Source organism: Miscanthus floridulus, chromosome 13 (assembly GCF_019320115.1).
Source record: "Miscanthus floridulus cultivar M001 chromosome 13, ASM1932011v1, whole genome shotgun sequence".
Taxonomy (NCBI): Eukaryota; Viridiplantae; Streptophyta; class Magnoliopsida; order Poales; family Poaceae; genus Miscanthus; species Miscanthus floridulus.
The window spans coordinates 88983434-89055522 of record NC_089592.1 but is presented as its reverse complement, the minus strand read 5'-3'; the positions used below and the strand labels follow the sequence as shown (position 1 = coordinate 89055522).

General features: G+C 47.7%; 1 protein-coding gene across 4 annotated transcripts; it reads right to left on the bottom strand.

Annotated features, from left to right (window-relative positions):
• Nucleotides 1–36090: 36090 nt before the first annotated feature.
• On the bottom strand, nucleotides 36091–41903 carry LOC136500724 (probable bifunctional riboflavin biosynthesis protein RIBA 1, chloroplastic). 4 transcript variants are annotated; one of them, XM_066496140.1, is made up of 8 exons: nucleotides 40114–41903; nucleotides 39094–40021; nucleotides 38459–38795; nucleotides 38139–38372; nucleotides 37590–37915; nucleotides 37132–37261; nucleotides 36342–36637; nucleotides 36091–36261 (listed from the first exon to the last, which is right to left on the bottom strand). In XM_066496140.1, the coding sequence occupies exons 3-8, from the start codon at nucleotides 38570–38572 to the stop codon at nucleotides 36225–36227; spliced, it is 1137 nt and encodes a 378-aa protein (XP_066352237.1). In that variant the 5' UTR covers nucleotides 38573–38795; nucleotides 39094–40021; nucleotides 40114–41903; the 3' UTR covers nucleotides 36091–36224. The 4 variants fall into 4 exon arrangements, with proteins under 4 accessions (XP_066352237.1, XP_066352236.1, XP_066352234.1 ...); XM_066496139.1 differs by having other exon boundaries at nucleotides 39094–41903; XM_066496137.1 differs by lacking the exon at nucleotides 39094–40021 and having other exon boundaries at nucleotides 41631–41903.
• Between the last annotated feature and the right edge of the window lie 30186 nt (nucleotides 41904–72089).

The following is a 72089-nucleotide window of genomic DNA, read 5'->3' as shown; positions in this document are numbered from 1 at the left end:
GGACTCCAAAGTCTCCCGCCATAACTCCAATTTCTGATTCACTCCTGTCCAACTTTCATCAAGTAGCACTACATCGTTCGTGAAAAGCATACACCAACAGATGTCCCCTTGTATGTCCCTTGTGACCTCATCCATCACTAAGGCAAACAGATAAGGGCTTAAAGCTGACCCTTGATGTAGTCATATCCTAATCGGAAAGTCATCCGTGTCTCCATCACTTGTTCGAACACTAGTCACGACATTGTTGTACATGTCCTTAATGAGCCCGACGTACTTCGTTGGTACTTTATGTTTGTCCAAAGCCCACCACATAACATTCCTTAGTATTTTATCATAAGCCTTCTCCAAGTCAATAAAAACCATGTGTAGGTCCTTCTTCTTCTCCCTATACCGCTCCATAACTTGTCTTATTAAGAAAATGGCTTCCATGGTTGACCTTCCGAACATGAAACCAAATTGGTTCATAGAGACCCGTGTTATTGCTCTCAAGGGATGCTCGATAACTCTCTCCCATAGCTTCATAGTATGGCTCATCAACTCAATTCCTCGATAATTAGTACAACTTTGAATATCTCCTTTATTCTTGTAGATCGGTACCAATATACTTCTCCTCCACTCGTCAGGCATCTTGTTCGATCGAAAAATATGGTTAAACAGTTTGGTTAGCCATACTATAGCTATGTTCCCAAGGCATCTCCACACCTTGATTGGGATACCATCCGGTCCCATCGCCTTACCTCCTTTCATCCTTTTCAACGCCTCTCTGACCTTAGATTCTTGGATTCTCCGCACAAAGCGCCTATTGGTGTCATCAAAAGAGTCATCCAATTGAAAGGTTGTGTCCGTATTCTCACCATTGAACAATTTGTCAAAATACTCTTGCCATCGATGTCGGATCTCATCCTCTTCACCAAGAGATGCTCTCTTTCATCCTTAATGCACTTAACTTGGTTGAAGTCCCTGTCGATGTTTGACCACCGATAGCCTACCACGGGGGTCCCTGGGGTAGTATGTTCGGGCTTCAGCGTATGTAGAACTCGATGGTTAACGCAAGAGACAGTCGATTTATCCTAGTTCGAACCCTCGATCTTTGATCGAGTAATAGCCCTACGTCCAGTCAGCGTTAGCCTTTGCATTGGATTGATTGTAAAGTGTTGTGTTGTGTACAATTGTTCTCTTGAACCCCTGATCCAAGAAGCCCTGCCCTCCTTTATATAGTCAGGAGGCCAGAGTCCTAGTCAATTTATAATGAGAGTTCCTAGTAGGATTACAGAGTAATATTGCTACTAAGATTACAGGGTTAGAATCCTAATTAGACTAGGTCTTCTCCCTTCCTTGTGGGGTATCCCGTGGGTTCCGCATCGACAAGCCCCCGAGCACTTCATGGTTGAGTTCTGGAAGCCTCGTCTTGTTCCTTCAAGTCTCGTTGAGCAGGAACAAGCATCGTCCGAGTGCTTTCTTGAGCGAAACCGTGCAGCGCTTCGTGAGATCTTTGCGTGGTGTGTATCTTTTTGAAGAAAAAAGTGCTCCTATTTGGATGTAGCCCCCAAGCCTCTGGCTGTTTGGCACAAGGAGCTTGAGGGTCTTTTCTTGAAATCGTCCCGATTCTTCGTCGAAAGGCTCCCGAGCATATACCCGGGTTCTTTGTCAAAAAGAGCTCGGATATAGTTATGTCCGGGTTCTTTTTGTCGTGTGGTCTTGAAGAAGTCTTCGGAGTGATGTGCGCTTTTTGAAGAAAAAAGTGCACTCACTGAGTGTAGCCCCCGAGTCTCTTGCTATTTGGAATAAAAAGTTGGAGGGTCTTGAATCTTTGTGTTGTTTGAAAAATTGTTGTCTTGAAGTAGTTGACTTGGTGATTTGCGCTTTTTGAAGGAAAAAGTGCACTCATAGGACTGAGAACTTCTCCTGTTGCATCCCCCAAGCATTTATCCAGGTTGTTTTGTTTAGGAAGAACTCGGATGCAGGGTCTCAGCATATTCTCTGGTGGTCTGCTGTTGTCAGATCTAGTCATATGGTGGTGGTTGAGTGTGAATGCTGTTTGTTCATGAGTTGTATAGTGTTGGTATATCCTTTTGAATATGCTTATCCTTGAGTACTATTCCTTCATGCCTGAGTCCTTTTTCATTGAATTCTGTCTTTTCACTGTGTCCTTTGTTAGGCTTGTTTTGTTTGTGCTCCTGGTCCACATGCACCACTCCTTCGGTCTTATAAATACCCTCCTAGAGTGTTGTTTTGATTCATTGAGCATTTTGTTGCTTGTTCTGAAGTCTCTGTAGTCATGAATATGGTAGTTTGTGAAGTAGAGCAGCCCCCGGGCGTATTTTGCAATTCTTGTATGTCTTGCCGTGGCTGGAGGGAGTCTTGTGATAGGGATTAGAGGTAGGCTAATCCTGTAGTAGCAATGTACCAGGATGTACATGGTGGTAGTTGGAGGAAGTCTTGTGATGTGGGCTTCGTTCCTTCATCTGGCAGTTCTGGGTTGATCCTCATCGCCTGTCCTGAGACTGTCCGGTGCAGATCAACACCATATCCAGCATCACATCGGTCTTGGGTAGACAAATGCCTACCAGCCTTCTCTGCTCCATGTTGTCCGACCATGCTGCTGATTTCTGCCTTGGATGCACTGCGTCCGTCCTTTGAAGAAAATAGTGTAGCCGAGGATGGTTTGTCCTTCTGAGTAGCAATTTGGGACACGTAGTCGTTCTAGAGCCTAGCCGTGTCCGGGTTCCTCTTTGCTACTTTGCTTTTTGTGGTACCAAGTTCGTTGGGTCTTGTAAGATTTGTAATCTTCTATTTTTGAAGTTGCTTGTAATGGAAAGAATCTTGTCTTCTAAATTGTCATTTATTTTTCTGCTGTAGTCCTGGTTGTTCATGAGATTCCCGAGTTCTTTCCATAAGAACCGGGTTCTTATGTTCCTTGTGAGGTAGCCCTTCATTTCTTCATGGTTGACGGGTTGTTCTTGTAGTAATATGATAACTCCACCATGGTGCTGGATGGATAAGTCTAAAATCTGCCCGTTGAATTGTACCGTTGTGTGGATTTGTGCCCTCCGTCATTTTAGCTGTGTCAGTAAATGGACCGTTGCGTTCTCACACCATGCTTTAACAGGCCTGGTGGGCCATTTTTATCACTGTAAAATCTATTTAAAGACCTTTCATCTTCTTTTTCTTTACTGCCCTTCTCTTGCCTTGAAACCCTAGCTTTCAGAAATCCGCCGTCGCCATTGCCGCCGCCATCTTAGTGCCGCCGTCCAAGCCTTCTCTTCCCCTAATTCCTTTTTGCCTCCGTTAGTACATGGGTAGGAAGAAGGCCACGAGCAAGTCCCAGGCAACCTTCGTGGATGAGGAATCATCACTTTCCGTGATTGAGAACCAAGAGTTCATGGCCATGAGGGCTTCCTAGAAGGCTTGGCCGACTCTGATGACAACTGAAGATTAGCTTCGGGAACTTGTTAGCGATGGTTTGATCCAGAGCAAGGACATTGCTGAATGGAGAGTTCTAGGCGAGCATCGGGTCCCTACTCCAGGTCCTGGTGAGATCGTTCTTTTCGTCTCCTTCATCCGTGCTGGGCTTTGCCTTCCTGCCTCTGCCTTTCTTCATCAATTTCTCAGCTATTTTGGGATTAGCCTGAATCATCTTGCTCCCAATGCAGTCCTTCACCTTTCTATCTTTGTTCATCTTTGTGAAACTTTCCTTGAAACCCCCCTTCTCTTTCTCTCTTTCGCTACTTCTTTCATCTGAAACCCCAACCCTGTCGCGAAGACACCAGTGTTCTTGGTGGCTGTGGGATTCAATTTCGCCAGGGTCTTAAGAGCAAGTTCTTTGACTATGACCTAGTTGATTCTATGAGGGATTGGCGTGCCGACTGGTTTTACACCGCCAATTTGATTCCTTCTCTTGTTGTTCACTCTGGATCTGGTCCCTTGGTTAATGACCGATGGGATAAGAACCCTGTGACGATGGCTGAGGTTCAGGTGATCTAGCCATTTCTCGATAGGATAAGTACTCTGAAACAATAGGGCTTGATCGGCTTTGGTATTGTCTCAAGCTTTCTTTGTCGCCGTGTTTAGCCTCTGAAGGAGCGAGAGAACCTTGGCTTCGAGTACTCTAGGGCTGAGGATCCTTCACGCATGGTCCCTACCCTTGAGTTGACCGATGAGGAGGTACTTGAGCGTCTCTAGAAGATGCTGAAAGGAGCAAGTGTTGTCCCACTTACTATCTCCGAGTACTCTACCAACAACCCACCTCCAGCTGTAAGTCGTTTTCTCTTTGTGCGGGTACTTTCTGTATTTCTTTTGCTGTATCCATTTTTGCTTAATTTTCCTTGTCTTGTTGTTTTATTCTTTTTGTAGGAATTAGGGCGCAACTTTGTTGACCCGATCCCCCTTGATGTCCTCCCTGCCGTGGTGAATACTAGGGAGAACCTTGCTGGGGCTTTTGTAACCAGTAAGTCCCCAATCACCACAGTGTTTCCTAGAGTTTCTTCCGGAGTTGTTGATGTATATGAAGAATATGTTCCTTGTCCAGTCCCTCGAGGTCCTCGTAGTGTCTCGAAGAGGGGACGAGCGGATGGTTCTTCATTTGGTTTACCTACTTCCAAGAAGTCTTGCCAGCCAAGTACTCGTCTAGGTACTCCAGTTGTAGCTAGCATGCTCTTAGGTGAGCATATTAATACACTCTGTCCCTTTGTCTTCTTGTTTTTATCTTGAACCGAGTACTTTTATTCTTTTTTCAGCTGGTGCTATGGTGGCCTTGGTCGAGACTAAGGAAGAAGAGGACGATGATGCACCCCTTATCATGCGGCGATGAGTTGTTTTCTTATTTTCCTACTATTGAATCCCTCCTCTTTGTTTTGACTTTGGTCTTGATCTTTTTGTAGTAAGCGGTCATCGGGTATGAGTTCTTCCGAGGCTCCTGCACTGGGTTCTTCTATACCTTCGGTGCCGAGTTCTTTCGTAGCTCTGGTACCGAGTTCTTCCGGGGCTCCGGTACCGGCTACGCCGCTCCCGCCATGGGGGTGTTTTTGCTGCCATGGTTCCCCCTGCGAGGTCCTCTTTTTGTTTTACGAAGAAGAAGATAGCTGGGTGAGTGGATTCTAGTTTCATCTCTTTGCTATTGTTCTCCTTTTCTCTTGTTCTCATTGGTGAGTTTCTTCATCAACTTTCAGGCCTTCGTCTTCTCTCGTCCCTCCGTTGACTTCTTGCCAGCCCTCTGGTGTGCCACCGAGTACTGAGCCTCAGGACTTAGAGCGCACGGTCAGTGAAGTGGTTGTGGGGGGTACAAGGCTTTCTGGTGATGATGCTACTGCTGACTTGGTTGCCCCGGAGGTGACCGTGGCCATGACAGTGGATTCATCTAGGGATGTAGCTGGGACTTCCCATGATGTGTCCCTGATCTTGCCTTCTCTGCATCGGTCGTCTTCTCCCTCCGCTCCTCTTTCTACTGAAGATGTGGTTCATCAATTTGATGCCACTCATCGGTTGTCAGAGTTGATCGCTTCTTAGGGAGACTTTGCGACCTTTGCAACTTCTTTTGGAGAAAAACTCCAAGTAAGTTTTCTGAAGTTCTTTCTTTGGATGTTCGTCTTTCTCCTGTTCTTATGCCTTTTTTTCTCTCTTTCTTTTTGTTCAGTCCTTCTCTCGAGACCATATCGGCTTCTTTTTCTCATCGGAAACCAAGAAGAAGTTGTCTTCTGAGTTGAGTGCCCTGAAGATAGAGCTGGATCTCTACCAGGCCGAGATGGAGGCTGAGCGTCAAATGCATCAGAAGGAGGAACAAGCTCTTCATGCCTAGGTTGTTGAGACCGAGAAGCAGAGGGATGCTACTATCCAGGAGGCTTTAAAGAATTCAGAGGCCATGAAGAGCTTGGAGGCCACGAAGAAAGAGTGCAATGGTATCGCGGGTTCTTTTGGTTTCCTTCTGTATTCAAACTTTCCTTTCTGCTGACTTGTTGTTTGGTGCCTTGTCTAGCTCTCCGAGTTGAAAAGCAGAAGATCTCGGAGGGTATTGATGAAATGAAGACTCTTGTTCGTTCTAGTCACAACAAGGCTGAGGAGGTAATTACTCATGCTGAGGAAGAACTCGCGCTTGCTAAGTTGATTAGGCATGGAGCTAATAGAGATCTTGTGCAGGCCCAAAAAACTATTGAAGACTTGTCTGGTAGGTTGGCGACGGCTACTGAAAACTGGAAAGCTTTGTGGAAATCCTTTCGTTCAGTAGCCGATGTTCTCCGAACTCCAGCGGATGATGGGCAATCTTGGGCTTAGTTAATTCCTCGAATTCCAACTCATTTCCAAGAGTTCGTGAAGAGGTGCGCCCAACTGTGTACCAAGAATGTCTTGGCCCAAATCTGGGTTCTTGCTCCAGAGGCGCCTTTGTCCAAGATAGCAGAGGAAGCCGATAGTCAAGAATATATTGATGCCGTTGAGAGGATAGAGCCTGAGGTCGAAGACTTAGCCAGTAGAATTGTAGATAATCTTAATATTGTTATCTCTTCTCCTGATGATGACGCTTGATGTAATTGACCTTTATGCTCGCGCCTTGTAATATGACATTATACTTCTTTTTGAATGAAGATTTTTGTTGATGTCTTCTTTGCCTGGATGCCTTGTTTATTCTTTGGATGAGTTGTCCAAGTGATCCAAGTTACTTGACCTACCGAGTACTTTGTCTTGCTTTCGTCTTTGCCATGTAAACAATTCTGCGTGTTATCATGACAAACTTTCTTGATTTGTTGAGTACTTTTCTGTCCCATGTAAACAACTTGTTATATGTAGATCTTTGTGTTGACAACCTTTCTCGATCTGTCGAGTGCTTGTCTGGCCTTCTTCTGTGCTATGTAAACAACTCGTTATATGTAGATCTTTGTGTTCTTGGGTATCTCCAGTGTAGCCCCCGAGCCTCTTGCTATTTGGAACAAGTAGCTAGAGGGTCTTGTCTTGAAATTGCTCTGGTCTATGTTCAGGCTTAGTTTTAGTCTTTTTGTTTTGGGTGTTAGCTCGTTAGCTACCCTCATCGGCAGGCTCAAGCATCTTTTCAGCTATTTTGCTCTCGGTCGGGATGCTCAGACATTTTCTCAGCCATTTTGCTTTTTATTTCGGGTGTTAGCTTGTTAGCTACCCTCATCGGCGGGCTCAAGTGTTTTTTTAGCTATTTTGCTCTCGGCCGGGATGCTTAGGCGTATTTTTAGCCATTTTGCTTTTTATTTCGGGTGTTAGCTTGTTAGCTACCCTCATCGGCGGGCTCAAGCGTCTTTTCAGCTATTTTGCTCTCGGCCGGGATGCTCAGGCGTATTTTCAGCCATTTTGCTTTTTATTTCGGGTGTTAGCTTGTTAGCTACCCTCATCGGCGGGCTCAAGCGTCTTTTCAGCTATTTTGCTCTTGGCCGGGATGCTCAGGCGTATTTTCAGCCATTTTGCTTTTTATTTCGGGTGTTAGCTTGTTAGCTACCCTCATCGGCGGACTCAAGCGTCTTTTCAGCTATTTTGCTCTCGGCCGGGATGCTCAGGCGTATTTTCAGCCATTTTGCTTTTTATTTCAGGTGTTAGCTTGTTAGCTACCCTCATCGGTGGGCTCAAGCATCATTTCAGCTATTTTGCTCTCGGTCGGGATGCTCAGGCGTATTTTCAGCCATTTTGCTTTTTGTAAACAACTTGGGGATAGCTATCATAAGACATATGTTGCTGGAAAACCATCTTTATTGATCATGACCGTTTGACAAGCCATAATACATATGTTGTCGAGGAACACTATCTTTATTGGCTGTGAACGTTGATCTCTTGTGGTTTATACATGTATTCTTCCTTGAGTTGTTTTCATGCGTAGAATCTTCTTAGTTGACTGATGTGCCATGTATTGCTGACTTCTTTCCTATCTTCAGTTATTAACTTGTACGTGCCTGGTCCAGTGACTTTTGAGACAATAAAAGGACCTTCCCATGGACTGAGTAGTTTATGGCGTCCATCAGTTTTTTGTATTCTTAGCACTAGGTCTCTGACTTGTAGTGATCGAGGCTGGGTATTCTTGTTGTAGTAGCGTCTTAATCCTTGGATGTATCTTGCTGACTGAAGGGTTGCGTTTATTCTGACTTCTTCTGTACTATCGAGTTCTAATCTTCTGGTGTGTTCTGCTTCTCATTCGTCATACTGTTCTATCCTTGGTGACGTCCAAATCAAGTCGGCAGGTAGTACGGCTTCTGATCCATAAACTAGGAAGAAAGGCGAGTATCCGGTGGCTCTGCTTATTCGAGTTCGTAGCCCCTATACTACTTTGGGTAATTCTTCAATCCATTTTGATCCATAGTCTGCTAGCTCTTCATACAGTCTTGGTTTCAATCCGGCGAGTATGAGTCCGTTAGCCCTTTCTACCCGTCCGTTGGCTTCTGAATGTGCGACTGATGCATAATCTATGCTGAAGCCACAATCCTGTGCCCAACTTTTGAATTCTATAGCCGTGAAGGGAGAACCCAAATCTGTGATGATTCGATTGGGCATGCCGAAGCGGTGCATAATGTCTTGGATGAACTCGACTGCTTTGGCTGCGCTGTATTTTGCGAGTGGTTTGTATTCGATCCACTTGGTGAACTTGTCAATTGCTACAAAGATGTACTCAAAACCGCCCTTTGCTTTCTTGAGGGGTCCTACTTGATCCAGCCCCCAGTAGGAGAAAGGCCAAGCGGGTGGGATGCAGACGAGTTGTGAGCTAGCACATGAGCTTGTCTTGCGAACATTTGACAACCTTTGCATTTTCTGACAAGTTCTTCTGCGTCTTTCAAAGCAGTTGGCCAGTAGAATCCGGTGCGAAATGCCTTGCCTACTAGTGTTCTTGAAGCAGCATGATTTCTATAGCAACCTGAGTGTATTTTACCTAGGATTTCTTTGCCTTCTTCAAATGAGATGCATTTTAGGAGTACTCCTGATGATGCGGCTCCTCTGTAGAGCTTGTCCCCCACTAGGACGTAATTTTTGCTTCTACGAACAACTCGGGTTGCTTCCTCTTTATCTGCTAGCAACTTATTTTCTTTGATATAATCAAGAAAAACCTAGGTCCATGAAGTGGTGATTACCAAGATCTGGTTGTCTTTGGCTGAGATTTCAGGGGTTATCTCATCAGGTTGTTTGATAGAGGGAGCTGATAGCTCCTCTATGAATACACCAGGTGGGACCTTCAACCTGTCTGATCCAAGCTTGGCGAGGATGTCTGCCACAATATTAGAATCACACAGGACGTATAGAATTTCTAATCCTTGGAAATGTTTTTCGAGTTTTCGGATTTCAGCGCAGTAAGCACCCATGTTTTCTTTGGTGCAATCCCAATCTTTGTTGACTTGGTTGATGACTACTGCCGAATCGCCGTATACGAGTAATCGCTTGATTCCGAGGGTAATTGCCACTCGTAGCCCGTGGATGAGAGCTTTGTACTCTGCTTCATTGTTGGTAGCTTGCCATAATATCTGAAGGACATTCTTGAGTTGTTTTCCATCTGGAGAAATTAGGAGAACGCCCACACCGGCTCCGTCTAGTTTGAGTGATCCATCAAAGTATATCTTCCAGTGGTCAAGTATTGTATTTGACATAGGTTGTTGAATTTCTGTCCACTCGGCAAAAAATTGGCAAGGGCTTGAGATTTAATTGCTTTCCATGGGGTAAAATCGATGTTGAGAGCACCGAGTTCAACCGCCCACTTAGATATGCGCCCTGTTGCATCTCTATTGTGTAAGATGTCTCCGAGTGAGAAATCTGTCACCACGGTAATCTTGTGGCTTTCAAAATAGTGGCGAAGCTTGCGTGAAGTGATCAGTAGCGCGTAGAGTAGTTTTTGCACATGCGGGTACTGGATTTTTTATTCTGACAGTACTTTGCTGATGTAGTATACTGGGTGTTGTACTTTATATACGCGCCCTTCTTCTTCTCTTTCTACTACTATCGTCGTGCTGACCATAGTAGAAGTTGCCGCAATGTATAGCATCATGTCTTCATCTTTCTTTGGAGGTATGAGAAATGGTGAGGAGGTGAGGTATGCCTTAAGTTTCTTGAAAGCTTTATTGGCTTCTTCTATCCACTCAAACTTGTCTGTCTTCTTTAGTAGTTTAAAGAAAGGTAACCCTTTTTCGCCGAGTCTTGAAATGAAACGATTGAGTGCCGCCATGCAGTCTATTAGTTTTTACACATCTTTGACGCTTTGAGGAGGGCTCATCTCTGTTATGGCTCGAATTTGCTTGGCGCTTGCTTTGATTCCGCGATGACTGACCAAGAATCCGAGTAGTTGTCCTGAAGGAACTCCGAATACACATTTGTTTGGATTTAATTTCCACCTCCATTTTTTCAGGTTTTTGAAGGTTTGCTTTAGATCTTCGATTAGTGTATCTGGGTTCTTTGTCTTTACCACTACATCATCCACGTATGCTTCTACATTTTCACCGATCTGATCACCAATGCATGTTTGAATAGCTCTTTGATAGGTGGCTCCAGCATTCTTGAGTCCAAATGACATGGTTTTGTAGTAGTAGGCACCGAACGGAGTGATGAAAGATGTCTTGCTCTGGTCTTGTTCTTTTAATGCAATCTGGTGATATCCTGAATAGCAATCAAGAAAGGATAATAGGGTAGATCCTGCTATTAAATCAACTATCTGATCAATGCATGGTAGCCCGAACGGATCTTTCGGGCAGTGTTTGTTGAGATCTGTGTAGTCGACACACATGCGCCACTCGTCCGTATTCTTTTTCTGTACGAGAACTGGGTTTGCTAGCCAATCTAGGTGAAGGATCTCTCTGATGAATTCGGCTGCCATTAGCTTTGTGATTTCTTTTTTAATCGTTGCCTTCTTGTCAGGCGAGAATCGTTGTAGCCATTGCTTTACAGGCTTGGAGCCTTCATTGATATCAATTCTGTGCTCAGCCAACTCTCTTGGGACACCTGGCATGTCGGCCGGCTTCCAAGCGAAGATATCTCTGTTTTCCCGAAGAAAGTTGGTGAGCGCGAGTTCCTATTTTGCGAGAGGTGGGCGCTGATGGTTGCTGTTTTGGAGGGATCGCCAGTGCCCAGGTCGATTTGCTTGACATTGGCTTCTTTTGGTGGTGCGAGGATGCTGGGCTTTTTAGCCAGTATCTCTAGTTCTTCTTGGCTTATTTCTGCGGCAATAGTGGCTATTTCTTTTCTTCCATTATCGGCTTGTGCTTTGGCTGTAATTTGGATTGCCTGAACGTCACAGTCAAAAGCGCGTTTCAAATCACTTCGAAGAGAAAGGACACCCTTAGGTCCTGGCATCTTAAGCAGTAGGTACGGATAATGCGGTATTGCCATGAATTTTGCTAGCGCTAGGCGCCCGAGGATTGCATGATATGATGAATCGAAGTCCGCGACTTCAAACTTGATGAACTCTGTGCGGTAGTTCGAGGGAGTCTCAAAAGTAACCGGTAGAGTGATTTGTCCAAGTGGCATTGCTGCCTTGCCGGGTACTATGCCATAAAAAGGCGTGCTTATTGGTGTGATCATCCCGGCGAGTTGTAGTCCCATCTTTCTTAGAGTTTCTGAAAAAATGATGTTGAGTCCGGCTCCTCTGTCGATTAGTACTTTTGTAACAGTCATACCGGCAATGGTCGGATCTAGAACCAGTGGGTAATGGCCTGCGTTTCCTACGCTGGTCCATTGGTCTTCTCTTGAGAATTGGATTGGATACTCCGACCAATTGAGATATCTTGGTGTAGCGGGTTCTGCTGCCATGATGGTTCGTAACGCTAGCTTTTCTTGATGTTTGCTTCTGGAATCTAGAACCCCAGCAAAGATTATTGCCACTGTCCCTCTGGATTTTTGGAATCCTTTGTCTTGATGGTTGTCATCTTCTTTTTTCTGATTATCTTCTTTATTGTTCCCCTTACTATCTTTTCTTGTGTATCTTTCGTTGAAGGTGTAGCAATTTCCGATGGTGTGCTTTCCATTGGGGTGCAAGGGGCAACGTATGTTCTCAATGTCGTCATATCTTCTAGGTTTTGAAAACTTCTTTGATTTGTCAGCCATTGCTACTGTGTTGTCTGGGCCACGCTTTCTTTCCTGATGTCTGTTGTTTCAAGGATTTTGCCTGTCTGGGTTGTCTCTGTTGTTTCTATCCGAGAATCTTTCTCGCGTCTTCTCCTCTACAGTAATCATCTTTTCCACTGTTCGTCTGAATTCTTTATTGTTTCTCGGATTTTCTTTACAGAAGTCTTGAAATTGCCACCTAGCCATGATTCCGTGAGAGAAAGCTTCGATTACTTCTCGTTGTGTGATGTCATGTACTTGAGCTCATAGTTCGCCAAATCATCGATAGTAATTTCTGAGACTTTCACCTCCTTTCTGCTTGAGTCCTTTTAACTCTACGTGGGTGATTGGGTGTGAAATAATACCCACGAAATTTTCACAGAAAGCTCTTTGCAAGTCCTCCCAATTTCTGATTGATCCTGGATTCAATTTGTCAAACCATTGAAGTGGCATGGTTTCTAGGGCCATGGGAAAGAACAAGGTTTTGATGTCATCGTCTCCTCTGGCCAATTCAATCGATTGCAAGTAAATCCTGAGCCATTGCTTTGGTTCGGTCTTGCCATCATATTTGGAGTGGTTGGACGGCTTGAACTTGTGGGGTAGTCGTATTGAAGCAAGTCTGTTCGCAAAATAGGGGAATCTATCGTGTGTCCTGGCTTCTGTGTATTCTAATTTAGCGCCCCCTTCTTGCCAACTGTTGTCTTGGTGAGAGTAGCTTTGCGTGGCAGTCCGAGTAGGTGCTTTGCTTCTGGCCTTTCTTGGTTGTTCGACTCGATCATTTTGACTATGATTTCTTCTACTTTCTCTGTTGTGACTTCCACTTGGTCCAAGTCTCTCGAAGGCGGACTTTCTTTGATTCTGATCTTCCTATTCATGAGATATTGCCCTTCCATCGTGCGTCCTAAGGACTGTTGATCGGAGGAAGTCCCGGAGCTGTTCTTGTTTTTCATTGGGATATGGAGTCGCCCTGAGTTCTTCTAGTGCTTCCCGAATCTTATCGTAAGGTGTATTCGCCGCTCGTCCTTCTTCGACCTCTCGCTCTGATCTTCTTCTATTATACTCGGCTAGGTCTGATTCATATTTGATCCAAGTGTCCTTTCACTGTTTAGCACGACGCTGACGTCCTTGTTTCAATTTGTTCTTTCTCTCTCTAGCTTGCCTCTGACTCTTAGTCTCACCATCGTGCCCCTAGATAAATGGTGATATGTTGGATTCAGATTTATCTGAAGACCTGACGTCGGGTGCCTCTGGGGGGACTAATGGTGATCGAGGACGACGAATCATGAATACTTCTCTAGCGTGAGTTGTTCCGTCATCATCTTTGGTTTCTGTACTGTCAGAGTTGTTGATAACTTTAGTAGGAGCTTCAAGGTCACAGATCGAGTCTCCTTCTTGGTAGGGTAGAGCTATTGTTGTCGCGTTGTCGACTAGTTGAGTGCCACTATCCTCAGGAATGGAACTTGGCCAGTGGACGATGCAATCTTAGGAGGTTATAGTTAAGATGAGACCTTCCTGGGCTCCTTTTAGTGGCATTCTAAGCGCGGGATAGGTGGATCCTTCGGGCCATGTCTGATAAGATGTTGTCATGTTGTGGAGTCCAAATGAAAGAGGATCCAACTTCTTTGAAGTACTCTGAGTGTACTCTGAGTAGTATTCTTGATAGGTTGATGTCGTGTTCTGGAGCTTTGTCAGAAAAGAACTCGGTTTTCTGAAAGAACTCGGACAAGACTCTGTCTCGGAATTGGAACTTGAGTTTGAATCGGATGCGTGAAGTCACGAGATCCGAGTTGGATTGGACATCACGAGCTGCGTGAATCTTCTGGCAAGTTGATCTGTCGTTGTCGCCAAAATGAGAAAGTCCTGATGATGATCTCAATCTTCGAGGAGACGGCCTTGGAGCTTGCCATCGTCACCTGCCTCGTAGATCCATGAACCAAAGATGAAGATTGATCCCTTTGAGAAGATCATGTTGTTGAGGTCCATCGAGCTCTCGGGTGCAAAGTCGTCGAAATCCCCTACCTGGCGCACCAGCTGTCGATGTTTGACCACCGATAGCCTGCCATGGGGGTCCCCAGGGCAGTATGTTCGGGCTTCAACGTATGCAGAACTCGACGGTTAACGTAAGAGATAGTCGATTTATCCTGATTCGGACCCTCGATCTTTGATCGAGTAATAGCCCTACGTCCAGTCGGCGTTAGCCTTTGCGTTGGATTGATTGTAAAGTATTGTGTTGTGTACAATTGTTCTCTTGAACCCCCGATCCAAGGAGCCCTGCCCTCCTTTATATAGTCAGGAGGCCAGAGTCCTAGTCAGTTTACAATGAGAGTTCCTAGTAGGATTACAGAGTAATACTGCTACTAAGATTACAGGGGAAGAATCCTAATTAGACTAGGTCTGCGGGGTATCCCGTGGGTCCTGCACCGACAGTCCCTTGTCTTTCTCTCATGAACCCTAGCCATCCTATAAATGTCCTTCTCTCCTTCCTCCGTACTCAAATGTTGGTAAAGATCCTCGCACGCTCTACCCTTTGCCACACTTATAGCTCGCTTTGCAGTCTTCTTTGCCACCTTGTACTTCTCTATGTTGTCCATACTCCTGTCATGGTACAAGCGTCTATAGCATTATTTCTTCTCCTTAATAGCCCTTTGGACTTCCTCGTTCCACCGCCAAGTATCTTTAGCCTCGCCTCCACTTCCTTTGGTTACTCCACACACCTCTGAGGCCACCTTCTGAATATTGGTTGCCATCTTCTCCCACATGTTGTTTATGTCCTCTTCTTCCTTCCAAGAGCCCTCTTTTAATAACCCTTTCCCTGAATACCTCTGACATCTCCCGTTTTAGTTTTCACCACTTTGTTCTTTCAATCTTAGCTTGTTTATCCCTACAGGCACGCACCTAGAAATGAAAGTCTGCCACCAAAAGCTTATGTTGAGAAACAACACACTCCCCTAGTATCACCTTGCAACCCAAGCATGCTCGTTTGTCCTTTCTTCTTGCGAGGATAACGTCAATCTGGCTAGAGTGTTGTCCGCTACTGAAGGTCACTAGATGAGATTCTCTGTTTCTAAAGAAATTGTTGGCTATCATCAGGTCAAAAGCTATTGCGAAGTCCAGAACTTCCTCCCCCTCCTGATTCCTACTACCATACCTAAAACCTCCATGAACTGCCTCGAAACCTGCGCTTGTAGTACCTACATGCCCATTAAGATCTCCTCCTATAAAAAGCTTCTCACTAATAGGTACAACTCTAATTAGGCCATCTAAGTCTTCCTAGAACTGTCTCTTAGCACTCTCGTCGAGGCCTACTTGGGGGCATACGCACTAATTATGTTCAAGACCATATCACCAACGACAAGCTTGACTAAGATAATCCTATCTCCTTGCCTTCTCACTCCTACCACACCATTCTTGAGGCTCTTATCAATCAAAACTCCTATTCCATTTCTATTCATGATTGTCCCTGTGTACCAAAGCTTGAAACCTGTATTGTCCACCTCTTTCTCCTTATGACCCTTCCATTTAGTCTCTTGAACGCATAATATATTTACACGCCTCCTAGTCGCGGTATCAACTAATTCTCTTAACTTACCTGTAAGCGACCCTACATTCCAACTACCTAAACGGATCTTAGTTGGTTCGACTAGCTTCCTTACCCTTCGCACCCGTCGACTCAGATGTGAAGACCCTTGCTCATTTTTCACTACACCCGGGCGCCGATATAGCGCGCCACTAAGGAAGCGACGACCCGATCCTTGCTCACTTGACACCATGCCCAGATCACGACATGACGCATCACCAAGGGGATGCCGACCCGGCCCTTGCCCATTTAACACCATACCCGGGTTCCGATATGGCGCGTCGCTAAGAGGGTTATGCCCCAATGGTTTTCTTTCGGGTTTCATCTCCATTAGAATGGCTAGATTTAACGTTGGCTCACCATGCCTATCACAACCCTCCTCCTTTACCAGGGCTTGGGACCTGCTATGTTGAGACAACATAGGCGGAGTTAATGTTTATACTTTGGTTCGAGAAAAAAAATGTTTATACTTACATGCATCTTAGTTGAATATAACATGAATAGAACACTTGCAGAAAGCTCAAAAAAATGTTGTACAATAGGAAGATGTTACTGGAGAAGATGCAAGCTCATGGAGAACATACTGTAGATACATCAGACATGTATACATTTAGACAGTGGGCAAGCAGGAAGAAAATAGTAATGGAACTCTCAACTCTGTAACATTAATCTTTATAAACAGCATGTGATAATTAGTTAATCGCAGAACATTACCTCTGCACAGTCATATTCTTGCAATCTCCAGTCAACCTTCTCCACATCTCTGCAGCTTACGCAAAATTATGTCAACTTTATTCCTGCAAGAATTATATTCACATTTCATATTTATATTGAAAATTTAGATTAAATTATTATTTCAAACTTGATGAAAACAAGAAACAATAATATTTCAAACTTCTTATTATTACGATCAAAGAAGAGCCGACTACAGCTTGCATATCTATATAATATTAGAACCCAAAGAAGAAATGTCCTCACGTATCTATATGCTCAGAAGCACCATTGAAGAAGCAAAGTTCAAATTTCGGCAAACTGAGCAGTCATCTCTAGATAATAAAAAGGGCCATCTCTACGACTCTACCTGGGCGCCGCGGAGGTCGGGTGCAGCGTCATCCAAGAGCTCCTTCCGAGTGAAGACCATGGCGAGGAAGATGTTGACAGCGTGAGCAATCCGAGAGTCCGCCGTGATCGATGACCAGATGGAGGCTGTGATTGGACGCTAAAACGGAGAACACTTGTAATTGGATCAGATCCCAATAAACATAACCTGCAAAGCATATCAAAGCACACACAACTGCAGGCACGCATCCATTAAAGGACATTTGGTGTGCACATGAACGACTGATAATCTTTGAACGGGATCAAAGTTAGTTCACAGCGAAGAGAAGGGGTGGCATACCTATTGGGCGCTCGTTTCCGGCTAGCGATTGGCGCCCGGCGGCATGGAGCAGCAACGGCGCAAAGCAGCGAGCCAGCGACGGTAGGGCGGGTAGTGGAGGTGGTGGTGTTTTTTGACTGGACAATGCGCATAAAAGTAAATTCTTCGGGAAGCCCTATTCATTCCTAAGCTAAGAGCAGGGGCAGTACAAGTAAATTCTTGGTGCAGTGGCAGTGTGCCACCAAGGATAGCCAGTGGGGACATGAAGTGGTTGTCCATTAAGCGATCTAAACATGACAGTTTGATTTTGGAGAAAAGGGTTAACTTCTATCTAACATATTATTATCTATAAAATATTTGTCCAATGGAACTTACAGAAATGTCATGGACAGAGTGCTGGTTTTGGTGGCTTTGCCGCTGCTATGTCCAAGCTTCCATATTGGGTAATGAATGTTGTTCCTGCAAATCACAAAAAAAAAGAATGTTGTTCCTGCAAATACAATAGAAAATAGTCTTGATGTCATCTATGAGTGTGGTTTGATTGGCACATACACTTAATGGCAATGTTAATGAAACCTTTTTTTTCTAGAAATAAATTGATACTTCGTAACTATACAGACAGATATACAAAATAACTCTACATGTTGCTTCTTAATATAGTTTCAGGTGCCTTCTCTACTTATCCACGAACATAACATCTAATACATGGTAATGGAATCTTCAGCACGCATTGCAGTAGCCGCCGAGAAAGATTTGGGATCTAAGGAACACATCAGTGAACCAACACCATGGGACGAGACCAGGGATCCACGCGGACAGAAGGGATCCCGGCTCTGCGGCGAGCGATCCGCGAGAAGGAGAGAAGGAACATAGAGATCTCGGCGAGGGAGCGGGTTTACCTGATCTGGATAGCCAATTTATAAATACTTACAAATCGGTGACATTGAGGTCGTCCTTAATTAATTTCCAGAGCGTTGTATCAAAATTAGGTATGTCGGCTAGCTTAACTGCAATTGAGACGCATTAATGTCAGCCATTTGCACTAAATAGAGAAGAATCAGATAAGGGCATGAGAGTTCCTAAAATAACGACTAAGTAAAACTGGGACAGGAAAACTGATTCTTCAAATAGCTAGCAATTAGTCATCCATACAGTGAGAGAGTAGGACTTTGTTTCTAAGCCTAAATGACATAACGCAAGAGCCCAGTCCAACCAACCATACCAAGTGACACGAATGAGCTAAGTTTAGTGATGGATTTGGGTAACAATGAAAAAATATACAGGAGACTGACACATACAATTTGACATTTCCATACAAAAACAGTAGGGTTAGATTATAACAGAACCGCCCAATTTATACAAGATCAAGTACGGCTGTCCCCGCTAACACGTTGACACGCGCATACTTTCACTCATATAAACCCGGTAGTCCGCCGAGTGTCCCAAAAGACCTCGGTAAATCAACATCACAACCAAGATCGCGGGATTAAGCAAATACACATCACATACGCAGGGTTGCAGCGGAAAATAATATTACAATTGAATTCACAAATAATAGTACAAGTTTGGGTTTCAAAACCGATTAGTGAAAACAACATAGCTTTCAAAAGATTGCATTAATATATGTTCCAAATACATTGCTAGCATAAGTGACATCATCCGACAAAAGCATATAGATGAGAAGTAACTATAGAATCACCGAGCCCATCGGCGGTTAGCCACCATCTTCAACAGGCCAAGAACTTCACCTGCAACATGGTGGGATAAACCCTGAGTACTCGAATGTACTCAGCCAGACTTACCCGTCGTAAACCAGAAATAAAGTGACACCAAGGATTATGCAAGGCTTTATTTGATGGAGCTGAGCTGACAACCTTTTTGCATAAAAGCTTGAGTAATCATTAGCATTATCCGCCTATACTAGCAGCGACTTTTAGCCATTACCTACCATCTATATTAGCACCTATACTAATCAATCACTTAATTAAGTTGCAAACAATAATACCCATATCAGGTAATTCATGGCTCATTATCATAGTCATCATCATCATCATTTAACCATATCATTAAATTTAGTGAGTCTACGTTGCCGCTGCTCAGTCAAGTTCTCACTATCCGGGAGAGACGGCGATTCGAATCGATTCCTATCCAGCTGGAGGGGTATTCCTAACACTCACCCAATCCACCTGATCAAGGGTTTCCTCGGGTCACCTTTGGTACATCTCAGGAATCGCGGCTCCGAGCAGCGCCGCACCCTCAGGGAGTCCACTCTGCCAGGTGGTCAATCTCACCTCGGACTTACGCCAATAGCTCCCCGCACATCCTTACTACCGCCAGGGTGCGCACTTTCACTTCTCGGTCTTCCGGCCTGAGTTGAGCTACTCGGCTTCGCGGTCGGAACGAGTTATCCGGCCAACTAAGTGATAGGCATGCGTTCAACATGACATGAGGACGTACAGCGAATCGGTCCTTAAACGACACAGACGGGGATAGATTCACACCCAAGACCTCCATGCCTTGTTGCTGCACTACCATCATCCCGTCTGGTCTCTTTTCATTATTAACACATGGTTCTTTTCCATGATAGCAATTATAGCCAACCGTGACCGGAGCTCATCCTACATCTCGCAGGTGACAGGAAATCACCCGACTTCTACCGGTCTAAGCATAGCTAAGCATCATTCGATCCTACACTTAATTAGGGTTCATAGGATTTTATCTGGACAAGGTAAGGATATAATGCATCAATTGGTTCCAACCAGTTCCTATACTTAATGCATCATCAACAATAAAAGAGACTCAAGATATTTGTAAAAACATGGGAGGCTTAGAATGCTCCGGGGCTTGCCTGGGATCCGACACAAGTCAGTTCAGTTAGGTTGCACCGTCCTGGTGACATCTCAGGTCCTAGCACTTGCATTCAGGAGTTCTTCCATCTTCTGGACAGCCCACCGTTACACCATAGTCTGTCTCCACATCATGCGCTCCACATCCACGTGCTGTACCTAGCGTACCTAGGATGAGATGCATAGATGCAGATGCATGAACATAAAGAATACACATGAAGGAATGCAACAAGCATACTAAACAAGCATATGTTACACTATACACACATAAGCATGTCATACAACCAGCTAGCTATACATGATCAAGTACTTCACAATTTAGCAAAACATTTTAGGCATGCTACCTTAACTCTAGGTGTCCAAGATAACCATTTGCAATCATACAAACAAGAGCAAGTAGAAGCAAACAATTCTAGATACAAGCAGATTTGGACAGCAGCAAACAGTCACTTGTTTCAAACATAACTTAAGCTACAAACATCCCACAAGGATGATCTAAGACTTTATCAAAATCCATAGAAATTGTATACAAGATTGATGTTTACATAAAAAGCTAATTACAAAGTTAAACAGGTCAAACATGTAGATGCTTCAGACCTGTCCAGACATGGACATAAAACTGATTGCAACTTCAGAGAAGCATAACTGTAGTTACATAAATCCAAATGACTTGCAAGAAGACATTTTGGAAAGCTTATGAAATTATCTACATTTCATCTGTAACCATCATAGCATGATTCACAAGTTAAGTAGGTCGAAATTATACCTTTACAGAAACTGGTTCATACAAAACAGAGAGCAACAAATCCTGTACTCTAACTTTAAACAGTTGTAACTCTTAAACTACTTGGCCAAATGACACCAAATTTTAACAGTAGCTAGGTACATGAATTATCTACAACTTTTGTATAAACAAGTTTCACAACAAAGCACATTATCATGAAGAACTTTGCTAAGTTCTCAGATCTGTCCATAAACCACATCGGCAAGAAAATAATTATTAACTTATGTTGCAAACACATAATTGGGCAAACCCAACTTTACCAACATGTCACACATGACTAAAGAACACCAGAAAACCTAGGGTCCATGACCAAATAAATTCTTTTAATGCATTTCTTAATTTATTTTAGATAACAAGGTGACTTAATGAACATATACCAAAAGTATACAATAAATTCTACAAAAATTACAGTGGCTCACATATCCTCTCAATAGTCTACTGTCCAAATTTCACTCCATTTGAATATGTATAGCAACCTCTATGAAAAAGACAAGTTGCTAAAGCAAGAAATCATGTGAGAGCAAGATAAACCAATAACTCACTCATACTTCATCCAATACTCATGAAATTTTTACCACACATCAACTATCACATGATTAGCATGCCACAAAAATTTCACTTCATTTGGAGCCCTAGATCTATAGTTATGAAAAAGACAAATACCACTAGCATTACAAACCTAGCTGCATAAATATATTTTTACAGCTAAAACTTTAAAGTAAAACATGTAATATTATAGATCTATTGCATAGAGAATTTCACAAGGATTCCAAAAAGTCCTCATTTGCTATTTTATGAATTTCCTATGAATTACTATGAATTTCCAAAGATTCAGCAAATTTACAGCAAATAGGTCCTTATCGGCACTATTCATTTGAGTCACATACTTCGCAGTTAGACCCCTTACTTTTGTCAAATTTGAGTCCGAAGTCCCTGTCGCGAGTTGGGAACAGAGGAGGCCGGGGAATCGGCCGGTGGCGGCCGGAGAAGGCTCGCCGGCGGCGGCGAGTCGCGGGGAAGGGTCGAGGGACCCGCACACACCTGTAGGTGCCAACGGCTTGCCCCACAGCGGCCCGAGGCTCGCTGTCCACGTGAGCAGGCGCACGGCGGCCATGACTGTCGCGTGGCCACGCTCTATAGCGGCGAAGGAAGGCCGAGGAGGGGCGCGCGAGGACCAGGAGAGGACGGCGGAGCCAGTGACGGAGGATGCAGGGCTGCTAGGCGCTCGGAGGTGCGGAACCACGCGGAGGCAGAGAGCTCAGCCGGCGGCAACAATGGCGGCTGCGGCTAGAGTGCGCGTTCGACGCCAGAGAGCGAGGAAGGAAGAGCGGAGAGGTGAGCGAGTGATGGAGCAGCCTGTGCGCTCGGTTTGAGGGGCAGGGGCGCTCGGCAGCGCGTGGCACAGCGCTTGAACGCGCGTCGGCCATGGGTGACTCTCTGCGGTGCATGGCTGCCACGACGACGTTTTGTCGAACACGTGGTGCACGCGATGGAGCCCGACTGGGAGTCTGTTTTCGGCATATTCCGCGCACATTCGGACCTTGGCACCAATAGCAAAGTTGCTCTACTCAGGATGCTCTACAAACTTGATTAAGGCTGCCTATTCATTGGAGTAGTATATTAGCGGCTAATTAACTCCTAAAATGCCACTGTCAACAACATAATAAGGATTAAGCCTTGCTCGGTTAGGACTCCAATTTGTTGGTCAAACATGATCACACTTGTCCCAACTTTTTACATGCTCTTCTCTAATGAAATATCTCCAACTTCTATTTTTGGACCAACTCAAGTTGCTTAGCAAAATTTGGAGAACGCGGAATGCCAATGGCGACGACGATGAATTCCAGACTTAGAAAAATTCTAAGTCTGAAAACAGCCGCTGATTCAATTTTCGAGCCTCTGTTTGACTTAGTTCCAAGTTGATATGGCTCTTGTTCCAAAAACAAAGTTTGTTCTACATGATATGGACTACAACTTTCATTTAGGGTCCAATCTCAAAATTGGTATAAAACCTACTGTTCTACTTTGACCAAAATAGGATCACGATGAAGCTTATATTATCCTTTTTGATCCATTGGTGCATTTTCTGGCCACCTGCTCAACATGAACCCTTCATAACATTTGTTCATGAGTGCAAGTAGAGTATGTTGAGCAAGGTACCAAGGTTTGGTTGACTTCATAGGTTTCCATCCACTTGATAAAGCAATTCATGCAAAGATATGACTTATCATTTCATGTGACTTTTTGATTCCAAACTTCATGAAACTTTTCCACGGGTCTAGATGGATGCATGTGGATGTAATGTACATGGAATAAGCAGGTTTAACATTACTCTTGCATAATCTTAACAAGGGTCCATATGTAAGCAATTGTGCGTGGCCCAAGTTTAAGTTGGAGCTCCATCATGTAGATTTGATCTTGACACCTTGATTACCACTTGACAGGTCATGTTTGAGCTCAAACCCATTGCTTAACTGGTGACAAACACCTGGGGTGTTACAGCCCTCCCCCCTTAAAGGAATCGCGTCCCGAGATTCGGTGCGAAAGACTTTTAAGGGAAGAGAAACTTGTCATCCAGTTTCCAACATCAGTGATGGCATTAGGCCACTTAACTTCGAAGTATCATAGAGGCTAATTTGGTCACGACACTTTCTGATACTTGCTTTTCGTCGTAAGTTGTTGTTTGAAGAATTTCTTTCGTTGGCGTCCATAAAGCATTGTTACATTGGAAGGAATCCAAAATAGCATTGTCCTACATACGTCGTCCTTGATGTACGAAGAGTGATACAAGCGTAGACTCAATACTTGTAACATCTACTTCCCCAGTGGATATAGCATAGACCTATGGACTTTGCACTAGCCCACAGTCTGTTGACAGATATTCCTTGCAACGGTGTTATATTTGTTCCCAAGGGTTGAAAAGCAGTTCTCTACTAAAGTGGCTTGAGCACAACTTCTCGTAAAGGATGTGATCATAGATAGGGTAAACATCCTTTGAGGGCATGAGAAGCTAGTTAACCAATATTCAAACTGGTTGTAGTGGTGCACTCACTCATATGTCAACTGATGGAAAGCTACATAATGTTCCTTATATATAGTGCTCTTTCTCTGATAACGACACTGTATTATCTGAGTCTGTTGAGTGAGCGGTGAATGTGATAGCTGACTCTGTTGACTCAGCGTTCTCGATGACCATTATTTAAGGGAATTCTCATATCCAAACGGTAATAGTTATCTGAGTTGTATCTGAGGCAAACCCTTGGGTAAAACACATGGAAGACACCTTAGGCATGTCAGCATTGGAGAACCCTTGATGCAGAAGGATGTTAGTGAGGCTTGGAGGGCAACACAAGTTGCAAGTAATCACAAAACTAGGGACTAGATCACTACCAAGCAAGTTAAGTACAATTTGCCTTCGTGGTGCAGTTGCACAGCAAGTTGGGTTGACTTGCATCGTAGCAAAACCAGCTTTCTTAAACTATATCTGACGTCGAGGCTTCCATTCTTAGGTCCATCAATATCTCAAAAACCATAATCCAAAAATCTATGGTTTAACACCTTTCCAATTACTTTCGAATTGCAAGGGCACAATTTGACTTCTAGAACACCTGGACTGCTCGCGCATTGCTGATCTAAGAGGGCAAAAGCAAGGCACATAGGGGTGCAATTAGTCTTCTCAAGGGTATGGAGGGTTGTCTAACAGCAATACACCTAAAAGTTGTAATTTCTTGGCATGAATTACAAACACAACCGTCTAATGCAAAGGATGATCGCAGTCACAGCGAAATTGCAGATTCTGTACCCTTTTGTTTTCTATTCATATTTCACAAACTACTGCTCCAATATGCACAAATTTTGGTGGGCATGTAGATCCATGGGTCTTCTAACTACTCACCAAAATTCAACTCAACCGGACATCGTTTGACCATCTAAACAATTCATCTACCAAAACTGCTCTGTTCTGAAATGGCAGCAAACCGAGCCGACAAGATATCTCTCAAATCCGATGTTTTACTCAACCAATACTCAAACCAACTTAAGACATTGAAGGGTCCTAAGCAAGGAATGAGATCACCAAGTTTGGGGTCAATCCAACTTCGTTTGAGTCACTAATCGTTGGCTTGAAGATGTTCGGCTCTGTATCTTAAAAATGTAGACATATTTCTCATTCTTCTCTTTCTTTGCTTCGTACGTTGTGGTGTGTGTTCTATACTCTCGATCTCTTTGTATAGCAGCAGCAGCAGCAGTAGCTCTTTTCTCTGGGGATGTAGACTAAGGTTTTCCATATGTGGTTCTCAGAAAACAACTTAAATTGTTTGATTTAGACACCAACTTGATGATGCACAAGCATTGGAAGTGTGGGCTGTTCTCACAGGGCACAAAGCATTATTTCACATGTAGGGCATTCCTACAGAGACAAGGAACCATTTCTGAATATTCTCTAGCACTTGGTCTAATAAAACCTTGAACAAATCCGTTTGTGGTACCTAGGGCACAATGATGTTGATCAAAACAAGGCACATGCTTTAGCTAGCTCCTTACGTAGCCGATACAACGTTTTGTACTATCTGTGTGATTGACGCATGACAGATGGTCGCCATCGTAGTCAGCAGACAAGGGGTCACACTAGAGATTGTTGATCTCGACTGTGCGATCAGCATACACATAATAATCAAGACTTGGATAGCCAGGTCATAATCATAATGTGACGTTCGATTCTTATCTGACTAACAACTTATCCAACATTAATTGTTGTGTGTCTTTCTGATCCAACAGTGATGACATAAGTTGTTCCCTAGGTGACGGACGTCAATACTGGGACAACCAAGTGGAGTCACTTGTCTACCACCTCTTGTAGTCTATTAATGTTTATGTCGGTGACCTGTTCTTCAAAGGTTATCCTTTTTGTGACTTCAAAAGGAAGCTCTACTACTTTTGGTCTGATATATGGATCTTCGATAAGATATGGATAGATAACCAAGGAAGAGCTCACGTGAAAATAACACATTGGTGCAGTTTTGCACTGGATCATGACTAGAAACCTCGATACCTGCGCGCACCCAATAGCACAACCATGTGCCGGCCGGCCACAAGGAGGCCCTAGGTTTCGTCGCGGCACCGTAGATCGCTAATCATGGCACCATTACTGGACATACACCCAAAGTGAAATTTCCAGTGGCACCAATTAGATTGTAAGAACAAGCATTGTGCAAAAGAGGGATAGCAAACAAGGATAGTCACAAGGTTAGGAATTAACAAGGAGGCGATCAGAAGATCAAAACACAGCGCAAAAGAACATAGCCTAATTGTCGAAGGCAACTAAGTAGGAGACTCTTGCTAATTTCCATATACGTCTTGTTTCCACCCAAGTGATTACCAGATAAAGATTAACATGAGATTTGGTCTTGTCGAGTAGCATCATAAGATCAAGACTGATAAACATCCAGAGACTTGAAAGGGTTGGAGGCAAAATAAATGAGATTCGAGAGACAGAGCCATTGCACTGATTAGGGATTGAGTTGATAAAGCAATGACATGATCTGTGAGGAAAAGGTTCCAAAGCCAGGGCAGATAGCGGTTAGCGTTGCACTAGCTCATCAGTAGGAGAAAGAGCAATGAAGTCCGACAAGGATTTTTTGAGCAAGGTCCTCCCACATAGGAGCGGGACAACCACAAAACATGCAAGCATTCAAGGGAACTAAGCTTCGACCTAAGGTCAAGCAAAGGCATAGATAAAGTCTTCGTAGCACAACGTTCAAGGCTAGCAACCACGTGTACAGACTCAGGTTCCTAAGAGAGAACTTAATTGTAGACGACAACCCTGAGATTACCAAAACTTGGATGCTATTCAAGGATAGCACTCTTCCACACTCGTATGCTTACCGAGGACAAAAGGGTGACAACTACGGCACTACCTAGATAACGAGCATCCACACATATATCATGTTCTTAAGCGAGCATTTCGAAACACTCAAACCAATTAGCTAAGGTGACTAATACTAAACACGAAGCTCGCACACAACAAGCAGGCACCTACAGTAACACCACTACACATAAACATGTGAACGTGGTAGTAAGGTATCGTTATCTTTTTATTTCCTTTGGAAGCAAACATACAAGGCAAAGCTAATCACATCCTATCGTCAAGCATAGCTATTCAAGCAGCATGGGACAAGACATTTTGGCTAGCTTCACATAGGGAAAATAGTAACATCACATTGATCACAAGTCACTTAGCATTAGAACAAGGTGAGGGAAGCATATTTATGCACAAGCATAATCATGATGCATGCTCGTCCTATTCGTCCTCACGAAATTGCTAGCCTAAGGTGGCAATCATGTTCTATGTCAGTGGCATAACACATACTCTCTCGATATATAGCTAGTCGTCAGCTATATTCAATCTACGCATTCGTGGTTAGCGTACCTGCAGGCAAATTCATTGCAGCCCATTCCCACAAGAGATAAATAAGCACACAATGAAAATAGTAAACTAAGATACTCTCCATATATACATCCCCAGATGTATATACTTCGATATCCATAGCTACCCGACAGATATACCCACAATTAAGTACCTTCATATATACATGTGTGTGACATGTAAATATTCCAGTAACCATAGCTAACTCTCCCCTAGACCGATAGTTGAATGGTCATGCTCTCACAACTCACACTTACCGAGGCGTAGAGGCAATTGATCCATACATTACCATTCAAACGAATGGCATCCATACAATAGCACGCCGTATGGACGACGAAAGTAAAAACCCTCATGTTAGTACTTAGATAGCCACCTAATAGTCCTTAACTGGGCATAAAGGAGGATGTCGCTAGCATAGTTTTGCAAATTAGTTTTGACAAATTTGCCTGTAGCTAAAGTTTTAGTTAAAATAGGCTTTTTAAAACCAAAACTTTGTTTTTAAAACAATATACATGACAGTATTATGCTTAATCTTGCTCTGATGCCAGCTGTAACAGAACCGCCCAATTTATACAAGATCAAGTACGGCTGTCCCCGCTAACACGTTGACACGCGCATACTTTCACTCATATAAACCCGGTAGTCCGCCGAGTGTCCCGAAAGACCTCGGTAAATCAACATCACAACCAAGATCGCGGGATTAAGCAAATACACATCACATACGCAGGGTTGCAGTGGAAAATAATATTACAATTGAATTCACAAATAATAGTACAAGTTTGGGTTTCAAAACCGATTAGTGAAAACAACATAGCTTTCAAAAGATTGCATTAATATATGTTCCAAATACATTGCTAGCATAAGTGACATCATCCGACAAAAGCATATAGATGAGAAGTAAGTATAGAATCACCGAGCCCATCGGTGGTTAGCCACCATCTTCAACAGGCCAAGAACTTCACCTGCAACATGGTGGGATAAACCCTGAGTACTCGAATGTACTCAGCCAGACTTATCCGTCGTAAACCAGAAATAAAGTGACACCAAGGATTATGCAAGGCTTTATTTGATGGAGCTAAGCTGACAACCTTTTTGCATAAAAGCTTGAGTAATCATTAGCATTATCCGCCTATACTAGCAGCGACTTTTAGCCATTACCTACCATCTATATTAGCACCTATACTAATCAATCACTTAATTAAGTTGCAAACAATAATACCCATATCAGGTAATTCATGGCTCATTATCATAGTCATCATCATCATCATTTAACCATATCATTAAATTTAGTGAGTCTACGTTGCCGCTGCTCAGTCAAGTTCTCACTATCTGGGAGAGACGGCGATTCGAATCGATTCCTATCTAGCTGGAGGGGTATTCCTAACACTCACCCAATCCACCTGATCAAGGGTTTCCTCGGGTCACCTTTGGTACATCTCAGGAATCGCGGCTCCGAGCAGCGCCGCACCCTCAGGGAGTCCACTCTGCCAGGTGGTCAATCTCACCTCGGACTTACGCCAATAGCTCCCCGCACATCCTTACTACCGCCAGGGTGCGCACTTTCACTTCTCGGTCTTCCGGCCTGAGTTGAGCTACTCGGCTTCGCGGTCGGAACGAGTTATCCGGCCAACTAAGTGATAGGCATGCGTTCAACATGACATGAGGACGTACAGCGAATCGGTCCTTAAACGACACAGATGGGGATAGATTCACACCCAAGACCTCCATGCCTTGTTGCTGCACTACCATCATCCCGTCCGGTCTCTTTTCATTATTAACACATGGTTCTTTTCCATGATAGCAATTATAGCCAACCGTGACCGGAGCTCATCCTACATCTCACAGGTGACAGGAAATCACCTGACTTCTACCGGTCTAAGCATAGCTAAGCATCATTCGATCCTACACTTAATTAGGGTTCATAGGATTTTATCTGGACAAGGTAAGGATATAATGCATTAATTGGTTCCAACCAGTTCCTATACTTAATGCATCATCAACAATAAAAGAGACTCAAGATATTTGTAAAAACATGGGAGGCTTAGAATGCTCCGGGGCTTGCCTGGGATCCGACACAAGTCAGTTCAGTTAGGTTGCATCGTCCTGGTGACATCTCAGGTCCTAGCACTTGCATTCAGGAGTTCTTCCATCTTCTGGACAGCCCACCGTTACACCATAGTCTGTCTCCACATCATGCGCTCCACATCCACGTGCTGTACCTAGCGTACCTAGGATGAGATGCATAGATGCAGATGCATGAACATAAAGAATACACATGAAGGAATGCAACAAGCATACTAAACAAGCATATGTTACACTATACACACATAAGCATGTCATACAACCAGCTAGCTATACATGATCAAGTACTTCACAATTTAGCAAAACATTTTAGGCATGCTACCTTAACTCTAGGTGTCCAAGATAACCATTTGCAATCATACAAACAAGAGCAAGTAGAAGCAAACAATTCTAGATACAAGCAGATTTGGACAGCAGCAAACAATCACTTGTTTCAAACATAACTTAAGCTACAAACATCCCATAAGGATGATCTAAGACTTTATGAAAATCCATAGAAATTGTATACAAGATTGATGTTTACATAAAAAGCTAATTACAAAGTTAAACAGGTCAAACATGTAGATGTTTCAGACCTGTCCAGACATGGACATAAAACTGATTGCAACTTCAGAGAAGCATAACTGTAGTTACACAAATCCAAATGACTTGCAAGAAGACATTTTGGAAAGCTTATGAAATTATCTACATTTCATATGTAACCATCATAGCATGATTCACAAGTTAAGTAGGTCGAAATTATACCTTTACAGAAACTGGTTCATACAAAACAGAGAGCAACAAATCCTGTACTCTAACTTTAAACAGTTGTAACTCTTAAACTACTTGGCCAAATGACACCAAATTTTAACAGTAGCTAGGTACATGAATTATCTACAACTTTTGTATAAACAAGTTTCACAACAAAGCACATTATCATGAAGAACTTTGCTAAGTTCTCAGATCTGTCCATAAACCACATCGGCAAGAAAATAATTATTAACTTATGTTGCAAACACATAATTGGGCAAAACCAACTTTACCAACATGTCACACATGACTAAAGAACACCAGAAAACCTTGGGTCCATGACCAAATAAATTCTTTTAATGCATTTCTTAATTTATTTTAGATAACAAGGTGACTTAATGAACATATACCAAAAGTATACAATAAATTCTACAAAAATTACAGTGGCTCACATATCCTCTCAATAGTCTATTGTCCAAATTTCACTCCATTTGAATATGTATAGCAACCTCTATGAAAAAGACAAGTTGCTAAAGCAAGAAATCATGTGAGAGCAAGATAAACCAATAACTCACTCATACTTCATCCAATACTCATGAAATTTTTACCACACATCAACTATCACATGATTAGCATGCCACAAAAATTTCACTTCATTTGGAGCCCTAGATCTACAGTTATGAAAAAGACAAATACCACTAGCATTACAAACCTAGCTGCATAAATATATTTTTACAGCTAAAACTTTAAAGTAAAACATGTAATATTATAGATCTATTGCATAGAGAATTTCACAAGGATTCCAAAAAGTCCCCATTTGCTATTTTACGAATTTCCTATGAATTACTATGAATTTCCAAAGATTCAGCAAATTTACAGCAAATAGGTCCTTATCGGCACTATTCATTTGAGTCACATACTTCGCAGTTAGACCCCTTACTTTTGTCAAATTTGAGTCCGAAGTCCCTGTCGCGAGTTGGGAACAGAGGAGGCCGGGGAATCGGCCGGTGGTGGTCGGAGAAGGCTCGCCGGCGGTGGCGAGTCGCGGGGAAGGGTCGAGGGACCCGCACACACCCGTAGGTGCCAACGGCTTGCCCCACAGCGGCCCGAGGCTCGCTGTCCACGTGAGCAGGCGCACGGCGGCCATGGCTGTCGCGTGGCCACGCTCTACAGTGGCGAAGGAAGGCCGAGGAGGGTCGCGCGAGGACCAGGAGAGGACGGCGGAGCCAGTGACGGAGGATGCAGGGCTGCCAGGCGCTCGGAGGTGCGGAACCACGCGGAGGCAGAGAGCTCAGCCAGCGGCAACAATGGCGGCCGCGGCTGGAGTGCGCGTTCGACGCCAGAGAGCGAGGAAGGAAGAGCGGAGAGGTGAGCGAGTGATGGAGCAGCCCGTGCGCTCGGTTTGAGGGGCAGGGGCGCTCGGCAGCGCGTGGCACAGCGCTTGAACGCGCGTCGGCCATGGGTGACTCTCTGCGGTGCATGGCTGCCACGACGACGTTTCGTCGAACACGTGGTGCGCGCGATGGAGCCCGACTGGGAGTCTGTTTTCGGCATATTCCGCGCACATTCGGACCTTGGCGCCAATAGCAAAGTTGCTCTACTCAGGATGCTCTACAAACTTGATTAAGGCTGCCTGTTCATTGGAGCAGTATATTAGCGGCTAATTAACTCCTAAAATGCCACTGTCAACAACATAATAAGGATTAAGCCTTGCTCGGTTAGGACTCCAATTTGTTGGTCAAACATGATCACACTTGTCCCAACTTTTTACATGCTCTTCTCTAATGAAATATCTCCAACTTCTATTTTTGGACCAACTCAAGTTGCTTAGCAAAATTTGGAGAACGCGGAATGCCAATGGCGACGACGATGAATTCCAGACTTAGAAAAATTCTAAGTCTGAAAACAGCCGCTGATTCAATTTTCGAGCCTCTGTTTGACTTAGTTCCAAGTTGATATGGCTCTTGTTCCAAAAACAAAGTTTGTTCTACATGATATGGACTACAACTTTCATTTAGGGTCCAATCTCAAAATTGGTATAAAACCTACTGTTCTACTTTGACCAAAATAGGATCACGATGAAGCTTATATTATCCTTTTTGATCCATTGGTGCATTTTCTGGCCACCTGCTCAACATGAACCCTTCATAACATTTGTTCATGAGTGCAAGTAGAGTATGTTGAGCAAGGTACCAAGGTTTGGTTGACTTCATAGGTTTCCATCCACTTGATAAAGCAATTCATGCAAAGATATGACTTATCATTTCATGTGACTTTTTGATTCCAAACTTCATGAAACTTTTCCACGGGTCTAGATGGATGCATGTGGATGTAATGTACATGGAATAAGCAGGTTTAACATTACTCTTGCATAATCTTAACAAGGGTCCATATGTAAGCAATTGTGCGTGGCCCAAGTTTAAGTTGGAGCTCCACCATATAGATTTGATCTTGACACCTTGATTACCACTTGACAGGTCATGTTTGAGCTCAAACCCATTGCTTAACTGGTGACAAACACCTGGGGTGTTACATAGATGATAGAGATGAAGCAAACAGCTACAATGCAAAATCATTGTAAACTTGGTAACCTATTTATCAATCTGTGGCGCTTTTTTTGTTCATACATACCCCTCACCAACCTTATGTGGAATCGACATATCCAGACAAACCCTGCTGAACTAAACATATCCACGATCTTGTTCTCTGTAACCTGCAATTCACATACACACAATTGGCTTATCTGCTCTGGAGAAAGAAAAAGAAATTGGAACAGTGACCACTTAACCAAGCACTCTCTGTACTGTATATATCTAAACTCAGAAACTCTGTAGCTTCTCATGTTGCACCCCTGAAACAAATTTTCAGAAACTATTAAAATTAATGCCCTGTATATTTAGAAAGTATTTTTGGCTTTCAGATTGTTGTTACCGCTGACATTACAAAATGCAGAAGGAATAACCAGGATACAAAGCAAAATTCTCCAAAGGTGCAATAATGTGAATGTTTGAACATTGAACCAAATCAAAAGAGTTGAATGACTGGCATTGACTATCCCTTTTTGCTAACTGAAGCTGAGAACTTGTTCAATGACTATTGTCGTGTGCATAATTATGAACACGGATCATCAACCAAAACCAAATTAAATTGCACAAATTTGTACAAACGAAATCCCTATTATTAGCTATGATGGTAAGAACACGGCACTGCAGTCCACAATATTTTTTTTCTCCAACTAATTGTATGTGAGTTCATTAGAGTGCATCTCTCTACTGAGATGGGTTTCATGTTGGCAAAAAAAACAAGAAATCAAATAAAGTTCAAATTCAGATATTTATCCACTCATGACTATTGCACAGCTCCAGTCAGCCTCTGGTTGGCCTGGAACAGAGATCACAACTTTTCCATGCCTAGCTATGGGATGCAAGAACACTAACCCTGATGAAGACGTGTATTTTCCATGTCACAGAGAGACCCGTTAATGCTATTGACCTCTCTCCTACACATGATACAATATGTTCCTCTTCACAAGCTCATTTGTACACGTCTTTTCTATCCACTTTCTCTTGCCACATGGCAAATGTGAAAAGCATAAAGTGCATGTCAGCCTGTGTAATATTGACACATTGTCATGAGTTTTGTGTCCAATCTGCGTGAAGTAGCATGGGGTCTGTCTAGATGCCTAGGTTTTATCTGCACTGCTGAGCTAATTGTTTATATAGGTGAGTTCTCTTGGCCTTTTATTAGGATGCAACTGTGTGCCTAAACATTTAGTCTAGACTTGCAAAATTGCAAGTACGTCACCTTCATTAGTTTATTTCATATAAAAATATCTGAGAGCTGGTAGTAGATTTTGCTATAAAACATGTATAATCACCTAGCCTCTTCAGCATAATAGCTATAACTCAATAACCTATTATCTTTATATTTTTTTTTTCAGGATGCAACTGTGTCTATATATTTAGTTGAGATTTACTTTAGATAGCAGGTCCATCTCAAAATACTCTTGTTCCTTTTTGATAAAAGAGTATGGATGATGCTTCCATTGCTAAACTTATTGATTGTAAATAACCTTTTAAATTATCAAAGGCACCAGATAAGGAATAATAGTTTTTCCTTTTAGTATCCATGTACTTTCCTGTCATTTAAACACTGGCATTAGGCTTCTGCTTTGTGATTGTTGAGGCCGACTATTGCAAAGAAATGATAGTGTAGGGTCTTTCCTGTCAAGTTCGTTGCACGGTGGTTATGCTATACTGCTATTTCTTATACGTCAAAGGAGTACTTGGTGAAAGCATCCTTGGTGGACACAACAATATTTTTAGTTGTATAATTTGTCAATTACTTATGCCTAATGTTTCATATCAGTAAGGCAATTTTGCTTGTGCAGAGTGTAAAAACTATAAGGCATGTGATTGAAGGAGACAAGTAACAAAATGAATGGCAGCAGGAAGGGGTTGGCACACCTGGTGGCAGCAGCGAGCGATGGTGTACGAGGCGTTGAAGAAGCTAGGGTCCGCCACGATGGAGTCCTCGGAGCAGTTGCAGATCGCGAGGGCGTGCAGGATGTGCGAGGCCTCCTCCACCTGCTTCCTCTAGTTCTTGCTGCTTCCTCTTCCGCGAGCAGGATGTGCTTCCTCTAGTTTCGCTCAACAGGATGCGGCGTCGTGGCTAGAACAAATAATCACAAACTCCTTTGTAACAGATAAGATCATAAATACCTGACCAAAGCTTCAGGAACAGCAACTTCTACCCTCACCAGGTGCTTTATTCAATCCAAGCACGAGTCATATGTTGAAAAAGTCATAGGATGTTTCAATTGCACAGTATACAAAATTTCCACATTTCAGATAGAAATGCTGACACTTTTTAAGGAGGGGTATTTGGATTAGCTTCTCATTCATTAAACAACACCTTTGACAAAGCAGTATGCTGCTACTTTGCTAGTCATATCACAAGCGTTCCAAGCTAGTTACAAGGTATATAGAATATAGACAAAATCAGAAATCTGCAGCCTCGGTTTCCTATGGTTAACCCTCAGGTTCAGTCGCAAAACATCCAGAAAAGATGGAGATGGAAACATAGGAGGGAGGACAAAGCGGTGAGGGGATTCAGGTACCTGGTGGTGACGCTCCAGCGACCCAGATCCGAGAGAAGCTTGACCTCGCGCAGCGGATCCATGGTTGCCGGCTTCCGACGAGGTGGACGGGGCGGAAGCGGATGGGGCGCACCGCAGGGATGAAGGATGCTGCGCCACTGCGGGGAGGGAGGAGCCGCGCCGCGGGGCGCGCTACAGGGAGGGATGGAGCGCGGGGTGCCTGGAGGGGTGGAGCTCGTCGCGGAGGCGAACCGGAGAGGGCGGGCACGGCCACCTACGGGCGGGCGCGTGCGTGCGGCGGTGCGGCCACCTGTGGGCTGGCGCGGGCGGCGTCAGCACGGCCACCTACGGGCGGGCGTGGGCGGTGTCGCAGCCAGCTCCGAGCAGGCACGGGGGGCGTCGGCGCGGCCAACTGCATGAGGGCGTCGATTGGGGGCGCTCCGATGCGGAGGCGGGCAGATAAATCGCAAGATCATGGCTGAATCACGGAGCGCTTTCCTTTTGTCGTAAGGGACGGGTGTTGGAGCGAGGCTGTGGGGTAACGCAGCAGGCAGGAACGTTGGAATGTTACACCAAAAAGTGTTCACGCTTTGTTCTTTTTAGTTGTAGAAGATACAAAATAAATAAGCTATAAAGTGTCTAGTTCTTTGAAAGTAAAGCTTAGAGTTCACTTACGGCAAGCAGTCAATCTGCCCTCGGGATGTAATGCAGAAGATATAACAAAAAATGCTCACACACAATGCTGTTTAGGCATCCAACATATCCTTTCGGCAGGACACAACACAACATAGTACAGTAGTACATCACGCCACCACTGACACAATTGTCCTTCAGCTAAATCAGTCACTGGTCCCAAAATAAAGCATCAAACTGTCGAAGAGAGCCTAACCTCTGCTTTTCATGAGAATATTAGACCTGAACTCCTTAGACCGTTCCGGCATCAGCATCAACCATGCTAACTGAACATATGGCCAAAACGCAGCATCAGAAATAAAAAAAAAAAGGGCAGTTGCAATGGAATCGACAATTCTATTTACTGCCAGAAGAAACGCAGAGTTAGGCACTCAAGCTTCTGGAGTTTGATCTTGCACGCCGGCACTGTCATTCTGATCCTGCTCCTCTCTCTCGCCAGCACTAAAGCGGCTTCCATAAACGTGCCCCATCTTCAATCGCTTTGTTTCCATGTAGCGCCTATTCTCATTGGTTATCGGTGTCATCAATGGCACTCTGCCAAGGACACTTAAACCATAACCCTTGAGTCCTGTGTACTTCGCAGGGTTGCTAGTCATCAACCGCATGGTCCTGACACCAAGATCGCGCAATATCTGCAGAGAACAGAGACTAATCAGCTCCACAAGAAACCATCTGAAAACACTTCAAATGAAAGTGATCTTTACGACTTTACCTTGCACCTATACCGTACTCCCGCGAGTCAGCAGGCAGCCCTAGCTCCAAGTTAGCCTCGACAGTATCCCGCCCATCATCTTGTAAGTTGTATGCTCGAAGCTTGTGACCCAGCCCAATACCCCTACCCTCATGGCCACGAAGATAAACTACTACACCCCGGCCAGTTTTCTCAATCATGGTCATTGCCAGAGCAAGTTGATTCCCACAATCGCATCTCGCTGATCCAAATATGTCCCCAGTTAGGCACTCCGAATGCACTCGTACTAAGATATCCTGGCCATCCCCAACATCACCCTGCATGAGTGAAAAGAATCATTCTAAAATTCCAAACATATTGCTGGGGGTGGGGGGAAGATTAGGCCATGTTCATCATTTAGACAATCACTAAATTCGAAAACAAAGGAGATGTTTTTGGTTGTCTGCAAGCAAACCATATCCAGGATACCACCGCAAGATAAAAAAAATTCAGATCTTTTACTCATCCAATCTAACGGATGTATGTAGCTGGCAAAATGTCTTGTCATAATGTGGTGCATTAGTCGCAAAAAAAAAATGTGGTGCATTTGGGAGCAACATTTTTACACCCTTCAGCCCATAGCATGTGATTTTACCTTTCTACATCATGCAATGAGGTTCTTGTTTTTCAAAGTTCCTGAACTGCCCATGAAACATTCAAACTTTTTGAACCTGATGTTTGAAGTGGTAGCCATTATTCTACTGAACATAATATTTACTGCAGCCATCCTTCTGCTGAACATAACATTTACTGACTACTGAGGTATGCATACCTTCACCATGGCTATGTGTTCCATCCCATCAATAAGAGATCTATAGCAATAGGATTTAAACGAACCCCATTGTAACTGTAATGGTGTAACACAAACACACTCTACCAATCTGTCTCTCTTTCTCCTATATCTGCAAATGGGAATGTTCACAGCTTAGAATTACAATGCAAGAAGACTACCATAAAAAAAATGCATCCAAGTACAACCATCCATCAATTGCAGCTTTTATTTTACAAAAGAAAAGAAAAGTTCGCAAGGCCTACACCTACAATGAAACATATATTTAACACAAATATACGAAATGGCCATAAAAATGGGGTGTTTTACTTATCATTTATCATAAAACAGTTAGGATCCTAGGATCCAATATATAATAATCAGACTGTCTAAATCAATGAAGAATGTTTTGTCCTTGAAAAAGAAGAACCGCCACTCGAATATGTCAAGACAAAGCTAACCTTATCAGGTCTGCGATTGATATTATCTTCAGGTTCTCCCTCTTAGCAAATTGTTGCAGTTTCGGTAACAAAGCCATGGAGCCATCATCATCATCAACAATTTCACAAAGAACTGCAACAGGAGGTAACCCAGCTAACATGGCAAGGTCCACCGATGCTTCAGTATGTCCAGCCCTTTTTAACACACCACCTTCTCTGTATTTAAGAGGAAAAATATGTCCTGGCCGGTTGAAGTCCTCAGGTTTGGAATTAGGAGACGCAAGTGCCAGTATTGTGTTTGCCCGATCGTTTGCTGAAACCCCAGTTGTTGTTCCCTCCTTGGCATCCTAAAATAGATATGTTTAGCAGCAAAAATTAGAAATGGAGGATAAAGGACAAAATGCAATCAAGGTGTTAAGCGCAAAATGCTTTCTTTCAAAACCTGATAATTTTAGTTTATACTTCCCAAAGTATAATTAGCACAGCTTGCACTCTTTTCTTGTTAATACAAACTTATGCAAGTGTTCTTATTCTACAAAAAAGAAAAGGCTAAAAAGGAAAAAGCCGTACCACTGAAACAGTGAAGGCAGTTCGCAGTTTCTCTTCATTTTCCTTTGTCGTCACCATAAGAGGAAGTTGTAGCCTTTCCAGATCCTCTTCTTTCATGCTGACACAAACAATCCCGGTGCCATGCCTCACTATAAAAGCCATAGCCTCAGGTGTGACCTTTGATGCTGCCATTATAAGATCACCTTCATTCTCTCTATCCTCATCATCCACAACAATGACATACTGCAACATAAACTAAGTTAGAAATTCATAGATGTACTGGAATGACTGGCATAACCACACAAATATCAATAAATGCAAATTTGGCAATCAGGACATACTTTTCCTTGACGAATGTCCTCAATAGCTTCAGGTATAGATGAGAAACCCTCTGTAGGGAAGTCTAGGTCAAGCTCATCGTCATCAGCAGAAAAACCATCAACAACAGGAGCCATATCAGCTGCAATGGTCCCAAGTGCAACAGCATCTGCTTGAACTGCATTAGATGGGTTGGCCTTCCCATTTATAATAACATTCGCTGATGAACCACCCACAGCATGAGATATATGGAACTTTCTGAGTCGACGGGTATTTTCCAAGTAAATTGATCCGATTGTCCTTAAACTGTTTGATGTAGAACTTCGTAAAAGCGAAGCATCACAACACAACCTAGAAGTCCTGTAGTGACCATAGATGTTGTTTAGCCATGAAAAGTGTTTTCCACTACATGAGTCAATTTAAAAGGACAAAATTAATAATGAAACAAGCAATTATTCCCAAGAAACCGGAGGCCACTGCTGTAGATGCTTTCAGGCCGATAGGTTTGCAAAATTGCAGCATCAAAATTATTGCCAAGGCTCTGACAAGAAGACTTCAGAAAGAAATTGGAAAGCTAATTGATCTCAACCAATCAGGCTTCCTCAAAGGGCGGTCTATTTCTGAGACATTCGTTTTTTGCGGCTGAATTGGTACAAACCTGCAAGAAGAGGAAGCTACCAGCTTTGGTTCTGAAACTAGACTTTGCAAAGGCCTTCAACACAGTAATTGGGTTGGGCTGGATCTTGTTTTGCAAGCCCAGGGCTTCTCTGTCAAGTGGAGGAATTGGATTCAGTCTATTCTGTCTTCTTCCAGATCTGCTGTGCTCGTAAATGGTTGCCCGGGCCCGTGGATCTCTTGTAAACAGGGACTCCGACAGGGAGACCCGTTGTCACCATATCTATTCCTTCTTGTTGCCGACACCCTTCAAGCTCTGATCAAGAAATATGCACAAGAAATCAAACACCCGATAGATAGCTCAGCCCATTGCGCCATGCTTCAGTATGCCGATGACATGCCTATTGTCATCAAGGGAGAACTCCGTGGACTGACAATCCATTTTGCGGCAGCAACTGGACTGACAATCAACTACAACAAAACACAGTAGTGCCCATCCATCTGGATGAAAACTTGCTTCAGCAGTGCATTGGTGTTCTTAGGTGCAGACAGGAATCTTTCCCCCAGAACTATCTGAGCTTACCACTATCCTCAACAAAACTTCCAGGATCAGCATTCTCAACTTACATCGACAGAACGGACATGTTTTTTGTCTTCCTGGCAGGCGAAACTGTTAAACACTATGGGCCGTGTTGTCTTCATCAACTCAATTCTTGACTCTCAGCTAGTCTATGTGATGTCCTCAATGCAGGTTCCGCCAATGGTGATCCAACAAATTGACAAGCGATGAAGGGCTTTCCTTTGGGCAGGAGATCCTCAAGCTATAACTTCAGCTAAATGCCTTGTGGCTTGGCAGAATGTCTGCACCACCAAGGACTTGGGGGGGCGCTCGGCATCAGGGACTTTGGGACTCAAAACATCTGCCTGCTATTTAAGTTGCTACACTGACTACACTTCGTGGACTCCTCCGCCTGGGCACAGTGGGTAAGGCAGCATGCAAGCTTAGCAAACCTAAAAGGGGATCTGTGTGGGCATCACTGGGAAACTCTGCGGACCATCCTACCTTTATACCAGGCCATTACCACAGTGCAGCTTGGTGATGGAGAAACCACTCTCTTCTGGACGGATGTTTGGTCTGAAGATGACGCACTGGCTGATCATTTCCCCACTCTGTCAGTCACTGCACACAGAAGGAAGCAATGGCACGCCACGCCATCCTCTCAAATCTTGAACATGCCTTCGTTAACAGGTTATCTACTCAAGCACGAGTGGATTTGCAGCAAGTAAGAGTGATTATTGCTCAATCCTTTCTCTCAGCAGAACAAGATCGGAGACTGTCACCTTTTGACTTGGGTCAAGGAAAACTCGATGCATCTGCGATATACAAGCTATTAAAGGCCAAAGGGGCACCCTCTGACCAAGCTGCAGATTTCGTTTGGAATAATGCTACGCCTCCTAGAGTTCAGCTGTTCATGCGGTTTGTGTTCAAGGGAAGAATTCAGTGCCGGGCCAACCTATTCAACAAGACCATCGTCGATAGCCCTTCCTGCACCTCCTGCAGCTATTCTGAAGAAACTACAGAGAACCTGCTCTTTCATTGTGGTCCTGACGCTCAATTCTGGAGCGCCATTGGGGCCTCTTTACCGCAGACGGGGATACGGTCTAGCGACATACACACAGCCATCAAGATCTATACTGTCCCCGCGAAGCAACACAGCATGCTCATCACCCTATGCTGCTGGCAGTTATGGAATCAACGAAATGGAATTGTCTTCCGAAACAAATCACTCTCCCTATGACAGCTTCTGCTTTCATGCAAGGCCGAAGCCAAGCTATGGCGGGCAAGGCTGCCGGGAAGACAAAAGCCGATCGCTGACAACTGGTGCAGGCTTTTTGAAGCCTCAATTGAAAGCGCAATGTAAACTCTGCTGATTTCAAAAGTTAAAAAAAATAGTTTTTTTGGTATAAATGGTAAATAATGGGGGAATTGCATTTTCCCTCACGCAAGTGTGAAATTGGGTAAGAGAAACAAAAACAGCTAGTGAGCTATTTATCCATGGTCTTTCCTACTTTACTCGTCTACTTCTCGTTCTAAAGAGAAGATTGTTTTAGAGATCAAGGTCTCTTAGCTCAACACACGAATACTCATCTTATGCACCCAACAACACAAGGCATATGATGGTAGGATAGGTAGGAAGATAATAATACAAAATGCACAAATCCACCAATCCATCCTAGAAATAGGACCAATCTTCCAGTCTAACAGATCTAAGACACTACGGCTAAAACAAAACATACCTGTACCTTATATTGGATACCTGATAACTGACTCACCGATACCAAAATCCATACCCGTATTAGGGTTATATTGGATACCTGATAACTGACTCACCAATACCAAAATTCATTACTCGTATTAGGGTTACTACTGTTCAGAAGTGAGTACGGCCATACCGGCCCTAAGATTTTTTCTTCTTCCTATATACATATACCCTTAACTGCATTTTCCGCAAGAGACTCCATCATCTGATGCCTGTTCAATGCAAAATTAAGCGAAGTCGGAAGGATTGAGGGACTCGCCGAGCGCACAACGCTGAGGACGGAGGCGCGATTGAGGCCATTTTTTTCGGTGAGCGAAACCTTCCTATTCGCCGCGAAATTCCGCACCCGCGCCAGGAATTCGTGGCGAGTGGCGAAGCGAGCCGCGGCGTACTGCGAAACTCCGCTCGCGCTGCGCGGGGGCCGGGGGGAGGGGGTGCAGCCGAGGAGGATGGGTAGAGACGTCACTCGAGAAGGCGACTCCGCTCGCGCTGCGCGGGTGGGGAAGGAAGCTGAGGTGGATGGGTAGAGACGTCACTCGAGAAAGGCGGTAGATAGGATCGAGTCTTTTTTTCCCCTTTTGATGAGAAAAGAAGAGAGGGTACAGAGCGAAAGCGCCGTGGCGAACTATGGGCCGTAAGGTCGCTAGAGGCTGCGAACGTTCCGCTCTGGTAGGCCTGCTAATGCTATCCATAAGGGGTAATGCTATCCATATAAGGCCCCGCGCAGACTGTCCATGCTGGTCCAACATAACAGCCCATAGACTGAGAATCCGACATTATTAGCCCATAAAGTGAGAATCCGGCGGCCTACGTGTCCTTGGTTTGGCATGGAGCAGTTGACACTTTTTTTTTTCTTTTTGATTTGATCTCACACGGCACGGGTTGACACTCGACAGGTTGTAGTCCAGAAATTTGTTCAGTTCAAGCCTAAAAGTCCTCGCCAGAACCGTGTCCCACATATCGAGCTCCGGCTTTGTATCTTTTGAGTGTGAAGATAATTAGAATAAATTTTTTTTGCCACAACAATTTTCTTGGAATTTATGTTTTTTTAAGAATTTTACGGTACAACGTACCCGACATACAAGGGAGGGCCTGGTTGTGGGGTACGACCCCGGATACCTATGGCAGACTACATGGGTTACGCTCCCACGGACGGTCCAGCCCACAAGACGAAGCCTTGCAGAGCACGGCGCTGCTCGGCGTGCCCCGCAAGACACCGGGAAGATATCATGAAGATACTACGAGATCTGTTAGGATACACTCGATCCCAGAATTCCTGTAATCTGTTATTACTTTCCGGTTATCTCCTAAATCTAATCGACTCGTAATCCTACCCCTCAGACTATATAAGGCGGGCAGGGACCCCCTCTAAAGACAGGCAATATCATACGAAGCCAATACAATCCAACAGACCATAGGAGTAGGGTATTACGTCACGCTGATGGCCCGAACCTGTCTAACTCTTGTGTCTCTGTTGCCTTCTTGTTCTTGATTACACGCATCTCTGCTGATCAATCTACCTTCGTGGGACACCCCTCGGAGGACTGCCGATGATATTCTATCGACAGTTGGCGCACCAGATAGGGGTGTGCGTGTTGTTTCCATGTCGAACCAGATGGTACGTTTTGCAAGCTCTTCGTCACTCCCACAGTCCGGCCAGATCTTCATGATCGGATCGATCTACTAGGTCATCAACGCTGACGGAGAGCTCATCGAGCCGGTGCAGATCAATTATGTGCCAATCACCCCAACACCTACGACTGCAGATCCGATCTTAGAACCGCCTCCGAGGTCGTCTTCACCAATAATTCGTCGCCCGCTTCCCCGCTACCCAAGGAGACAGATCAACAACGACGATTTGATCGCATCCATCGACCAGGTTGGCCAAAAACTTGTCGATTATCACTCCATCGCAGAATCGTCTCTGACCACTCTGGTTCAGCGCCGACCACCCTCCGATTCAGATCTATCAGAGTCTGATCAGGAAACTCCAGGGGTTACGGCCCTACCCCTTGGGCTCACCAGCGTCACCGCCACCTATCAAGATGCCCTAAGGGGCAAATTCGTCGACCAGGCGGGAGACATCTATCCTCTCGCCGACCAGCTCTCACCGGCTGTCAACATGCTGCAGATCGGCCGACGTTCCAAAGCATCCCTCCAAACCATCCTGGAGGAAAATCTAGACTCTGAGTCCTAGGGCTCTACGAAAACTGTCGCTGAAACCACCGATGTACAACCTCCTTTCCCACCCTTCCGTGGAGGCGGAATTTTCAATGTCAGTGTCGACAGCCCCCATGGGACGGTGTGGGGGATAGACCCCCGGGTACCACAAGATGGTACATGGGCCGCACCATCCGAGGTGGCCCGGCCCGTGAGATCAAGGCGTACACGGCAAGATTACAAGTTGTACTAGATATTGTAATAGTACCAAATAGGATACTTTACTTGTAACCCTCCTCCTCCAGAGTATATAAGGAGAGGCAGGGGTCCCCCTTAGGGACAGATCATACAGTATACATCTCAATACAATACATCAAAGACACAGGACGTAGGGTATTACGTCGATCAGACGGCCCGAACCTGTCTAAATCGCTGTCTCTGCGCCTTGTGTCACCATCTGGTTCCTGATTACACGCATCCTACCGATAATCTACCACCACGGGCACCCCCCTCGGTGGACTGCCGACCATATTTCATCGACAGTGGCGCGCCAGGTAGGGGTCCCCTTTTAGGGGTTGTGCGTGTTGATCCCAGGCGAACCAGATGAGAATTTTCTTCGTCAACGTCAACCGCGGCGACTCGGCTTCTCGTGGCTGGCGTCCTTCAGCAACGTGTCACGGCATGATGATCTTGATCGGCCTCGGCGGCGGCATACCAAGAAACTTGTCCCATGCTGATCGGGTCCGAGATCCCACCGTGATGCCTAGCTAGCCTGTAGACATGATCCAATCTGACTCACGGCGGACATGCAACCAATCAAGGAGGCCCGACATGGGTTCAATCTACAGAGTCATGCTCTGGCCGCGCGATGGGCCCAGGCATCACAGCCATGCACCGGATCGGAGTCAACCATCCACGCATCAGACAGCTAAGTCAACTTGTTTTCCTTAATATTCAACAATATGCGTACATCGCCAGATATCTGCATGAATATTGTTGGCAGGAACTTAGTTGTCCCTCTCATCGTCGACAACCGGCGGCAGCCTCGTCGTCAACCACAGCTGCACCTGGCAACGACCGCGGCAGCCTGTGATAGATTCGATCAAGAGTCTCGCAGCGAAGCCGGAAGAAATCCATCTACGTGCCGCGTGGCCACCATCAAAGCCTTGACGGGGTCAATCGGCCATGCCAGCTAAAAATATTCAGCATATCTAAGACTTGCATGTCCACATGCATGCACGATTATGGGCCATGCAACAATGGAGTGCGTATACATGTATACTAATTTCCTTGCTTGTCTACGCCCTTAAAGACTCGACGTCAACCCGGATCGAGAGGCACCAAATAGCGGCAATCGTCAGGCCACGGCGGCGACTCGTCGATCCACATCGACGGCACTCCCTCATTGACAGCTCGTCGCGGCTCCCACCACCGGAACACCAAGCTTTGGCCAATGTTGACCTATCAAATCGCATACCCGAGCGAAAGCAGATGCATCAATCAACCAACGGCACGGCAACTCGCGGTCTCGTGATGACGTCCTTCGTCGGACCACGACGATCAAATCCCGATGTGCCTAAGTGCAACTCGCAGCAGCACCTCAGGCGTGCGGCGGCATCCCGTATTCGAGGGCGTGACTCCAGCCTTGTCCGGATCGGCCCTACTTCGCCCGTCTCGAGGTACCGACTACCAGGTTTCGACAACATGCAGAGCCGCATGTGTAGAAAAGTCCTACTCCGATCTGCTCGGACTTGCCTGAAGACTGATCGCCACCACAAGTATCGATGCCTGCCAAAGAGGAGAATCTCGACCGAGTGCACGTCGATCGCAACACATCAGCAAGGACGCGTGATCTACCCAAGCCAAGCGAGCCGCTGAGCAAGCCGTGCTGAGCGGCTCCGCCGAGCTCCGACCACGTTGACCACGGACCACGTCGACCACGTCCCGAGCAGCTCCGTCGAGCTCCGACCACATCGACCACCAGACTACGTTGCAATGATGATCGCCGCGAAGAACGGCGCTACGACAACCCCGACCACAGTCATGACGACAGGCCGAAAAGCTCGAGGACTGGACAACTTCATCGCCAACGACACGTCAAGCCATCTCTCGAACATCGCAACACACCGACTACACCCACCGGTCGTCAATAAAGCTAAGTATTATTTTTAATTGAAAATTTCTTCGATCATCGTACACCTCCGCCGACCACCCTTAGGGTGCACTCCGCGTCGAATTTTCTCCATACATACAGTCCAAAACATGTATAAGTTTTTACAACGGTTCGCTGATATGTTTTCCTTCCTGCTTGAGAATCCCAGAGCCGGCACTGTCTCCGGCTCCACCCCACGCGTGCATGAGAGTCCGCCCTCTGCGCTACGGGTAGTCGACAGTCGCTCCCTGGTAACACTGGCACTCTACGCGCGGCAGCGTTCCGTACCTCGCGCTACGAGATGTTGGTCAGCCCAGGGCTGGCGCATTCTTCAGGACAGGTTAATACATCGCGCTACGCCTCTACATAACAAAAGGGCTAAAAACAGCTAATGTTATTTTTCGAATATTACACCAAGTATAATTCATCGCCAACCGAACACCAAGTGTTTACTTCACCTCCTATAGAGAGGTCAATATATTTCGTACACCATCATGTACTGCCGCTCTCCGTGTTTATTTTTCAGGAACACAGTTCGGTCAGCGAGCTCATGCTTCAGGGTTCGCCAAAACCCCTACGGTGCTCGAGGACTCTGGCCAGGCCACGCTCGTCTCAGGGACTCTGGCCAGACCACGCTCGTGCTCGGAGACTCGCCAGACCACTCCGTGCTCTGGGACTTCTCGCCAGACCACTCCGAGCTCCGACCACGTCGATCACATCTCGAGCAGCTCCGCTGAGCTCCGACCACGTCTCGGGGACTTCGTCGGTCGCTCCTCGACCTGTGCTCGGGGACTGCCTCGATCACTCTCCGACCACGGCTCGGGGACTTCGTCGCTCGCTCCTCGACCTGTGCTCAGAGACTTCGTCGCTCGCTCCTCGACCTGTGCTCGGGGACTGCCTCGACCACGGCTCGGGGACTTCGTCGCTCGCTCCTCGACCTGTGCTCGGGGACTGCCTCGACCATGGCTCGGGGACTTCGTCGCTCGCTCCTCGACCTATGCTCGGGGACTGCCTCGACCACTCTCCGACCACAGCTCGGGGACTTTGCGTCTCGACTACATGCGACAGGCAACTCGCATACAGTTGGGGATATTCTTTCTCATTTAGACCTTGCTACAAGGCTCATACCTCGCCTTCCAGCAAGCTCGGGGACTACATCGGTACGATGCACCTGCCGGTGCATCTTGTATCGCCTGTACGACGGTTGGATTCTCAACTCAACTGGGAATTCTTTTTAGACCCTGGCACCACGTGCTTACGTCACCTACTACCAGGCTCGGGGACTAAGTGGGCACACTTCACCTTGCGGTGAATGTGGTTGTTTTTCGACCTCTACGCCTCTGATGATCAAGGACGCTACGCTTCAGGACGCACTTACATTTCTTTTCAGAAATACAAGTGGGCACACTTCCCAGGACGGAAATCTTTTTCTTTCTTCTTAAGAGCACCATACATTCTTCGGACAACCTCCTTCTCTGGCGACAACGGTGGTCGGAGATGTCAAGAACTCAAGCCTCACTGTTCGGAGAAGGTTGAAATGGCGTGTCGCATCAGAATACATGGCGCTCGGGGACTAGCTGTGGGGGATAGACCCCCGGGTACCACAAGATGGTACATGGGTCGCACCATCCGAGGTGGCCCGGCCCGTGAGATCAAGGCGTACACGGCAAGATTACAAGTTGTACTAGATATTGTAATAGTACCAAATAGGATACTTTACTTGTAACCCTCCTCCTCCAGAGTATATAAGGAGAGGCAGGGGTCCCCCTTAGGGATAGATCATACAGTATACATCTCAATACAATACATCAAAGACATAGGACGTAGGGTATTACGTTGATCTGACGGCCCGAACCTGTCTAAATCGCTGTCTCTGCGTCTTGTGTCACCATCTGGTTCCTGATTACACGCATCCTACCGATAATCTACCACCACGGGCACCCCCCTCGGTGGACTGCTGACCATATTTCGTCAACAGACGGGGAAACCGAAAAAGAGCCGCACCACTCGTGTCAACAGGAACGCCAACCGTGCGCAGCGCCAACCAACTGAGGCCGCCATTGTGCTAGCCGAAGCTGCTCACAATGAATAGCTCGACTAACAAGGGAGGCCACGCCCACTCCAACGCAACATCGAAGACGAATTTGTCCGTGTTGATGGCCACGACGTCTACAAGACCCCAAGCGCCAACTTGGTCGTGGCTGCTAATGAGCTCGCCCGGCTCGAGCAAACACCAGAGGTCGCCAAGGTCGTCGTCGTGCTTAAAGCGGCGTACTGCTAGGTCAACAAGATATGCCAGGATTAGAGACCTTCCTACTCGACGAGCTTGATTCACCGATCCGCCGCGCCAAGATCTAATCACCGCCCCAGCAGAAGCTGTTTCGCCAACCAGCACCGTGACGACGGACAACCCCTCCAGGGGGGAGCTCAGGGGAACCGCATCGACTACCCTCGCCAACACGACCAAGAAGTCGACCAAGACGTCCGAGCGCACATCAACAATCTCCGGGACGCGCGATATCATATTGACGGGCACCGTTTCTCTCGCCATGAAGAAGTATGCTGGCGTCAACAGTACGAGCAAGAATTCAGCAATCCAGATGCTGCCCTCCAGCCACTTAGCGCTGGCAAAGCTGCAGATCACGATGGTGATGATCCTGAAGGGCCCTGAGCATTCACAAGGGCACTCCGAACACTCTAGTGGTCCCGTGGTTTCAAAATCACCGGTGTTGAGCCCTACGAGAGATGGATGAACCCCACATAGTGGCTACAAGCTTATGCCATTGTTGTGCATGCCATCGGGGGAGGTACCATCGTCATGGCAAACTATCTTCTTACATGCTCACGCCAACTGTGATGAACTGGTTTACAAGCCTCGCCCCGGACTCCATCGGATCCTGGGAAGAGCTGAAGAAGGTCTTCATGGACAACTACATGGCTACGTGTACTCGGCCGGGCACCAAGCATGATCTAAATCGCATCAAACTGTCCAAGCTCCTCCGTAGATATATCAGACATTTTTCTGAGATGAGGAATTCTATTCCCAACATCATGGAAGCGGAAGTCATCACCACCTTTGTTCGAGGACTCCATCACCATGACCTCTGCTCCAAGTTCAATCGCAAGCCGCCAAAGGGGATTAGCGAGATGATTACGACCGCCGATCAATACACCGACGCCAAAGAGGCCGAAGTATGCTTCAACGAGGATGTGGGCACTCATCGCCCAACTCACCATAGCAACGAGCGACCCGACGACCGATGCCACAGCGACCACCGCTATGACGACCGTAGTCACCATCGGGACAGTGGCCATGATCGGCCAGAAGGGTCCAAATCTGGTCAATATCGCCGTCGCCGACTAGACCTTATCGTCACCACGATTGATGAACCTTGCGCCAAGCGCAACTACGACGAGTAGTACAAGAAGATCCTCGAGGGCCCATGCCCTCTCCACAAGAATAGCAAGCACAAGATGAAGGACTGCCTCGGCTTGGCTAAGGAGTTCTAGGCTAAAAAGCCAGATGATGACAATAACGATGGTGCAAGAGGCCATCGACCACCTGGGGACAACAACAATGCCTTCTAGGATCACGACAAAGTGGTCGCCACCATTTTTAGGGGCCTCGCCGCCGCCGAGAGCAGAAGAGATCGGAAGCTCACCACCCGCCGGGTGCTCGTCGTCAATGTAGAAGACGCCATCGCCAACCCCAGCTACCGCCCCTGGTCCGAGGTCCCCATCACCTTCAGTAGGGCTGACCAGCGGGTGGACATCCCTTACACAGGGCATTTCCCCTTCGTTCTTGATGCAACCATCAGGAAAGTGCTTTTCAGGAAAGTACTTGTCGATGGCGGAAGTGCTCTGAACCTCCTCTTCGCCGGAGCCCTAAAGGAGCTAGGCCTTGGAATAGGAGACCTCACACCCTCTGACTCCTCTTTCTAGGGTGTGGTACCTGGTAGGGCATCCAAATCGCTTGGAGAGATCACCCTCCTAGTACAATTCGGCATGGCTAGCAACTACCGCGTTGAGCACATCAACTTCTACGTCACCGACTTCAACACCGCCTACCATGCCATACTTGGTCAGACAGCTCTGGCCAAGTTCATGGCCATACCGCACTACACCTATCTGGTGTTGAAGATGCCTTCGCCTGTAGGAGTTCTGGCCCTACGGGCCAACCTCTCCATCGCCTACGCCTACGAGACAGAGAGTCTCGCCCTCACCGAAGCCACTGACCTCTCCATCTAGATGGCTAGCGTGGTCACCGATGCTAAGACAGTGCCCACCGATGACCTGGAGATCCCAGCATTGGAGCCTCCACGTGCCTCTACCAAGTCTAAGGAAACGAAGGAGGTCGGTCTCGGCCTCGACGACCCCACCAAGACTATGAAGATTGGGGCTCACCTTGACCCCAAATAGGAAAGCGCGCTCATCTCCTTCCTACGTGCCAACGCCGATGTGTTTGCTTGGAAACCTACAGACATGCTGGGGGTACCGCAGGAGAAGATCGAGCACTCCTTGAATGTCTAACCGACCGCCAAACCGATTAAGCAGAAACTCTAACGATTCACGCTAGACAAGAAGGAGGCTATTAGGGTAGAAATAAAACGGCTCCTAGCTGCTAGATTTATTAAAGAAGTGTATCATCCTGAGTGGTTAGCAAACCCTATTCTTGTTCAAAAGAAGAATAAAGAATAGAGAATGTGCGTTGATTACACTGATCTCAACAAACACTGCCCTAAAGACCTCTTCGGTCTTCCTCAGATATATGAGGTTGTAGACTCCACCGTTGGCTGTGAACTACTCTTCTTCCTCGACTGTTACTCCGGCTATCACTAGATATCCCTCAAGGAGGACGACCAGATCAAGACATCATTCATCACACCTTTCGATGCGTATTGCTATACCACCATGTCCTTTGGACTCAGGAACACTGGGGCGGCCTACCAAAGGGCCATCTAGATGTGCCTTGACCAATAGATAGACTGCAACGTCAAAGCTTACATCGATGATGTGGTCGTCAAATCCAAAACCATCAACAATCTTATCGCCAACCTCGAAGAAACGTTCGCCAACCTAAAAATATACAGATGGAAGTTGAACCCTTCAAAGTGCATCTTTGGAGTTCCATCCAGCATACTCCTGGGCTACATCGTTAGCTCCCATGGCATCGAACCCAACCCTGACAAGGTCTCCGCCATCACCAACATGAAACGGCCAACCTACGTAAAGGATATACAGAAGCTTATAGGGTGCATGGCTACTCTTAGCCGCTTTATATCATGCCTCAGTGAAAAGGGTCTACCTTTTTTCAAACTCCTTAAGGCCTCCGAGCGCTTCTCCTGGTCGGAGGAGGCAGATACAGCTTTCGAGTAGCTCAAGTTGTTTCTAATGAAGCCTCCGATCATGACGGTGCCTCGACTAAATGAAACCCTACTGATCTACATCGCCACCACTTCTCGTGTCGTTAGCACAGCTATCGTCGTCAAGCGTGAGGAAGCCAGACACACCTATAAGGTGCAACGTTCGGTCTACTTCAACAGCAAGGTTCTTAATGAGTCCAAAACTCGTTACCCTTAGGTTCAGAAGTTGTTATATGACATTCTGGTCACGTCGTGTAAGCTCCACCATTACTTTGAGTACTACAAGATCACCATGGTCACCGAGTTCCCACTTGGGGACATCCTTCATAACAAAGAGGCCAATGGCCGCATTATCAAGTGGGCTGTCGAGCTTGGCACTTACTCCATTGAATTCAGAAGCAGGCCCACCATCAAGTCACAGGCGCTCGCTGACTTCGTCACTGAGTGGACTGAGATCCAAGAGCCCATCCCTGCTACTTGCCCCGAGCACTGGGTGATGTACTTTGACAGTGCCCTCAACATCAACAGTGCTAGTGCTGGTAGTTTATTCATTACGCCGACCAAGGATAAGCTCTGATACGTTCTCTGAATTCATTTCCAGCCTCCAACAACGCCGCCGAATATGAAGCATGTCTCCATGGACTCCGTATAGCCATCGAGCTTGGCATCAAATGCCTCATGGTATACAGAGACTCCGCGCTGGTCATCAACTAGCTCAATAAAGATTGGTCCTGTTCCAATGAGAAGATGGACGCATATTGCACCAAAATCAGGAAACTTGAGGGGAAGTTCTACGGTATCGAGTACCACCACGTGGTATGAGATCAAAATCAGCTCACTGACCACCTATCTAAGGTTGGATCTTCTCGCGCCGTGATTCCACCTAGGGTTTTTGTTCAAGACCACTTTACGCCATCCATCAAGGAAGAGAAGGAAGTTCAAGAAATCCCCCCCCCCCGCCAAGAAGCTGGTACTTACAATACCTTCACCGGTCGCCGATTGGAGGGAACAATTCATCAAGTACCTCACCAGCACCGATGTACCTATCGATAGGACCTAAACTAAATGCCTAATCCGTCGCAAGAAGCATTACATGCTGGTAGACGGAAACTTAATGAGGAAAAGTGCCAAGGAAGGGATACTGCAGAAATACATTACCCAAGAAGAGGGAGTGAAACTACTTCTCGAAATTCACTCTGGTTCCTATAACAATCACGCGGCCTCGAGAAACCTGGTGAGCAAAGCTTTCCGAGCTAATTTTTATTGGCCCACGGCCATCGTCGACGTAGAAGACCTCGTCCGACGTTGTGAAGGATGTCAATTTTTCGCCAAGAAAATACACGTGCCAGCGCATGAATTGCTAACCATCCTAGCTTCTTAGCCTTTCACATGCTGGGGGCTAGACATGATCGAGCCTTTCAAGCCAGTGCCAGGTGGTTTTCGGTATGTGTACGTCGCCATTGACAAGTTCTCCAGGTGGATCGAATACAAACCGCTCATTTCAGCTACTGTAAAGAAGGCAGTCGAGCTCTTCGAAGATATCATCCACAGATTCGGTCTCCCGAATAGCATTATTATCGACCTCGGAACTACATTCACTGGTCATCATTTTTGGGACTTATGCGAAGACCGATGCATCTCTGTCAAATATGTCTCTGTTGTCCATCCTAGAGCCAACGGCCAGGTCAAACGGGCGAACGGCAGGATCCTCGATGCCCTAAAAAAGAGGCTATATTAGAAAGAGGAGAAGCATCCGGGCAGATGGCTCAAAGAGCTCCCAGCTGTGGTCTGGGGACTGCGCACTCAAGCTAGTCACAGCACTGGTGTGTCTCCATACTTTTTGGTCTATGGCTCAGAAGCCATACTTCCAACGAATATTGCCTTCCGAGCACCTAGGGTGGAACATTATAATGAAGAGCAAGCCATAGCTGTTCGGACAGAGGACGTTGATAGGACCAAAGAAGAATGCCTGATCACTTGTATCCACATAGCCAAATACCTAGAAGGATTGCGAAGATACTACAATCGCAACATCAAAGGTCATTCATTTGCTTTCGGCGACCTCGTTCTCCGCAGAAAATAGAAAATAGAAGGGATGCACAAGCTCTCCTCCTAGGAAGGGCCTTACATGGTCAAAGAGGTTACCCGACCAGGGTCTTACAGGCTATGTGACCTAGACAGAATCAATATCCCCAATTCATGGTACATCGAGCACCTTATACGTTTCTATCCTTGAAATGCTATAGATATGTACTCTCCACTACATAATGAATGAAGTTTTTGTTGCCATAATTTGTCTCCATTATTTCTCCACTACAGTTAATCTCCATTTGCGGTCGCCAGCTCTAAGCTACTCCTTAACAAACTCCGGTTTAAACTCCAATATGTGATCTCCATAAATATTCAGCCATGTTTCTCCATATTAAAATATCTCTAAGATATTTCACCAACCATCGAGCAGCACATGTTCTGCTCTATGTTCTTTGGAGAAAACCCAGTCTCCGATCTCTCTCTACACGTGCTACGGGCTCTGCGCTCCGCATTATGGGTTGTCGGCTATGGTTCCTCGGTCACGTTTGTTCCTCCTACACCTGCACGGGCTCCATGCTCGACATTATGGAATACGGGCTAGCCAAGGACAAGAGCTCAGTAACGAACTAACTATTCAGATGCTACTTATACCACGTATAATTGCATTAGGATTAACACTATATCTATTTTTCACTGAAATACTGACAAACTGCATAAACATGCACATGTCACTTTACAACATTTATACACATACATAAATGTTTGTCTATGCCCTCATGCATTTAACTATCCTCTCTAGCTGTTATGTACAGATTACTCTCCGAGCAGGTCATTACGCTTGGCCATCACCGTCCACCTCGCCCAATAGGTCGACATCACCGGCCAGCTTCTTCGCTGCGTCCTCCACCTCGTCCTTCAGCTGCTCCTCTCTTGTCACACCCATCCCTCTTGCGAATTCGGCCCCTATCGCTTGAAGGTTCATCATAGGGTAGTGGGACCAAACCACCGCTAGGGCGTGCATCGCGACGGAGATAGTGGCGTCATGGTTGAAGCTTTTGAAGTTCTCCCACGTCGCCTTGCACCCATCGATGATGGTGTGTGGGCGAGGCGGCCTGTCGTTGGGCTATGGAGTTGCCTCCATGACAATGTAGTCAAGCACCGGCCTAACTCCAACCACCATGGCATTGAGCTTTCTCCTCTGGGTTTGCGCCTCTAGCTCTAGCACATCAAATTGTGCCCTGGACCTTTAGCGGTATTCTGTAGGCACCAAAAGGATCCATCAAACGAAGAAATCACTTCAGCAATAACTCCAACCATGAACAACTCACCTTTTAGCTCCTCGGCCAGTTTCTCCACTCGCCCAGACACTTTCCCCTTCTCCTCCTAGAGCTGACTGATGACCTGACACAACTGGCCAAGCTTCGCATGTTGCTCTACAAAAGTGATGATCGTCAGCAACATTAAAGTTGTTTGACAATATAGAACTAGTTCACCGATCCGTAGTACCTTTCTTCTGCTCGGAGACACTTCTTAGTTGCTTGGAGCTGCACTCTAGCTGCTTGAAGTTGTGCCTCAACTCCTTGGACACGGTCGCTAGCTGCTCGGATAAAGTCCCCTTCTGGTACTCTAGGTCCCTCACGTTTGATTTGGCAAGATATCGTTCGCGCTGGGCCCTCTAGATGTTTTTCTCCATCAGCTTCATAGCCTCCTTTAGCTTCGCATTCTCCTCGGTGAGGGGCTCCATCCTCTTGATCAGCTGCTACCAGTGTATGATAGTTCGCGCTATGCCCTGCAAAAACACCAAGATTATGAAGAACTCCAATATCCAACGTCAAAGATGGACATTGCCAATGCAATACTAACCTTGATCTGCTTCATGGCTGTGGAAAGGGTGGACTCTAGCCTCCTCACCTCCCTGGTGGTGTCCTCCTCTTCCATGACCACCACTTCATCCCCTCACTTGCGGAGGATTCGGACGGCTTGAGGTCATGATTCCTCACGCTCAATCTCCTCCACCTTGTCCTCTTCCTCCGCAGTTGGTGGCACCACCTGGGGGCTTGGTGGACGCACAGCATGTCTGACAATGCCCTCCAATGTCTTAGGGAGTGCTGCCTGCTCCTCCAGCACCACTGACCTCTCTGCCCCAAACTCTAGCATGGTGTCGGCAACTCCAGCCTCTGCCTCCGAAGACCCGGTGGCTCCCACGGTTGTCCCTGGCATTGCCATTGACTCATCCACCATCGTCGCCAAATGCTTTCCGCCCTCAACTCCACCGGCAGCGGTGGCCGACTCCTCCACAAATCATAGAACGCCTGGTGACTCTGGGATAGAGTCTGCTGGCTTGGCCTCCGCACTAGGAGTAGCCTCGGGCTGCTCGCCAGTCTAGCCGAGAGGATTCAGATCCTCCACGCGCCCCGATCTACATTAGATCAGCTCATCAATCACTGCAACTAAAAAGATCGGACAACAAATGATTCCAAGGCAAGGATACTTACACGGTGGCTTCCCGGTAGACAGTTCTAAACTGGTGTTGCCTCCCCAAGCACCTAGGCATGGCTCTAGGGTCCACCCGCGTGCCTTGGGTTAGAGGTCTTACAGCACCCATCGTCAGCCTCTCCTCCGCCTGCTGCTTGGGGACTCCCTCCCCTCCCTTTGATTGCACCTCCATGCGCATGTCGCGCGGTGGCGCCTCACTGCTCGGAGTAGGAGCTACCGGAGCCCCGTTGTCATCCAACCACTCGGACATCGCCGCAGTCCACGTCCGAGTGGTCTGATCACCGCCAAGCAAGATGTTGTCCAGTTTGTGGGGAGCTACACCCGCCGTCTTCCTCTTCTTGTGGGCCAGCTCATCTGTCGTCGCCCTTTTCCCCCAAACCTTCTCCGACACCTGAGGGGACTCACCTTCTGACTAGCACCTTCGCCTTTGGACTCCAACGAGGTGCTGACGGCACCTTCCTCCGGCTGAGTGGTCAGCTGGGCATCCACTGCCTTCAACCAATCGCTCCTCAGCATGCCCAAGAAGTACGCTGCTCATTCCTACGAATGGATCTTTCCACAAGTGAATCAGTTCATTGCTCGACACTGGTATAGGATAAAAAGCATCAGGAACAACAGTTGAGATTTTTACCTGAGGAGGTGGGTTCATGCAGTTGAAGGCTCTCGTCTGCCCTGGCACGCTGAACAGCGCATTTGGAGTGAATAGTTTGGTTGCTTGGCGTAGCATAGCCTCCTTAGACAACCTCTTCGTGCTCTCCTGGGTGCCGTTAGTGTCATGCTTGAGGTCAAAACCCGCGTGGGCCCTCTCCTTGCAGGCTGGACGTGGCACACTATGAAGCTCGCCGCCACCAGTACGCCGTTCATCTCTATGACCTTTATTAGGCCGAGGAGCTCCCTCACCTGATCCATATCCTCATTGCTCAGCTTCTCTGACCAGCTCCTCTAGTTCTCCAATGTAGAACCACCTGGCGTTCCACCCCTTCAGCGAGGTGTTCAGCGGCATAGTGATGTACTCACCTGCCATCCCATCGTAGAGTTGTAGATACACGCTGCCGACCACTCTGGAACTGCCGCTGCCTTTCTTCTTCAGCCAGAATAGGTGTCGGAAGAGGTTGAAGTGGGGAAGAATCCTAAGATACGCCTCACAGAAATGGATAAAAATGGAGATGCATAAGATGGTGTTGGGATGTAGATTGCACAGACTCACTCCCCAAAACTCCAATAGATCCTAGAAGAAAGGATGAATAGGAAATCCTAATCAGCGCCAAAAATAATCTTCAAATACTATGACTTCATCGGTATGCGGCATCGGGTAGGGCTCACCATCGGCCGAATGCCATTCGGCGGTGACACGGTCAGGAATAATGCCTGCCTGCACCATCCCATTGAGTTCCATCTCCCCCATGAGTGACGGCACCCATTCATTGTCACGGCTTGCTCCGGCGGTCGCCTTCTTCAGGTTACCAACTCCCCTCTTCGGTGCCATCTCTTAGATTTGGATTGGGACTGGCGGTGGAAGTGCGTGTGGATGTGAGACGGGAAGCACGAGGGCTGAGGAGGAAGACGAAGTGGCAAAGGTGGGAGCACGGAGTGCGGTGGCGCAGTTATAAAGCACCATCCCCACTTTTCGCATTTAAGGGTTTTTAGGAAACCGCTCCACGATTTGCGCCTCTCTGAATTCTCCGAAGCGGCGTGGTGGGCCGTTACCTGGTTACTGCACACCAAATATTCACCGACTTCACCGCAATACCATTAAGGCTTAGTAACTCCTACTATACAGCCATTACTCTGGTTTTTTCTCCATGATTTGATTTCTCCGAGATTTCCACTTGTGGCTCAAGGATTTTCTTCTCTGTAACTTGTGGCTCAGTAACTCCTACATCATCATTACGACTTGGTTCCTCACCACACTATAGATTTTCTTCTGTTTACCATTGTTTCTGACCCTAGCACCACATGACCATGTCACCTACTGTCAGGCTCAGGGACTAAGTGGGCACACTTCACCTTGCGGTGAATGTGCTTTTCTCATTTCAGGGCTCCGCCCAGGGACTTGCTGCCTGCTTGGCTGGCCTTCTACTTTTCTTCTACTTTGGACCCTGGCACCACGTGACTGCGTCACCTACTGTTAGGCTCAGGGACTAAGTGGGCACACTTCACCTTGCGGTGAGTGTGTTTGCTTTAATCTGGAAGACTCCGCGCCTCCTGAAGTTGAAGAAGACTATTTCCTTTTCTTGTGGTCAGACTCTAAGTGGGCACACTTGGTCCACTACGAGGAAATTTTCGATTTTGAACTTGAGCTCCTTACATCCTTATGGAAAGCCTTACTTGGGATACACTGCTCGGCGATGGTTCACAACTACCCGGTGACTCAGTTTAGTGGTCGAACTATGAGTTTGACTGCTCGGCTTTGTTAACACCTGCTCGAACAAGCTTAAGACGGCGTTGCACAGCGGATACAAGGTGCTCGGGGACTAGCTGTGGGGGCTATGACCCTGGATACCCACGGCAGACTACATGGGCTGCGCTCTGAGGGGTGGTCTAGCCCACAAGACGAAGCCTTGCAGAGCACGGCGCTGCTTAGTGTGCCCCGCAAGACATCGGGAAGATATCCTGAAGATACTACAAGATCTATTAGGATACGCTCGATCCCATGATTCCTATAATGTATTATTACTTTCCGGTTATGTCGGAGAAAAAAGTGACCAACACGTAAATATTTGTAGTTTTACCGTACGTTGTGATCGGATGTGGCCTAGCACTCAATGACACAGGGTTTATACTAGTTCAGATAATATGCCCTATGTACAGTTTGAGTCAGTCAGTGACTTTATTCCTGAGCCTAGGTGCTTGAAGTCTGCTGTGGGGTTACAAACGAGAGGGAGAAAGATGGGGGGTGCAAGAGGCCCAGTCAGACTCCGGACTCAAGGGTGAGAGTGACGAGAGCTCCTACATGCACTAAGTATTCGAGCGTGTGCTCTGTGTGCTTGATCCTGGAATTGTTCGATCATTTTTTGAGTCATCGTTCTTGGGGGAGAGCACATCCCCTTTTATAGATGAAGGGGATGGCCTTACAAGCGAGAGAAAGAGAGTACATATGCTACTAAGTCTTGTTGCCATGCTGTCGGGTACGAGATGATGGTAGCCGCCCACAATACTATTTATGTCAGATGCTTGTGGGAGGTTTTTACCATATTCACCATGATTGGCAAATGACGGCGCCCATAACACTGTTGATGCCTAGAGGCATGTGGGGGTATTATCGTGTTTGCCCGGTATGGGGATTGATGGCGCCCATAACACTGTCAGGCAAAATGTCGGTGTCCACAATACTGCTTGGGTTCTGACATGCCTAGAAGGTTGTAGGGCACCCTTCTGACATGTCCTATCAGTTCTATAGGTGCACAAGGTACGGTCCTTGGTATTGCGGTTGACTTGAGCGCTCTACCTTACTTGTTCTATCCGTTTCCTGGGTCCTCACCGAGCGGGCATCCCTAGTCGGTTGATCCCAGTCGGCTCTGACCATGCTAGTCAGAGAAGAGCTATAAGCAAAGGTCCAGTGCATCCCCGGTCAGAGACACGGGTTGGAGTCAAAAGTGTTGTTGGCCAGGACTTCTGGTCAGAGAAGCGGGTTGGAGTCAGAAGCGAGCGATGTTCCTCTTTGGCCAGGCCTTCCGGTCAGAGAGGCGGACCGGAGTTGAAGCGAGCGTTGTTCCTCCTCATTTAGGCCTTTCAATCGGAGAAGCAGGCCGGAGTCAGAAGCGAGGCCCTCCTTCTAGCCTGTTGTTTAGGTATTTGGGCCGGCCCAGAAGTTGTGCGTTGTTTGCAACATCGTCTGCTGGGCCAATCTTTTGCTGGGAAGCCGGTCCATGAGGGACCCCTGGTTTATGAACCCGACAGGAGCCCCTGAGCCCCTGGGTGATTTGGGTAGAATCATCTGGGGGATTTTGGTCTTGACAGCGGGGGGAATTTTTTGTTTTCACCAGCGGGTACGCACGAGCGCACCCGCGGGTGGCCCCTAAGCCCCTGGGCGATTCAAGTAGAATCGCCTAGGGCGGTTTTGTCAGCGAGCGTGTGTGTGCTCCTTGGTAGGCGTAGCCTCTTTTTCTAGTTTCTGACCCATCGTTTCTTGGAGCGTGATCCTAGGCGTTTTGGTCGTGGTCGAGGGATCGAGTGAGATGGAGTCGTTAACCAGGGCATCGGGCGCAACGAGGGTTTGGGTGAGTTGGGGTCGTGGATCCAGGGATTAGACGACCCAGGCGTTGGGCGTAGCCAAGGGATCGAGCGAGACAGACTTGTGGACCCAGGCGTTGCGCGTAGTCGAGGCATGCGAGGGATCAGGTGAGATGGAGTTGCAGATCCAGGCATCAGGCGCAGCCAAGGGATCGGGCGAGACAGACTCATGGACCCAAGCGTCGGGTGCAACCAAGGCAGGCGAGGGATCGGCCAAGACGGAGTCGTGGATCCAGGCATCAGGCGCAGCTAAGGGATTGGGCAAGATAGACTCGGACTCATGGACACAAGCGTCGGGCATAGCCGAGGCAGGCGAGGGATCGGGCTAGACGGAGTCGTGGATCCAGGCGTCGGGCACAACCAAGGGATTGGGTGAGTTGGACCACGGACCCAGGCATCGGGCGCAGCCAAGGCATGAGAGGGATCAGGCGAGACAGAGTCATGGATCCAGACATCGGTCGCAGCCAAGGGATCGGGCGAGATGGACTCGGACTTGCAGACCTAGGCATCGGGCATAGCCGAGGTAGGCGAGGGATCGGGCGAGATAGAGTTGTGGAACTAGGCATCGGGGGTAGCCAAGGGATTGGGTGAGATGGACTCGTGGACCTGGTGTCGGGCATAGCCGAGGCATGAGAGGGATCAGGCGAGATGGAGTCATGGATCTAGGCATTAGGCACAGCCAAGGGATCAGGTGAGATGGACTTGTGGACCTAGGCGTCGGGCGCAGCCAACGTAGGCAAGGGATCGAGCGAGACAGAGTTGCGGATCTAGGCATCGTGCATAGCCAAGGGATTAGGCAAGACGGACTCGCGGACCTAGGCGTCGGGCGTAGCCAAGGCATAAGAGGGATTGGGCAAGATGAAGTCATGGATCTAGGCGTCGGGGGCAGCCAAGGGATCAGGCAAGATGGACTCGGACTCGCGGACCCAAGCATCGAGCGTAGCCAAGGCAAGCAAGGGATCGAACAAGACAGAGTCACAGATCTAGGCGTCGGGCGCATCTAAGGGATTGGGCAAGATGGACTCACGGACCTAGGCGTCGGGCGCAGTCGAGGCATGAGAGGGATTGGGCGAGAGGGAGTCGTGGATCTAGGTGTCGGATGCAACCAAGGGATCAAGCGAGATGGACTTGTGGACCTAGGCATCGGGCGCAGCCGAGGCAGGTGAGGGATCGGGCAAGATGGAGTCACGGATCCAGGTGGTGGGCGCAGCTAAGGGATCGAGTGAGATAGACTCATGGAGTCGAAGTCTTAGATCTAGGCATAGCAGAGGCAGGTGAGGCATTGGGTGTCCTGAGCCCCTAAGCCTTGTTGGGCTCAGAAGGGGTTGGTTGAGTTTCATGCGTCACCCCATCCATGGTTTCCACAACCAGAGGGGCTGAGCTAACGTTGCTTGCCTCGATGGCTCGAGTGACGCACTCGGTGAGCTCGCTAATGGGCACGTTTGAGTGAAATTTGGGTCCGTCATTCATGATGGGGTCGGCATAGCCCTCATGTGGCATTCCACTGCTCCTTAATCCACGTCCCAGCAGATGCCCAGGTCATTCCGAAGACCGATCCAAGTGGCCCACTGGCCTCCCCTCGATGGAGATTCTATGGGTATGGATCGAGGTTAGGATCGAACGAGAAGGTTGAGATGACCCTATCTGCTTTAGGGCAGACTGTGTGAGGGCTGCTCGAGGCTCATCTATGTTTTCTCCCCTAGCTCTATTTGACGCAGGGCGGCCTCGAGCCCTTCGTGGGCCGGCCTTCGAACCCCGATCGATTGTTGCTCATGTTGAATGAGGCAACTGCCGCTTTGTGATGCAACACAGAGCGTTGTGATGCATTTAACTGCATATGCGATGCTTTTGGATGTATGGGATGAGTGAATGTGAAGGTGTGCATGAATGTATGAATGATAGTAGATGAATGAATGATCATATAAAGAAATAGTGGGGTTTTGGTAATGTTACCTTGATGACTCGAGTGACGGGGTTTGAGGAGCTCCAACGGATATGTCTGACTGGGATCTAGGCTCATCGTTCATGATAGAGTTGGCACATCCCACATGGGGCATCCCTTTGCTCCTTACCTGTCTCTTGGCGTTCGCCTGAGCCATTCGATCGACTCAGGAAGCCCGTTGATCTCTCCTGGGCAGAGATCTCATCGTTGGGCCTTTCCAAGTCTTGCCTGGGAAGGCGGAGGGCCGCGTGTGCGTAGTTGCGCCTTGTTTTTCGTGTCTGGCATGTGGTAGTGGTGGGCCATACTCAGGCCACGTCTCGTCTGACCAGGCGCCATCTCATCGGGCAGGGTGTGTCCCATCGATAACGGCGCATCCCGTCGTATCCCATCCACATTGAATGGGGGAAGGGAGAAGTTTTTTTGCCCCAATCCCTCGTATTTCCCCAACTGCTGCGCCTCCTCCTTAAATAGGGGAAGGGAGAGGGCTTTCGTCCCATTCCTTCGCCTATTCATCATCTACCGCCTCTTCTCCTTCTTCCTTCTCGCCAAGAGCGTTTGAGTGTCATGGTGGTTCCTAGGAGAGGAAAGGGGAGAGCGAGGGAGAGGAGAAAACTCATAGATCCATTCATGAATCTAGAGTGCAATGTCAAGCTAGAGGTCATCCGTTGTGAGGGAGTCGGTGCTGGCCGCCTTCGCTAAGAAGGGGGTGCCACCGCCGAAGGAGGTCGCGCACTAGAGGGCTCCTGTGGGGGAGGATTTCCCACAACCTCAGGATGGCGAGGTTGTCTCCTTCCTCGCCTTTCATGAGCATGGGTTAGGATGCCCCACGCACTAGTTCCTACGTGGGCTCCTTAATGAGTGGGGCCTGGAGCTACAGCACCTCAATCCGACTGGGGTGTTGCATATCGCTGGCTTTGTCACCATGTGTGGGGCCTTCCTCGAGATGGAGCCATGCATGGATTTCTTTCGGTGGATGTTCTCTAGGTGAGCATTGTTGGAGGGGAAGCCACTCAAGATCGCGCCGGTGGGGGGCTTCACGCTGCAGAAGAAACCAAGCGCGTCAGGCTTGTACCCCGCATACACCCCTTGCAATTCCATTTGGGGGTGGCATGAGGAATGGTTCTATATCAGGAACCTGGTGGAGGTGCCATTCCTGCCTTTTAGCGGCAGGAGGCCAGAGAGCTAGTCATGGGGCCCCGCCAGCCGACAGAACAAGAAGCTAGAGATTATCGAGGTGGAGCATCAGAAGCTGGTGCAGTAGGGACTCGATGGGGTGTGGGTGTTCCACACCTTCTTCCGCCATTGGGTCGCCCCACTGGCGAAGAGGACGTGGCCGATGTGGATGTACAACGGCCTGATGGACCCCAACCGTGTGTCGCCGGAGGAGCTACTGAACAACAAGGTCTAGAGTCACCTCGATTGGGTGTTGCAGCTGAGGCCCAGAGAGACCTTTGATGGAAAGCCCGGACCTCTTCACGCCATGAAGCTATCCAAACTAGTATGCTCCCCTCTCCTTCGTGTTTTTTCCCCTTTGGCTCTTATGTTTCTTGACTTTGAGTCACCCGTTTCGTAGGGACTCAGAGTTTACAAGTCCCGGTCGCATCTTCTGAAGGAGCCAGAGGGCGTGGCCCGGCAAGCCACCCTGAAGGAGGCGGCGGTCGAGAAGAATAAGAAGGCTAAGAAGGCTCAAAGGAAGCATGAGAAGGGGATGGAGATTGCCCGATGTGTACGGGCTAGGGAAAATAGGAGTGATGTTGAGTCAGAGCTCGAGTTGGAGGATCCCACAGAGATGGGTGACGATGTGATCTCCTTCAAGGACAAGAGGGGCGGGGAGGTCGTTGTGACCTCAGTGGAGTGCCATGAGCCTACAACTATGTCCACCAGTGGCAAGCGGGAGGTGGAGAGGCGCGGTGATGTTCCCATGCCGAGGAAGCATGCTGTGAGCTTGGACGCCGTTGGTGAGTAGGAGGCAAAGCGGACGCGGTCACCATGCCCTTCGGAGGTGTTATCGGGCTCATCCTCGCCCGTTCCGGGCATGGTGGGGTAGGCTAGGTGGTCGAAGGAGCAGGCTCGCACCCACGCATCATTGGGGCTGGCGTCGGCACATGACCCACAATGGGGGGATGCCCCGCTAGCTGCTCTAGTTGCCGTGCCTCGAGCTGGTGATCGTGGTGACGCGCGTGTCGAGCTGGTGCCGACCGAGTCGACTTCCCCCTGATTGAAGTGAGGGGGCGTGGGTCATAGCTTGTGAGCGATCCTCACCCATCGGGCCCATTGCCAGTGGGTTGAGGCTTCAGAGCCCTACCGCTTACGTCCCGGTATGCACTGTTTGATTTCATAGTTTGAGTTTTTTTGGAGTGAGACTGACCTATACTTTTTCAATAGTGGCCAGATGCTGCCGGTGTTGAGCATTGCCCCGCCTCCTGTGTGGGAGGAGTGGAGGCCCACCTTGCATCATGTCTCAACGAGTGGCGGGGAGAGTAGGGTGGCAGCGGTGTGACCTTCCCTTCAGGGGGTGGCGCCCCCTAGGTCGGTCTCTAGTATGGTGGCAACAGCAGCGATGGTGTTGGTGTCGATCCCGGTGGTGATGGTGGAGGCCACATCGGAGGTGACCCTTGCCACCCCTCCTACACCAGCTGTGGCTAAAGAGGGAAGGGAGACTGGGCTCCCTACCTCGCCTGGTGGAGGGCCGCACGGCTCACCCTCTTGGTCGGAGCCAGAGGTGTCGGGGGGAGACACGGCCAGGTCAGAGGCGGAATGCCCATCGGCGGGCCATGAAATTGAGGTAGTGGAGGTCTCCTCCGATGGTGAAGTAGGTGACAGGGTGGAGCCGCTGGTGCTGTCGCAGGAGCTGGCGGTGGTTCGATCATCAGCTAGACCTTCTAGTGGGCTGGGGCTACTGACCTAGTGTGGCCCTACCCTGAGGACCCGAGAAAGGTTCAGTTCATCCTTCAGGATGAGCAGGAGTGTCAGCTCTAAGACGTGCTTGGTGGGAGAGGACTCATGATGGAGTCTGATTTCGCCCAAACTAGGGTGAAGCTGGAGGAGGCCCTAGAGCAGGTTAAGTCCGTCTAGTAGGTGGTCGCAGTCGACCTGCCCCATGTCACAGAGGTGAGTTTTCTACATTTTGTCCTTGACTCCTTAGTCTTTCGTCGATTGCCTTAGCATGCTTGCTTCTTGTTTTGTAGGGTATAGAGGAGATGTTGAGCCATAAGTCTTGTTTCCTCTAGATGGAGCATGCCTAGGAGGCCGAGATGTCGCAGTGGGTCACTGAGCTCGAGCGTGAGCTGGAGTCTGCCTGTCATGAGTCCCAAGACTGGGCGGTGGAGGTGACCGAGGCGTGGGCAGTGGAGCTGCTCGTGGCAGAGTGGGCGACCGCCGTCGAGTGAGGGCTTGAGGCGGTGAAGGTCTGCCAAGTGGAGACTGAGGCGGTGCTATAGAACTCCCTGGTGGAGACCGAGGTGGCGCTCCAAAGTACCCTAGAGACCTTGGAGATGGAGCGGAAGGCCCTAGAGTCGGAGCGGAAGGCCCGATCGGTGGCTGACCGGGAAGTGCTCACGCTCTGGGGCCAGGTGCTTGGGACTGAGGAGTTGAACGCCCGGTTGCATGAGCAGGTGACTCGGTAGGAGGGACTCTCCATCCTCAAGAACACCCACCTTGGTATGTATCCATTCTACTTTTGATGCCTTGGTTTTTCCCTTTAGCCTGCTTCTGAGCTTGTCATCCTTGTTCTAGAGCTAGGCGGACAGGTGGGGGTGCTGGAGCAGGACCTAGAGACAGCCAGGGCGACAATTGGCCAGAATGTGGAGGCAGCGGCCATGTCCCTTGAAGAGCAACATGCTCTCAAGGGGGAGCTCGACCAGCTTCACAACATCACCCAGGTCATCGTCTCGGAGGTCTTTGGGTCGGCGCCGAGCACCAGCACGCCCGCCGTCCGACTAGCAAAGGTCCTGGATGAAGTGCGGGCGCTCATCACCGATGGGATGTTCTATGGAACATCAGGGGTGCTGATGTCGGTGGTGACGCACCACCCAGAGCTGGACTTCACCGCCATCTATAGTGGGTACACCGACGGGTGGAGCCCAGCGACCATCCATGCGCTCGAGGAGAGCTTGCTGCCACATGCACAGTTGGTGGTGGAGCAAGTCTCCGCGTAGTGGGTAGTGGATGCCCTCTGTGCGAATGCGATGGAAGGCACCCACTAGGAGGATGTCGCTGAGCCTATGGATGGCATGGAGCCTAGCTCGGAACTGAACGTCGTCCCACCGGAGGACGAGCAGCCCCTACTTTCACCGGTCGCGCCGATAGTCGATGCCATCGGGCAGCCATAATAGCATGTAAAAGTAGAAAAAAGTAATTTGTGTAAGGGATAAGTTCGTTGGGGAGTCCCATGTGTGAACATCTTTTGTGTGTTAATGAATACAACAATTTCGCTTTGTGATAAATCACTTTGTTCGGGGAAGTTTGTCCCATCCGTTTCTTATTTTTACCCTAGCATAGCTTTGTTTTTTATTGTTTCTTTTCTGCTCCTGCCCGTTCATCCCATAGGCTGCAACCTTAAGAGCCTAGGCATGGCCTGTGAGGTTTAGCTACTTGCAACCGTAGGTAGAGGCGGGGTGCGATCGGTCGGAATATTTAAAGCCAAGTTACATAAGGTAATTAAAGGAACGGACTACCCTTTTGTTCGGGTAGAAAGGTATTTACCATATGATAGTAAACAAAAAGAAAGGTGGTACCGCACCTCCATGGAGCCCCCAAGTGACCTGGGCCAAAAGTGTTCGGGCTAGGGTGCTCTACAGGAGCAAACGTTTGAATGAAAAGACGGTAAGATCGAATTTTTAAGGAAAGAAATGACGTAACTGTTCGATGTTCCAAGTGTTGGTGAGAACATCGCTGTTGTCGCCCTTTAGTCGGTAGGCTCCTAGTCGGATCACTTCGGTCACCATATAGGGTCCTTCCCATGGCGGAGAGAGTTTGTGCTTCTCCTTGGTTGACTGGGTCCTTCAAAGCACAAGGTCTCCTACCTAGAGGATCACCTCAACCGAGAGGTTGGCTTGTTGCAGTCCAGGACTCCTGGGGTCGACAACTCCCCAAGCTACGGGGGCTCGGAAGAGCTGACGATGGTAGTGGCGAGCTCATAATGCTTGCGATCGCACATGAAGGCATGCGAGAAGGTGCTACCCACAGTGATGACATCGTTCGGTCTTGGCATCTTCAGCTTTAGGTAGGTGTAGTTGGGGACCGCCATGAACTTTGCGTAGCATGGGCGCCCCAAGATGGTGTGGTAAGACCCCGGGAAGTCCACCACCTCAAAGGTAAGTGCCTTCGAGCGGAAGTTGGCTTGGTCGCCAAACATGACGAGCAGGCTGATCTGCCCAAGTGGATACGCCTATGCTCCCATGATGACGCCGTGGAAGGGAGAGCTCATCGGGCGGAGCTCCGACTAGGGGATGCACATGGCATCGAGGGTGTCGACGTAGAGGATGTTGAGGCCACTACCTCCGTCCATTAGCACCTTGGTGAGGAGCTTCTTGCGAACAATGGGGTCGATGACAAGCGGGTAGCGTCCTGGTCTGGTGATGTGGGATGGATGGTCCCTCCGATCAATGGTGATCGGAGATTCTGACCAGCGAAGGAAGGAGGGGGCGGCCGTTTCAGCGACGCACGCCTCTCAGTAGCGCACTTCATGCTAGCTCTTGGAGTAGACGACATCGGATCCCCCAAAGATCATGATGCATTCCTCGAGGTTGGTGAAGTCGTCCCCATCCTTGCCCACCGCGCCTCCACTTTTGGCTGCTGCCTCCTTGCCTTTTCCTTCTTTTAGCCCGCCGGCCTGTCATAGGAAATGCTTGAAGAGCTCACAATCCTTGTAGAGGTGCTTGATGGAGTAAGCGTGGTAGGTGTAGGGGCTATCCATGAGCTTGTTTAAGTGGTCAGGCAGGCCCTACTGGGGCTGCTTGCCCACGCGATCAGCTACGGCGACCAACAAGGAGTTGGCCGGTCGGCATCGATCCTTCTTGTTCTTTTTGCCCCTCTACGTGGAGGGGTCCTTGTCTCGGTCCTCATGCTTGGCCTTGCCTTTGTCCCAGCCTCCGTTGAAGACCACTCTGACCGCCTCGTCACTAGAGGCATGGTTTGTGGCAATGTCGAGCAAGTTGCGGGTGGTACGGGACTTCAGGCAGCCAAGCTTGTGGATCAGGGACTCACAGGTTATCTCAGAGAGGAATGCGCTGATGACGTCTGCATCGACAACATCAGGAAGGGAGTTGCACCACTTCAAGAACCTATAGATGTAATCTCGCAGGGACTCGTTGGGCTCCTGCTGGCAGCTCTTGTGGTCCTAGGAGTTCCTAGGGTGGATGTACGTCCCTTGAAAGTTCTCAACGAAGACCCTCTTGAGGTCCACCCAGTTGTGGATGCTGTTGTGCGAGAGGAATTCGAGCCATGCTCAAACATGATCCCCTACGCAGATGGGGAGGTACTGAATGATGAAGTGGTCATCATCCACTCCTTTGGCTCGATAGGCAAGTCGAAAGTCTTTGAGCCATATACTAGGGTTCGTCTCCCTGATATACTTGGTGATGTTGGTAGGTGGTCAGAAGCGCTATGGGAACGACGCTCTCTAGATACGCCGGCCAAAGGCCCATGGTCTTGGGCCATTCAGGCTAGGACTCTGATCATTGGGTCGGTGACTGCAGCTGGGGTGTATTTCACCAGTCTCCTTGATGGTTCGGCCTGAGCCCATGTTGTCTGCTCTCACCACCACCCGATGGACGTCATCTGCTGGGGCCGACACTGGTTGCTGATGATGCTGCGAGCATCTTGGTTTGGCCTGAGGCATTCATGCATAGGCGGTCAGTGTGGAGTGGGTGCCAGGTCAGGCTATGGCGCAACTATGCCCTCCTATTCCACGCCCAGTGGCCATAGTGGCAAACGGATGGAGCAATGCGTCCGGTGCGTCCTTGCTCCCCTGGTGGGGAGAGAGGCCGCGAGTCAGTGGCATGACATAGAGCTTTCCACCTATTGAACAGAGGCGGTCTCCACCAGTGCCCAGAGGTTTCTATGGATTGCCTGTTCCTGGGGGTTGTTTGGCTTGGGAAGATCACGCAGAAGCATCGCTGCGGCGGTGATGTTCTGGCTAGCCCAAGCGAACTATGGGGGATCGTTCCCCCCATCCATGATGTTGCACTGGACCTGGTGGGCGTGACCCTAGGCGCCGCTCGATGGGTTATGCACACGAGGCTCATCGTGGTGCTCCGAGCGCGCTGGCGCAGGTGGCGGCTAGTTCTGTCGCCTTTGTCGTAGCTCCTTACTGTGAGCCTGGGCACATGCGAGGGCATTCACGTGAGGGTCTGGAGGGGTGTGGGTCTATAGAGACTCTACCACCATCGACAGCTATCCTAGAGTGTCCACCATAGCACACTCGTGGGACAGAGGGTGGCTAGGTGCCACGACATTGCCGATGCTGGAGCCATCGCTCTCAACATTGTCATCTATGAGGTTGTAAAAAGATGTAGGAGCGTAGCTCGCCATCCCCACAAATTCAAATGTGAGAGGGGGCGGCGCCAGCATCCTTTGGAGGCCCCGTGCGTACGCATTCGTAGGGGACGCGAGGCCATAGGGGAACCGGTCGCATGGCGGTCACGGTAGGGACAACAGGGTCCCTCCGGAGAATCGGCGAAAGATAGTAAAGAGAGAGTAAAGAATAGTATGTACATTACTCACAGTGGGGTTTGAGCAGAGCGTATGCTTGGAATGAAGCATAGATGCCTCACCGTTGAAGTCATCGGGTGTCACGGAGCCGATGGAGGGCGCGCCTCCTCCGACGGGCGCCGGAACAAGTGCCTCCTCACGGAGGTGCAGTACGCTGAGCCGGTCAGCGACGATATCCAGGCTTCTGAAGAGGAAGGTCTGGGATGGCTCAAAGACGGGTGGAACCCACATCCCAATAGGTGGGAGCGTGGGAAACTCCAGCGAGCCAAAGCGAGTCGTATCGCTAGAGCCCGCCATGGCGAAGATGGCGGAAGATGGGCCATCCGATGACCAAAAGCGTGAATTTATGGTGTCTTCCCCACGGATGACGCCAACTGTTGGTGCAGAAAGTGACCAACACGTAAATATTTATAGCTTTGCCATACATTGTGATTGGATGTGGCCTAGCACTCAATGACATAGGGTTTATACTGGTTTAGGCAACGTGCCCTATGTCCAGTTTGAGTCGGTCGGTGACTTTATTCCTGAGCCTAGGTGCTTGAAGTCTACTGTGGGGTTACAAACAAGAGGGAGAAAGATAGGGGGTGCAAGAGGCCTGGTTGGACTCTGGACTGAAGGTCCAAGAGTGACAGGAGCTCCTACGTGCGCTAAGTATTCGAGCGTGTGCTCTGTGTGCTTGATCCTAGAATCGTTCAATCATTTTTTGAGTCGTCGTTCTTGGGGGAGAGCGCATCCCCTTTTATAGATGAAGGGGATGGCCTTACAAGCAAGAGAAAGAGAGTATGTATGCTACTAAGTCTTGTTGCCCACACTGTCGGGTACGAGATGATCGTAGCCACCCACAATACTGCTTATGTCAGATGCATGTGGGAGGTTTTTACCGTATTCACCATGTATGGCAAATGACGGCGCCCATAACACTGTTGATTCCTAGAGGCATGTGGGGGGTCTTATCGTGTTTGCCTAGTATGGGGATTGACGGCGCCCATAACACTGTAGGACAAAATGTCGGCGCCCACAACACTGCTTGGGTTCTGACATGCCTAGAAGGTTGTACGGCACCCTTCTAACATGTCCTGTTGGTTCTATAGGTGCACAGGGTATGGTCCTTGGTATTGCGGTTGACTTGAGCACCCTACCTTACTTGTTCTACCCATTTCCTAGGTCCTCACCGAGCGGGCATCCCCGGTCGGTTGATCCTAGTTAGCCCTGACCACACTAGTCAGAGAAGAGCTATAAGCAGAGGTTCGGTGCATCCTTGGTCAGAGATGTGGGTTGGGGTTAGAAGTGTCATTGGCCAGGCCTTCTAGTCAGAGAAGCGGGTTGGAGTCAAAAGCGAGCGACGTTCCTCTTTGGCCAGGCCTTCTGATCGGAGAGGTGGGCCAGAGTCAGAACGAGCGCTATTCCTCCTCGTTTAGGCCTTCCGGTCAGAGAAGCAGACCAGAGTTAGAAGCTAGGCCTTCCTTCTGGCCTGTTGTTTAGGCATTTGGGCCAGCCCAGGAGTTGTGCGTTGTTTGCAACATCATCTGCTGGGCCAATCTTTTGCCAGGAAGTCAGTCCATGAGGGACCTCGGGTTTATGAACCCGACAGGTTATCTCCTAGATCTAACAGACTTGTAACCCTGCCCCCCAGACTATATAAGGTGGGCAGGGACCCCCTCCAAAGACAGGCAATATCATACGAAGCCAATACAGTCCAACAGACCATAGGAGTATGGTATTACATCACGCTGATGGCCCAAACCTGTCTTATTCTTGTGTCTCTGTTGCCTACTTATTCTTGATTACACGCATCTCTGCCGATCAATCTACCTTCCTAGGACACCCCTTGGAGGACTGCTATGGTAGAACTGCCTGAAATAACGCACTTACAGAGGTGCTTGTCTTCCACTGACACTAAGTGCCCCAAGAGCAAGCTACATTGGGCGGGTTCCATCGAGCACACCCCAAGGGAGAGCTCGAATAATCCACATTTTTCCCCAAGGATCCAATAATGAGAACGAGTTATAATATTTAGTCCATTTCATACATCCATACTTCTTAGAAATGTATTATTACATTACCAAATTCAGAGTGCGGAATATTAAACAGCGAAATGAAAATAAATATCTAGGAGCTGGAGACGATAAGCAACCGGGCCACACTGCTCCAAAACCTTGTAAGGACCTACATATCGAGGGGCTAGCTTGCCACGGACACCAAACCGATGCACCCCTCTCATAGGAGACACCTTGAGGTACACATAATCTCCAACTACAAACTGCAAAGGCCTTCTTCACTTGTCCACATACACTTTCTGTTGGCTCTGAGCTACCTTCAAGTGACTCTGAATAATACTGACTTGCTCTTGAGCTTCTTTGATGAAATCGGGCCCAAAATATCTATGGTCTCCCACTTCAACCCAGTTAAGTGGTGTCCTACATTTCTTTCCATACAGAGCTTCAAATGGTGCCATATGAATGCTCTCTTGATAGCTATTATTGTAAGAGAACTCGGCTAACTTCAGGCATTCATCCCACTTTTTAGGGAAAGAAATGGCACAAGCTCTCAACATATCCTTGAGCACCTGGTTCACCCTTTCAGTTTGGCCATCGGTTTGTGGATGATATGCTGAACTTCTAAGGAGAC

What these genes read in the sequence shown, in the direction of transcription:
- LOC136500724 (XM_066496137.1), bottom strand. Translation starts at nt 41,671, where the DNA reads ATGGCCTCAATCGCGCCTCCGTCCTCAGCGTTGTGCGCTCG. An exon ending in TCCTCAGCGTTGTGCGCTCG is followed by an intron (nt 38,796 to 41,630) that starts GCGAGTCCCTCA and finishes TGGTCACTACAG; the next exon opens with GACTTCTAGGTTGTGTTGTG. An exon ending in GAGTACGGTATAGGTGCAAG is followed by an intron (nt 36,262 to 36,341) that starts GTAAAGTCGTAA and finishes TGTTCTCTGCAG; the next exon opens with ATATTGCGCGATCTTGGTGT.